The sequence below is a fragment of the Alosa alosa genome, chromosome 7, assembly GCF_017589495.1.
Source record: "Alosa alosa isolate M-15738 ecotype Scorff River chromosome 7, AALO_Geno_1.1, whole genome shotgun sequence".
In the NCBI taxonomy this organism is placed as follows: domain Eukaryota; kingdom Metazoa; phylum Chordata; class Actinopteri; order Clupeiformes; family Clupeidae; genus Alosa; species Alosa alosa.
This window is the reverse complement of record NC_063195.1, coordinates 35842737-35903684: the sequence shown is the minus strand read 5'-3', so window position 1 is coordinate 35903684 and position 60948 is coordinate 35842737. Positions and strand designations below refer to the sequence as shown.

Below are 60948 nucleotides of genomic sequence, written 5' to 3'. Positions count from 1 at the left end.
GTGTTCACTGTGTGCTGAGTGTGTTTCACTAATTCACGGATTGGGATAAATGCAGAGACCAAATTTCCCTCACCAAAAGAGTATATATCCTTAACCTATCCTGACGGGGCAACTCTAACGAATTAAAAAAAAAAATCTATGGGTTTTTGTTGAAAGCTGTACAATATGACATTACAATGCCATATCGGCATTTAAACATGTCGGCTAAGGGAATTAGTAACACATTATCTCTAACAGGGCGTGCTGGCACGCCTAATGGTAGCCTAATGCAAGTCCGTCCTTATTTGGGTAGCTCGTAGCAGCATGGGAATTGTAGTCCATATCTGCAATGCCAGCTGCATGACCCATCACCTCAGACAACTGCATCTCAAACCCATGCGTTTACCTCGAGGTTAATAGATCTTTGTGTGAACCGGCCAATGGATGCTTCTTCATTTGTAGGCTACGAGGTTGAAAACTGGACATTCATTGGGAATGAAGCCCGATGAGCGGTAGGTCTATGTGGGCAGGTGTGATATTGATACTGATATTAATAGGCATATTGATGATGCTCTGCATTTCTGTGGGATAGTACCATATGACGGTTTGTTTTCTTTGGGCGCCACCTGTCGTCCAATGTGGAATATAACTGTTAGGTGTTTGCGATTAGAGGTAGCCTGCACTGCACTGCGGACAAAATAGTGCAGTGAGAATTGTTAGATAGGCTATATCATTCACGTTTAGGCACATATAACAGTATGTTTCGTTGTATTGTGTGATGGGGTGTTTGCCAGTCTATGGTGAATAGATCAGTCGCTTGTAATATGGGTGGAAGTGGAATGAATTAGATTGCTATTTTACTGTTCGCGTCATTTGGACGTGTTTATGTTGTACGCTGGCGTGGCTGCTGCCTGCTTGCTTGTTAGTCTACAGTAACTGTGGATATTCCTCTGTGGAAACGCTTCCCTGCGTAGGTAGGCTATTGAATATGTGCTGTCAGTGATTTGGATTTGTGAGTGGGCTAATCATTTTCCTTAATGTTTACATCCAGTAGCCTACATGTGTGCATTGCCATTGCAGAGTACAGATTATTGAGTTTCCTAGACTACTGCACGCTATGCCGTGTTAAAATCCAAGTAATTGTCGAACATGCTACCATATCGACAGTGTATGGACTAGAGAACTGGAGTGGTCTGTGAAACTGTAGCTTATGTGAACATAGGATACAGTTGCGCGTTTGAAGGGCGCATCGCATCTCTCGGACTCCGGGCGATGGTCTCGAGGACGCTCCTCTGCGTTTTGTGCAACCAAGATCCAAATGAAGATTGCAAAGAGGCGGAAACGGATGACTTGTAATTTCTTTGCCAGGTAATGTTAAGAATACAAACTAGGTATTTCAAAGAGATGTGCTTTTCAAGGAGTCCCAGATGTTGGAAGGTAGGCTAATTGGGCCTAGATTTCGGGTGGAGACCAATGCCATGCAAAACAGTGTTTCATCATCAAGGATAGCCAAGATAGCATAGGCCTAGGTCACTTAACCGTGTTTTTTTTTGTTAATTAGGCTGTGTGAAAACTGTTGTACGCATTATTTCTTGACATGAGTTATGCATCACGACGAAAAAATAAACGAAACGGCTTTAGGTTAATAATGCCTTTAAATGACGTCCATAGGGCTACAGGGATAGCTTTGACATGTCTAAAATGCTAATGTTAAAATGTAATTTAATACTGCTATCAATGACACCGTTGCTTTCTTGGTGAAAGAAATATTTCGTCTTTGTGAGGCCTGCAGATTGTATTTTAAGTGCAGTGATTTATTGTATTTATTTTTTTCTTGGGGCGGGGTTCGTTCCAGAATGAGTGTTGGGTAGGTGTTTGGTTGCCATTTAAAATGAATCTGGACAGTTTCTTCATTATTGTTTGTGTTTTGTGATGTCATGTCTGACATCTTGTTTTCTCCATCCAGCAACTATATCGTATGTGTGATTCTAAGTGGAGTTAAAAAAAACATTATCTGGCACTCATCCTAATGGATTTGAGTCAGCATCCGTTCTTCACAGAATTGATAGCTGGTTGTAACATGACATCAGTGGCAGACTAGGTTAAATTAGTTAGTCAGTTTCTCACATGTAACTGGAGTGAAGCATAACATCACAAGACACAAATTCAGCCTTGAATTGTACAGATCCTACCTCAGTCATGACTTCAGATGAGTACCATAAATAATCTGGAGCCTATGGATGCAGTGACCTTGCTTGTTGACTGAGCCCATCTACCTTGTCAAATCCATTTAGGAATGTTTTACTTGAATAATGTCTGTGGATAAAACAAAAGTGTCTGTATAGTAACATCAAACTGTTTCTATTTGTGTATTTATGTATTTTCTTGGATTGTAGGCTATCAAAAGAAGGTTTTGGCATCGGCTAAATTGGCCAAATTCAGGAAAATTTTCAGTGACGTAAGGTTTTTGAAGAGGTTTTTGAATATGGTGAGAGGAGTTTCCTTAGCCTCCCCTCTTTTGGAAATGTGGCTGCACATTCACTTCTATACAAGTCTGATCACCAAATGGCTGTCACAGCTTTATCCTTTCCTGGAATTCAAATGATTTCATAATTTCTGCTTAATCAAACCAGGAAAATTGTATGCAACCACCCCTCCCCTTCCCCTGTGCTTCTTGCTGATAAACCCCACATTCCATTCAAAAGAAATTCACAGATGAGATGAATCATGTTTATGAGCCTTGATGTTTCACAGTGGCTTACACAGAGTATTCTCTCATTCAGTCTGGCTTATGCACTGCATTTTGTGGTTCTACCGAGACATAATTTTGCCATGGTAACTATGCCCTGTCTTGGCTCAAGAAAGCAACTTTAGATTGGGTTAAAAGGGAGGCATTCACTATGCCCCTTTGTGACATCTAAAAACCACAAGACTCCACCTCAAGGGTTTAAGAGGTAATGACAACATCCACACCACCCACACACAAGGCCTCTAGGTCCCCACCACTTACCACTTATAATAACATTATTTAAAATCATCCCCTCATTCCATACACAATTTACAGAAAAGCCATTGTATGAAATGGCGAATGGTAGTGGCAAATACAATAGGAAATGGATGAACATAAAAATGAATATTCCTGCTCTACAGATAGCGTAAATGCTTGCATTTTTGCACATATAAACATCCCAGAGCATAGTAAAACAACATATGGATGGTCTGTAATGCTTGTTTTTTTTTTTTTTCTCCACCATAGTATTGCCAACTCGTGGATTAAGAGCAAGGTTGACATTTTTGGAAAATTAATCATTGCATCATGATTGGGCATATTGATATTAGTTTTGTCAATCGGTCTCTTACAGTAAGCCTCAGAGTTGGCAATGGTGCTCTTAGCTCAAATACAGTATGTCTGTTCAGTTTAGACTTGCTCCGTGGACACAAGCACATTATTGGACTGTACTCTCTGTTGAGATGTTTGAGAGAACTGCCACAGGGATGTTGCGCACTGAACGCTACCCTAGCATGTCTATGGATCGATCGAATGGCCAAGCTTAGCTGCGCATGTCTAACTAACAGAACATGATGGGACTGCATGCTAATTAGCATGTGTTTTAGTTTGGGTCCTGACTTGCTTCACTTCTCATTGCCCTGTGTGTTGAACTTCACCTCTTAAGGATTTAAAAGCAAAATAAAATCTTAAAATTCACTTCAAATGCTCATTTGGACTCCTGTATGCATAGTTCATAGAGATTAAGAGGAAGGATAGTGAAGGTCTGATATAATTTTCAATTTAACAATTTTGCAACACAAAATAGATTTTTCATCAATAGCATTAATTTTCATCTGAGGTTTACCTGTATATGGGAACATATAGGACTCAACTATTTTGAGTATGTGACCAGGTATTCTTACATGTACCATACTGGTGCATGTGTTCAGTGGCACTAGGGTGTTTCCAGCATTGTGTCACCCTACCATAAAAAATGAATGTGTATCCATGGTAACCTACAGCATGAGTTAACAGAGCTAAGCCCTGTCTATATATGTGTGTATTTCATATGTCCCTCTTGTAGATAAATGGCTCATTTAAGTTGGGAGCTGCTCGGGTTCTGTCCGGCTGGCAGCAGTGCCTAGCGCCAGCGCTACAGGACCAAGCCAATATGAATGGCACCAGTGAGCAGGTTGACATCTTGCCTCCCAACTGCATGGTGAAGGACCGATGGAAAGTGGTGAGGAATACTACACGTTTTGCTGTGTGCACTGCTTTTGTGACGATGCAACCTCTATAGCCTTTGTACTAATGATTGCTGTACTGGTCGGAAAGGTTGCAGGGTTGCAGATGACATTTCCCTTCACAGAATGTGTCAGGGCCAGGTTTCCTCACTGTTGCAAGAGCACAGGTCTAGTGACTTTGGTGTGTAATACAACCGCCACAGATGTTTAAACCTCTTTTAGAGGTGTGTGTTCTGTACAGTTCCACAAATTACAGTGTATACCAAAACACACACACATCAAACCATGTCATAGGATCAGAGGAGAAGGGTCATTCCACGTCAGTTCAACCAGGGCCCACGCACTTAGGTCTCAAAAAATTCTGAAAAAATTACCAGGTGTACCTATGTTACCCAGGAGACACAAAATTACTCTTATGTAAGATCAATACTTTCCAAGATACAGCCAGTTTTACAGGGGGAGGGGGGGTGTCAATTTTGTTCGGCCTCTTTTTTTTGTCAAAGTTCACAAGCCCACAGTGCAAGAACTAAACCATGTAGGAGGCTCAAATTTTGCATGCTGGCAATACACAAAGATACAAAACATATTGATGTCAATGGTGCATTTTGCCCATGTTCAGGGTGGAAAGTGAAAAAAAAAAGATTTGCATAAGACAAGTCAAATTGGTGTTTTAAAAAAGAAAAGATCATGGAGAATAAAGAAAAAAATATTTAAAACATCTTTGTATATTCCCACAAGGTGTTTGGGTGCTCTGAAAATGAGAACCAAAATGATTTTTTAGACTTGTAAAGTCTGCTGTTCAGACCCTGAAGGAATTTATTTTCTGTTCATTGTTTTTTGTGAGAGTGTTTCTACTTATCTCAGTAAGGAAAATAAATCAAGAGCCTATGTTGAGTACAAATATGTCTTCTGAAGGCTTAAACAGAGCCCAGCCAAAAACTCCAATAAAATTTGTATCAACTTTGAGGGACAGCTATGGCCATGCAGGATTATCCAGACCAAATGTGACGATTTTGCTACATACTATTCCTATTTATGTACCAGCATACAATATTTGAGCCTCCTACATGGTTTAGTTCTTGCGCTGTGGGCTTGTGAACTTTGACAAAAAAAAGAGGCCGAACAAAATCGACACCTCTCTCCCCCTGTAAAATTGGCTGTATCTTGGAAAGTATTGATCTTACATAAGAGTAATTTTACAGTGTGTCTCCTGGGTAACATAGGTACACCTGGTAATTTTTTAAGAATTTTTTGAGACCTAAGTGCGTGGGCCCTGGTTGAATTGACGTGGAATGACCCAGAACATGTTTTAGTGACATGGCCGATAGTGAAATTTGGTAAATGGTTATGTTCTGGTTCTTGGCTGACACTTTTGTCTAAACTGTAAAAATGAAAAGTTTAAAGTAGTCATATACCCTACATAAAAATACTAATGATAAGTAGGCTAATAGACACAATATTATAATAATAGCAAATCGTTACAATAAAAATAACCAAAAACACATACAAACCGAGTCTTTGTAAGAATTAGTTAGATATGAGGCATAGATGGGTCTTTAAATGCTTTTTGAAGATCCCTAAACTATTTTTAATAATCTGAAATGGTCTCATTACACAAGTGAGATATTTGAAAGAACCATGGCCTGCACAAAAATGTGTATTGCATATTGTGTGAGATAAGGTCTGATCTGCCGAATATTGTACAGTATAAACCAACATGACTTTTTGACTGAGGCTACATACCGTACTTTAGCTGGTCATCAGTTATGACCAGGGTTGCATAATGCACCGATACTTGAAAGGTGATACCCTGATATTAAAAATGTTAAGCTCAGGTGTTAAAGTGTGTGTGTGTGTGTGTGTGTGTGGGAGGGGGGGCACCAGTGAGCAGGTCGAACGCAGTTCCGCCACCTCAGATGAATTAATAATAAATATATTCTTTCATACCAGCAATGTAGCGCGATGATATTGATATTGACACCACAATACTCAATATGTTGTCCAACGGTGAGTAATTTTTCCCCGTTGCACCAACACTGGATTTTAGGGTTCCCCCACCTGCTAAATCTCACTTTAACCACTGGTTACGTTAACTCATTTTGTTAGGAACAATACCTTAAGAATGGCATTTCAATCAGATTTGGATAAAATGCATATTTGTTATCAGATTTAAAATAATTTTAAGTACCATGTTCTGTCACATAGACTTATTCTATTAGTTCTATTACTGGTGTTTAAGGGGTTTGACTTGGTATGGTTTCAGTATTGAAAGTATCTTGGTATTGAGATGCTTATGCATAGTATTGTATCAACGTCATCATTTTGGCATCGTGACAACACTAATTATGACATCCAAACACTGAGGCACTTTACTGGAAGGGGCAGATCCAGCTCTATTTCCTGAAGATGCTGGGGCCATTTAGTAAATTCCTGCTGTAAAGTCTTGCAGTAAAGTCCTACTGATGTTTTCGCAGTCAACCATTGCCAGCATTCTCTTTTATGTTGTGGTGTGTTGGGGAGGCAGCATTAACTGCGGTTGGCCAGGTTAGTGAGAAGAGATGGCTCTGTGGCTAGCACTGGATCCTACAGTATAATGTCAGTACAAATAAACATGATAAATAGATGCTATCCATCGTGGACAGCCCTTACACACTATATATTTTTAAGAACAGTTTGTTTGCGCATCAGAAAGTTTTGTATACACACAAAACGTTTCTGGTACACAGTAGAAAGTTGTTGCCCATGTCCCCAAGCAGTGCTGCATAATCAGAAATGTTCTCCTTGCCTGGGGTTGTTCTCAGTCATCATAGCGTGAAGTGAGTAGTTACTGATGTGTAAAATAAAACCTTAGACATTTAAAGCAATTGTATCAACTTGGTGTTATTTGTCAATGTCTCATACATTTTTGTGGATCCCTGCATACATCATTTTCATTGCCTTCAGCTGAAGAAGATTGGTGGTGGAGGATTTGGAGAGATCTATGAGGCACTGGACCTGCTAACCAGAGAGAATGTGGCTCTGAAGGTGGAGTCAGCCACGCAGCCAAAGCAAGTCTTGAAGATGGAGGTGGCTGTTTTAAAGAAACTTCAAGGTTGGCTAATAAATGATGCATCAAACTGTGTGCTGTAATAACGATGTATGCTGTGTGCTACTAATATACCTACTAATATACCTTGACCTTTTTCTAAAGTAGCCTGCACAATATTAATACTAGTCTTGCCTGCAATGTACAGAAGTTGGACAAAATATTGGAGGCAGAATGTTTTCTCTTAAATCAAGTCCGATGTGTTACTTTCGGTCTCTCCAGCTTGATTTAATACTTTTGTAATGCACAACTTGTCCTCATGTCTGCTCTTTTTTGCCTTTGATATCCTTGGTTCAGAGTAAAAGTAAAATAAAAAAACCTGAATATGTAGCAGGTTAACGAATAACAAATAGGTGCACCCTATAACTTCAAAGCATTGTCCATCTTGCCAATACTGTTGAATACTGTAAAACTTCAAATCAAATCAAATATTTTCCCAAAGTTTCCGAACTGCACCGGCTTGTATTTGAGACAGGCGTCTATCACACAAAACTTTTACTCTGCAAAGAAATATTATCAAATGAATTATTTCAAACGCGCTGAATGCCTACCCATATCACTAGGCTATATTACTAGTCTTTATTAATGGCTTCTAATCAGTGGAGTTGATAGTGGAGACAGGGATGAGTATAAATATGAACTACGTTCTGCAATCAGGAAAGCAAAGTCTGACTATGCAACTAAACTGGAGCATCAACTCTCCACCAACAAACCCAGATCAGTAGAAGGCTGACGCAGATTTGCAACTACTAGAAAGTGCCTGCTTTCCCATAAGATGAAGACCCTGGTCTTCATGATAGACTCAATGAGTCTTATGCCCAGGTGGGAAAGACAGGTAAAGTGATAGGCAGATCTGTGGGAGCGAATGACTTCACCTGTAAAAGGAGGGCTTTGCCTTGTGTTGGCATGATGGCATTGTTGGACTCTTTCTCTCCTCTTGATGAGGAAGCGGTCTCTCAACTGCTTCAGCGAAGTCGTCCAACACCATGCCCTTTGGATCCTGTACCCTCTAATCTTTTACAGTCTAATCTTCACACCTGCTGTTCTACCAGCAGTCACACATGTGTTTAACGCTTCACTCAGTTCTGGAATAGGTCCTTCTTCTTTCAAACAGGCAAGGGTTACATCTTTGCTTAAGAAAAGTTCACTTAATCCAACTGATGTGAAGAACTGCAGACCTGTCTCCCTTCGTTCTTTCTTGTCAAAGGTTTTGGAGAAAGTGATCTTCAAGCAAGTATGTGATCTTTATCAGAATAACCTACTAGACCCTATGCAGTCTAGTTTCAAGAGTAGAGCTCAAACTGCTCTTCTATCTGTGACTGAAGCATTGAGAGTAGTTACAGTAAGTCCTCTGCTCAGTCATCAGTATTAATTCTACTAGATGTATAGCCTTTGATACTGTTAACCATGACATTCTCCTTTCTACACTATCTGAACTGGGAATTTCTGGGAAAGATCTTGACTGGTTTTAAAGAATATTCTTTCAGCATGTCTTGTCAGGGACAGGTATCAAAGTCTCATGACCTTAATCAATAATTAAGTCAATTACCAAATGTTATGCCAATTACTGTCTATGGACACTGTCCAACTATTCTGATTAACTTTGTTTTGGTCCCCAACAAAAGTTTCCTGTCGTTATCATCCAAACATAGCCCCTAGGTTGTTCTTAGTTGTCCTTTAAGTAATTTAGGTTGCACTCCCTTTTTACATAAGGGCGGAAAAACAGATCTTTTCAAAGGGTTCATATACTTTTCTTTGCCACTGTAATATGACTGTATTTTATGGTATTGCAATAACTAGGCCACAATTCAGTTTACAGTTTTGGGTGCCGTAATCCAAACCATCATCATGTTGCATAAGTTCATCTTTGTCTGGTTCATATGTAAAGAGAAGTTGAAATAGTTAAAAAAATGAAGGAATGACCCAATTTTTAGGGTTTTGCTGCTGAAGAAGTTGGTCTATGTTTTTGTCTAACACCAGTAAGCTAAACCCAGATTTATTTTGCAAATATCAGCAGCATTTGCACTGAATTACAGTGTGTAAAAGCAGATTTTACATTTTCACACTTTGGACGTACTGTAGATTACAAAATTATTTAGTGAACGACATGGTGGACAATGGGGACATTGTTATGTCTCTGCAGTTATAATTGAAGGGACAAATCAAGTAATGTGACTATATTTTGTATTTTTTTAGGAAAAAATCATGTCTGTAAATTCATTGGCTGTGGAAGAAATGATAAGTTCAACTATGTTGTTATGCAACTTCAGGTGAGGGATTTTTAATACATAATACATTACACTAAATACAACTTCCTCTGCAGACATTTAATTAACATTGATACAATGGAATATTGCATTATATGATTCCATGTCAGCACATTCTATGTACAATACAAACATGAAGTTAATGGCTCTTTCAGGGACGCAACCTGGCAGATCTCAGGAGAAGCCAACCTCGTGGCACTTTCACCATGAGCACAACTCTTCGCTTAGGAAAACAGATTCTTGAGTCTATAGAAGCCATTCATTCGGTTGGCTTCCTGCATCGTGATATCAAACCTGTATGTCCTATTTTCTCATTTCACACACAGAATGTGGGCACTGCTCAATCCAGTTTTTATCATTTAGGTATCAGTTGACATGTATGTGACATGGTGTATCATCATGCACTGAGTAGATACAAAAGCTATGGCTACAGTTGATAAATTGTGGTTATTGACTGACTACCCCTTTTCAGTCAAATTTTGCCATGGGAAGATTGCCTTCAACAACCAGGAAATGTTATATGCTGGACTTTGGGCTTGCACGGCAGTACACAAACACAAATGGAGAGGTTCGACCAGTAAGTTTATTTTATTTTCTAGTACAGAATTTATCTTGTGTGTAACTAAGTAAATTTGAGCTTTACATGAGCATGGATATCACAACAACTATTTTTTATTTATTTTGAATTGAATGCAGGCTTCTGCAGGTTTAGTTGCAAATATGCAGATTTATTGGAGTGTAATTTGTGAGAAGTCTGGTATTGTAGTTCAACAAATCTTGAGCTAGTCTATAAAACGATTGAAATGCACTTCAACCACTATATACATACATGTGCCTTTTTACTGTAATGTAGTTTGAACAATTTTGGTGAAATACTTGATAATAAAATAAGATATACATGTACTGTAGTTATACATCAGTGTATGGAACTCAACTCTCTCTATACAGCTATTACTGTAACTAATTCAGGTTATCCATAAGGTTTTATATCTGTGTCTACAAACCATTAGCTACCACTGGTGTCCTACACCTTTATCTGGAACTGGTGTCATGTTTGTGACCTTGTGATCATTATATGAATTGGTCAATAAAATCATGTAAGAAGAAGTTGTAGTTTGGATGTAGCTACAGTAGGGGAATAGATGTCTTCCTTTTTTCTACTACGATTTCTTCTGTTTAAGGACTTTGGGTAGGGATAATTGATGTGTTCTGTACTTCTGCGGTAGTAGAGTTGTCACATTCACACACAACAGCTTTTTTCTACTTGGTCATCTTAAATCCTTTTCCTCTCAGTTCATGATGTGGTGTCAATGGACTCTTCCTGTTGGCTTTGTGTTTATAAGTAGCTCTTGTGGAGCTCAAGGATACAAATAGAACCCGTTCAAGGATACAAATAGGCCACGTTCGAGGACATTGTCCTTGATCCTAGAATGAAAAGGGATTTAAGTACTAAGTGGTAACTGATGTGTTATCTTACATGTAGGATGATTAAGCAATGATTCTACATTTTAAAATTATTAGAAATATTGAATATTGAAGCTTGCCGTGCTTGTAGCCCTCCCTATCTGATAAGTAATATTAGTAATATTTTTTTTAATTCCTGTGTGCGTATGTCTCTCTGAGAATTAGGGTAGGCAAAAAAGCACTTTTTGTCAAATAACTTTCTTATGTTTGTAGTTGGTATTGTGAAGTCAAAAGACTGGAATTTGTGTAGTGTGATTTAATGACAACCAACTGCAAATTCGAAACACTGCATTCAACTACTGCTTAAGATGCCTTTCCTGAACGTTATGTCATTATTTAACTACGCTACAATAGTCATAGTGGAGTGTGGAGTGTGGAATGTTTTTAAGTTGAAAACATCCTTAAATGACCTAGAAATAGCACCAAAATATTAAGAAACATGTAATGACGTATGTGATTATGATATTGCATCAGTGAAATGAGGTAGCACTGGATATGTGGTTGGGTAGCCTAGGTCAGAGACTTTCTAATGAGGAGACACCACTCAAAAAATCCTCCATAGAAATGCATGGGGTTAGTTTGTAACGCCAATATGGCCGTTGTCTACACATACCCCACCCCTTCCTCGGCAAAACGTTGACATGTGAATACATTGAGCCATTCATGTGGTGTGTTGTGAAGACATCGTGCCAATCATGTATTGTGAACTCGCCGCTGGAGCAAGGTTGGTGTTGTGAAGCCTTGCGCACGCGCATTTCTGCCGAATAGGATGCCCGATGAGTGCCCAAAAAGCGTTGCAATATGGCCGCCGAGTGGAGGGACTTGCCTAAAAGGACTTTGCCTAGGCTTACCAGTAGTCCTTAAAAGAATACCAGCTTCTTTAAGTAACGTTTAATTTACTGTAGTATGCACTTGATAAACAGTCTCCACAGTCTGCTCTTTGTGGGAACACAATATGCAAAGCACCATAGGCAGGGGTAACAGTTCTTTCTAACAAACTAAGTCAATGTATTTGCATAAATCAGCACAGTTTTTGTCTGTTGGGATGTTAATGATATGTTTTGTTCATCTTCATGATTGTTAACTTTTTTTAGTTTGACACTGTTTTATGTTGTGTTGCAGTTCCTTTTGGATTTTGATTTGAAGTGCATGTATGAACCTGTTTCCATCAGATCTCTGACCCCCCACTTCTGTTGTTTGTGAGTGCCCTCACCGACCCTTCACCTCTGTTCCTCTCAGCAGGGGTCTCATCTTCCCAGCCACAGATATTAAACATTGTGCACAAAGAAAGAAGATATATGCATACATCATGTTCTAAATTTAGAGTATTTAAAATGAATCTCAGAGCATTTGTTCATTTAAAAAAGGAAAAATAGTTACCTGAGTATTATACAACAATGACACATCTAATACCTACTATACCTACAGGCCTACTACTACAGTAATATACTGTAACTAGTAAGGGATAATGGACTACTGTACACGGTGTTCAGTTCACAGAAAGTAATGCACGTTCGAGGTGGTAAAACGGCCCGACGCGCCAGCATAGCTGTTTTTCTCCACCCCTTTACAGAAGTAGCCACCAAGTTTGGCCCAGATGTTAAAGGCTAAAGGTTACATGTAGCATGAAAACATTTCTTTGATTGAAAAATATCTAGTCAACCATTAGTGTCTCCAGTGACATTGACGGATGTGTTAGACATCTGTAGGTCTTCTTTAAGCACTTTGAGCTGGCTAATAGGCTAATCATTAATGGCAAGCACTTGAGCATACATTCTGCATACACATACATATATATATCTGTACACACCACACATATAGACACCAAAACAATTATGAATAATGTTGTAGTTTCTTTTCAGTGCAAATGTCTTAGAGGTCTGCGTTTATTCCAAATTGATTGAACTGTTATGAAACCAAATGATAAAACAGAGGACAAATACTGTATGAGAAAATAAACAATGTTCGTTATAGCATTAGATTTACGCCACTGATCACTGTCTTACTGACAAGAATTGAATAACATCAACATGAACAATGAGACCCCTGACTTTTAGCTTGACCTACAGTTGCTTTCTCCCCCATCAATTTACCATGTGCTATATCATTTTATTTTCTTTGTTAATTCCCATGAATTGAACATAGTATGTAGGTATTTCTTTGTAGAGCTAGCAGTGCTGATTCATTGTTGCTTATCATTTTTTCTCTTTATAGCCAAGAACAGTTGCAGGTTTCAGAGGAACTGTACGATATGCATCGGTCAATGCACATAAAAACAAAGTAAGTACGTTTTGTCATTTTGTTTTGAGTCATATATTGGCACCTGCTGCATCCTTAAGTATGCCGACGACTGTCACACAATATGGATGGCTGTCCTTTTGGGTGCTCCAGAAAGGGGTATTTTCTCAGACCTGATCAGCTTAGTGGCAGATTTGGGTCAACTTGGGTCCACCCCAGGTGTTTTTGTAACATTATGTAACATTTGTTAAGTGACTACTAAATTTAAAGTGTTTCAATCAGTTATTGACCAGTCAGATTAGAAAATAAATTAGAACCAAACTGCATTTTTAGAAAGGTAAATTCTTGTATATAATTAAATTTATTACCTATCTGTATAGTTTCACTTTCATTGATAATTATTACTGACGATGAGTCTTATACACAAATTACACTGTCATACTACTATTTATAGTTATCAACTGGCTAAAATCATATCTACAAGAAAGGAGCTTCTTTGTTCCCATCGGAAACTGTACCTCAACACTAACGTCCTTAGTCCTGACCTGTGGTGTTACCCAGGGGTCAATCTTGGGGCCACTATTATTCAACCTCTATATGCTCCCACTTGGACAAATCATCCAAAATAATTGGATTTCATATCATAGCTATGCAGATGACACACAAATTTACTTAGCTCTGTCACCGAACGACTATGGTCCTCTTGAATCTATGTGTCAGTGTATAGAACAAATCAAGTCAAGTCAAGTCAGATTTATTTGTATAGCGCATTTAACATCCACAGAGTGCAACCCAAAGCGCTCCACATATAAGACATTGTCATTGACACAGACTAACAAAGACAATAGATGCCGGACGGAGCGGCGTAGTCGCCAGCGTACCCGTGACACCAAGACATACATTTAAGAAATAACAAACACAAAAGATGCCAGACGGAGCGGCGCAGTCGCCAGCGTACCCGTGACACCAAGACATATATAAACACAATAAATAAAATAAATACAAATTAAAAATAAAATTAGTCCAATTTCCAACCGGCTGAAAATGTCCAAGGGCAAAGATGACCCGCGTGAAAACTGCACACAGCTGTGTCTTCACGATGCAACACTAACAAAGTTCTTAACTGACCAACCTGGAGAATTCACTGGCAGTCTGGAGAGCACTGGAAGGACTAGACCAGTGGTCCCCAAACTACGGCCCGCTACCTCATTTTGGGTGGCCCCCCAAAACATGTCCCTGGTATATAGCATCTGTCCCGCACGGGAGTGGGGCATCGTCAAACTATAAACTCCGTAATTTCCCCCATTCATTCTCTATGGCGAGTGTTAACAGTACACATGTAATACTCTTTTTGTCCACTGGTGGTTGTTTTGGCGCTGTTTCGCGTTTGCCATTGAAAACGGAATGAAATGTAGGCCTACCTGCAATCTATATAAGAGGCCTATGCTGACTGCATCAGTGCTCAAAGGATCCTAGACGTTTATCAATGAATTGTTAATAACTAACTAACTTCTATTCAAGTTATATTTCTGGGACTTTTTGGGATAATTATTTCTATTTTTATTCACTCGTTCACATGAGTTCTCATCAGGTGAGTGAAAGTTAGAATGGTGGTCATTTCAGATGTTTTTGCCAGCACTTCATAAAACTCTCATAGTTTGAGAACTTTAAATGAATTGCTTGTTCACAACTTGAGCTGTGTATGCAAAGACACAGAGTTCAGAGTTCACACATTTTTGAATAAAATACTTTTGGGACTCCCCGCTAATACTTTTGGGAATGCTTTTGGGAAAAGTTTTTTTATTAATATTATTTCATTTGAGCTACATTTTACACTGATATGACATGATGGCAACATAAACACAGCTAACAATGGTATTAAATTGCAGTAGCCTATGATTAAATGTAATGGAATATTCAACTAAGGCACACTGCTGTTCACAGCACTAAGCTATTTATGGTTACTGATATACTTCGAGTCTCTGGCCCTCTCTTAGAGCCAGGCATAGTGAGCTGGCCCTCGGAAGAAAAAGTTTGGGGACCACTGGACTAGACTGTCCGAATTTGTCATGGGCGACCCTGCTGATTATCAGCTCGGTGGTCCTAGACAGTGATCGTTTGTTGTTTGTTGTTCATGGTTGACACTGTCATCAGAGTTTCTTAGCACTCAATCCAGACTCCAGGCACCGGTAGATGCTAGCATGGCAGGTCGCATGTCAGCCGCAGCTCGGTGGTCGTGGCAGCTGCAGATCTCTTGCAGATTGAAGTTAGGCACCCTTGCTGAGCAATCCCTTCGTCCAGACATTGGATGTGCAGCGTCACGGATGGATGAGGGACTTCAGAGATATAAGGCAGGCTAGACAAAGGCGCTCATCAGCCCTGGTTAACGTTAACTTGACGTTGATGGTGTCAGCCGAGTTTGTTAATCAGAAAAAAGGACTAAGAATAACACAAAACGATTGAAAATAACATAAATAAAGAGTGATTACATTTAACTAGAAAAATAAATACAAAAAATTAACAGAACATTACATAAAATTACGAACATTACATAAATACAAACAAAAACATGATGCCAGACGGAGCGGCGTGTCTCGCCAGCGTCCCCGTAACCTAGCAACAAAAATCAACACCTGGATGTCTGAAAAATTTCTTCAGCTGAACAAAGAAAAAAACTGAAGTAATTATATTTGGTAAAAAGGAGGAAAGACTTAGGGTTGCCACTTTCCTTGACACAAAAGGATTGAAGGCAAAGGATACTGTTAAAAATCTTGGTGTATTAATTGACAGTGATCTAAATTTCAACAGCCACATGAAAGCGATAAATAAATCAGCTTTTTACCACCTCAAAAATTTTACCAAACTCAAAGGGCTGATGTCAAAACATGACTTAGAAAAACTCATTCATGCATTTATCTTCAGCAGGGTTGATTACTGCAATGGACTGTTCACAGGCCTTCCTAAAATGACTATTAAACAGCTTCAGGTGACAAAATGCAGCAGCTAAGGATTCTAACAAAAACTAAAAGAACTGACCACATTACTCCAATTCTAAAGTCCCTGCACTGGCTTCCAGTAAGTCACAGAATTGACTTTAAAGCACTATTGCTTTATAAATCAGTAAATGGAGCAGGACCTAAATACCTATCAGACATGCTTCAGCAGTACACACCTTCTTGTCCTCTCAGGTCCCAGGTGAAAAACCTGCTAGTAAAACCTACTGTTAGAACTAAACATGGTGAAGCAGCTTTTAGCTGCTATGCGGCTCAGCTGTGGAACCAACTTTCGGATGACATCAAAAAGGCCCCAACTGTAGCCAGTTTTAAATCTAGACTTAAGACCAAACTGTTCTCAGATGCTTTCTGCTTACTGCTTGCTGAGTTACAAATTCTGAATCTGCCTTGATAATTATTCTACCTTGTTTTTTTTATTACTTTTATTACTTTTTTACTACTTTTGCCTTTGTTTTTGTTTTTGCTTACTAATTATTCTTTATTTTTAAATGATTTTACCTTGTGTTTTATGTTTTCTTTTTACTATGATCTTTACCTTTTGAACTATTCTTTGACTATCATGCCCTTCTATGCTTTTATTTGTTCTTATTGTTTGGTTTAGTTTATGTAAAGCACATTGAATGACCTCTGTGTATGAAATGCGCTATATAAATAAACTTGACTTGACTTGACTTGACTTGACTATTTCAGTCAAGCTACCAATTTAACACCACAAAAAAAACCCAGCAAAGAATGCAGCTAACATTAGTGAGGGTTATACTATGGGCTACCATAGCTAATATTATTGGATTATTGTCAACAGCTCTACACTATTGTAATCATTTTTAATAGTTTGAAAATGTTCTCCGCCTTCATGTAAAATTGAATTAGTCATATCCAATACAACTTACTAGTGAGACAATGCAAGCAAATAGATAAAGTAGACATTAAGTAGACATTGAAATGTATTTAGAAATTAAGTAGACATTAAAATTAAGTAGACATTGAAATGTAAAAAGTTTCCTTTTTGTGGGATACAAGTGGCAGATACAGAAGAAAAAAGGCATTTATAAATACAATTCAGGTGACACAAGTTTATTTGAAGACTGTGCAGCGTCTTTGTCAGAAAAGCAAGAAGACTTATTTGTAGTCCTCCACAAGAGATGGGTTGAATTTTGACTTTCTAAGCAGCAGGGTAACATTATGTGGTGGGTGGTGTGCATAGCTCAGCATTTGGTCATGCACCTGGGCACTACAAATGGGTGGTGTTTAGTAGACACTTCCAAGCAAATCTACAACATTAAATTGCTTACAACAATGGAATAGATATAGCATAGCGGTTACTGTGTATGTTTGTTTTATTTGTTACTTTTTCTTTCAGGAAATGGGTCGCCACGATGATCTTTGGTCTTTATTTTACATGTTGGTGGAGTTCGCTGTCGGACAGTTACCATGGAGAAAAATCAAGGACAAGGTACTGTCCAGATAACTCTAAATACTTGGCACCTTTTATCTTTTGACACTAAATGCATTAGTGTTAATTTTGTCACCTATTTTTAATTTAGTCCTAGTCTTAGTCTTGTGACGAAATGTCCTTTTTAGTCTTTGTCATATTTAGTCATTCAAATATCATTTTTGTTAGTCAAGTTTTAGTCGACTAAAAGTCTCGTCATTTTAGTCTAGTTTTAGTCAAAAGAAAACTAAAGGTATCTTAGTCTTAGTCAGTTTTAGTCAACACATTTTAGTCTTTTTTTTTTTTATAACAAATTATTTCTGATTACCATTTGAGTCAAATAGTGTTTCACACATCTCAATTTTCCAACAATATTGTGTGTCCACAGGGCTACTCGTCTGTTATAATTACTCATTCTGATTTTTTGTCAGTCAGTATGTTTACATGCACAGGTAAGTCGAGCTTCAGTTATAGCTCGGCTGGGATTTGACCATAGACAGTAAAAGATTTGACTGGACCACTGTCATATTCGTAGACCAGTGTTTCTCAAAGTGTGGTCCGAGAATCACTGGTGATCCGCAAGCTATGACGTGGCAAAATATAATATAGATGAGTTGTTTGCAATATTGAACCAACTTGTATGTAAAAACAGTTCTACAACACTGTCTATGTAAGATATGCCAGTTTAAATCATACAGTATGAATCCACACACAATAAGCAAAGTGCAAAGACAATAAGCAAGGTGGTTCAGTGAGTAGGCCTATAGTGTAGACTAATTATAGGCTACTGTTGAAGTAGGTATAATCTTTTTTTTTTTTTAGCTAGGGTTAGTTAAGTGGTCCTGAAACTGAAAAAGTTTGAGAAACACTGTTGTAGACCAAAGTATTAATGTTTTACTCCGCCTCGCTAGATGGCTTATATGCTTCAAACACAACACATTCCCCAAACAGACTCTCCATCTTAGCCATAGCTAACTTGCTAGCAAACTTTCCATATTAGCTTACTTGCTAGCAAACTTTGCATCATCAGTCTAACTAGTTAAATAGTTGACATTACATGATGAACATTTTCGTATGGACATTCTGGGGGATGTTAATTTGTATGAGAGAAGCTTCAACTTCTGGGTATGTAGCATTGTGGCATAAAGCTTAGGTAGTTATCTTGCTAACTCTAGCAGAAATCTCCAGTGTTCTTGTTCCATGTAGTTTCGTGTTGCAGCCACAGGGTTGCAGCAACAGCACGTAGACTAGCCTACAGGAAAGCTGTTGCGTATGAACTCATTCGGAATATTTTGAAAACGTAACAGCTAGATATTCTGTCTTCTCATTTTGTAGACGAAAATGAAGAGAGATTTTATCTTAGTTTTTATTTCATGCAAAACATTTTAGTCTCGTCTTTTTTCGTCAACAATAATGCATCTTAAGATAGTCTTAGTCAGTGTTTCAGGACATTACTGCCGTCTCGTCATCGTCTCCTCTTAGTCATGAAAAAAAAGGTTGTTGACGAACATATTTCCTCTCGTCTCGTCTGACGAAATTAACACTAAAATGCATCAATTTGTCTCTTACATCTGGCATTTCCAAATTCATTCTACTGTTTCTACTGCTCATAGGAACAAGTTGGACAGATTAAGGAACGTTATGACCACCGGATGCTGCTGAAACACATGCCTTCTGAATTCCATGTCTTCTTAGAGCACGTCTTAGGCCTTGACTACTACACCAAGCCAGACTATCAGGTAAGCTAACTTCACTTTAAAGAAATTTACATCAATCCATTCCAGAGTGGCATCACTTATTTTGCATTATATATATTTAATTAATTAACATTACTTTGTAGAAATTTGCTTTCACTTTGCCATTAAAGAGGGGATTTTTGTAAATTAGTGTTAAAAAGGCCAAATTAAATGGACAAAGATTCCATTTATTAAAGCAATAAAAGGGGAAATATCCAAGGGGGATGAATACTTTTGCAAGCCACTGTAGCTGTCAACCCTCCCGTTTTTTCCGGGTTTCTCATGTAGGCCTATTTTAACTTTCCCGCTGTCTTCCCGTTTTTAATATTTTCCCTTAAAATATCCCGTAGGGTAGGCTGTATACTCGCATGACATTATCCCTGCCACCGTGCCTGTCCGTTTCTGTAGGATACTGTTGTCCAAGGTAAAAAGCCATTTATAATGGGGTAAAACGAGTGGGATAGGCCTACTTAAGTTAATAAGTGGGTTTAACCCAAACGCAGCGCAATTTCTCTCACTCTGGAAAGAATGCTCGGATCGGCCAGGTTCACTTGTGCAGTCAAGACGTATGTGAATGGAAATAGATATCGCCCTTCTCCAGTAGCCCATTTGTTAGAATGCACCAGAATACAGGAAATCACATCTGCTGAGTTGAAACATTTCCTTGGAGAGGACCCCTAGAATCCCCTCAATTTTGTCCCACCCAGGTTTGAAATGCCTCCAATGCCCATGTGTATGAGGACAGATAAAGTAGCCTAACTTAACTTAACAAACTCATCATATCATTAAAATGTCACAAACATTGTTTTCAATAATAGCACAGAACTCTTCAGTAGCATAAGAACTAATTGTACGGATTTCATGTTTTTGCAGCTCCTGATGTCAGTGTTTGACAACAGTATGAAGGACAGGATTATAACGGAGAATGAGCCGTATGATTGGGAGAAAGGTGGGAATGACACCCTGGTCTCCACCAACAGCACGTCCACAGCACCACAGCACAACACGCGGCAGACGGCAGCCATGATGGGGTGAGACTGGGAGGGGTGTCCACAACAATTCCACTCTTTTCTGGGCCATCATTTGAATTATGGGCAAAGTGCAATGTCTTTAATCTAACTAAAGCTATTTTAATAACTAGGCAAAATGGATGTGCTAGTTAACATCATGGGCAAGACATTGAAACACAGATGAGTCGGCTCAATGCTCCGATATGCCACACGACAGCTTTATTTCATGCATAAGAACTTTGTTAGCTGACAGACTTTGCCCACCAAAGAAAATAGGGCCCCTAGTGTGAATACTGTCAACAGTCTGTTTTAAAATCTCAACATGACTTAGTAGAGTACATGAAGTAGATGAAACAAGAATGAACACATTTCATGAGAAATCACTTCCTGCTATAGATTCAGTGTTTGCATACATATGTAAGAAAGTGACTATGGACATATTTCCTTTAAGGGGACATCCCAGGAGAAGAAGGGGTGAATAGATGAATAGAAGAATAAAGCGGTGCAAACAGACACTCTAAGTTCTATCATTTAAAGTCCAGTATGATGTGCCATTTATAAAAGTGTGTGAAGAGTTTCTGGTTGAATGTGGTATACCATCATTTCCCAACTATTAGCTGAGGTTTATACATTGATTTTGCAAAATGTCTTCAGCTATGAGGTTAATACACGGGGGCAATTAATATGGTATTAATATGGTTTTGTTTCTTTAACTTACATAAAACACTGTCCTGTGGCACAATGCGGCTAATACACAAGAAATTACTGTAATGCAAACTGGTTATATGCTTTCATATTTGTTCATACTGAGACTAACACATGATCATGTTCTCCCAGTGGCTTAGTATGAATACCTTATATTGTGATTATGCCAATAATATAAATACTTTGACATTTGAACTCTGCATTAGTACAAGACACATGTTTTATACAAGATCCTAAAAGTCCCTAAACCCACCAATCCTATCATTTCTATTGTGTGTGACATAGGGTGGTGAACATAACCCCGGGTCCTAGTGACATGCAGCGTGAAAACACAGACGATGTGCTGCAGGATGAGCACCTGAGTGACCAGGAGAATGCCCCTCCTGTTCTGCCCTCACGGCATACAGCCACAGAAGGAGATTGGGAAGATACAGACTTCAACCGCAATAAACTCAGGATAAACCTTGGCAAGGTTTATGTTTCTTCAATATGTCCTTTTTTTATGAGCATTGCGTTTCCCCAGAAATGTTCTCTAAGACTGCGTGCACCTCAGCTTTGTTGTGGATGAAACAAAAAAATCCCAGTTTGTGGAAAGTGCAGGAGATGCTGAAATATAATTGAGGAGCATTTGAGGTTTGATGTAAAGGCAGGAATGATGCCTTGCTCATCTGCAGTTATCATCCTTTGCCATACCAAGCAATATCCAAGGAAAACCTGAGATTAAGATAATTGTGCTGTGCATGAAGAACTATTGGGAACTTTTACTGGGGTAGTCTTATAAGCCTTTCATACATGGCCTGTAGACATAAATTCCATGAATAAGAATACCAATATCTGCTACAATTTGGAACATTTTTCATATTGGCTAGTCACTCTACCAGATATTTTCCTACTGGAAATGTTGTAATGGTAATGATGGTTAATGATGGTTTGGATAATCTGTGAGCGGAATACAAAAAACTGCTTAAAAGCAAACTCTAGGGTGTATGTGACACTGCCTGTCTATATTTGAGCTGCAGCTTTTGTTTTACCATTTTCCCCTTAGGCTGGGCTGGAGGAGGAGTGTAATCGTGGGGTATGTCCTGAATCCCCCAGTGGCCAGGTGCGTTCACTCCGATACCGCCGGATCAACAGCCCAGAGTCTGACCGCCTCTCTGCTGCTGATGGGAGAGATGGTTATGGACAGAGGTGGGTGGCTTTGGAACAGCAAAACTCGCTCAAATTGTTTACAGTGTGACCATAACCATAAACAGTATTGCCCTCTCAGAGACTCAAAAGAGGCTCAGAAGTCTTATCATATGCAGATGACCTCTTGCTGTCTTCTTTTAGAGGTGCTACAGAAGAAAGGCTTTAATTAATACAGTAGCCCTGAGGTTGTTGTGCAGTCCAATGCACCTTGACCTTCAGCTTGTCTTTCACCATATCTACTGTTGTAGATTTTGAGCGCCAGGCAAAACATCTGTCTATAACAGACATTATTATAGAACATGTCCTATTTTCCTTCACAGCAAGTGGAATCAAAACTGAAGGAAGTGTTTGTATGTGTCATGTTTTGTGAATGGACATCTAGGTCACGCATGGACATCCTAGGGTCGCCTTCACGGCATCTATACTCCTCCCAGCCTGCACAGATGCTCTCGCTGGATGGTTGCCGTGGCAACCCACTGGCTAGTGGTCGACAGGAAGCCTCTGCATCAGTGGACCAAGAGGCCCACAGTAATGCCTTCATTGGGTCTGTGCCACTTGCCGAAGAGGAGGATTTTGATAGCAAGGAGTGGGTGATCATTGACAAAGAGACAGAGCTCAGGGACTTCCACCCAGGAGCAGAGCCCACCACGTCTGGCACCACAGACGAGGACCCCGAAGAGCTGAGGCCCCTGGAGGAGCAGGATGAGCGGAGGAGGCTAAGGGGAGCGATGTGTATGGATCAGACGGTGCGACCCAAAACCAGTTGGTCAGGAGGTGGGGACAGGGCCCGGTCCATGCTGCCTGTCACTGAGGAGGAGGTGTCCAAGCGCATCAGTGGAGCGCGAGCTGGTCAGTCGACCACAGATAGTCCTGCTCAGTCACCAAGCAGCTCATTGCCACGAAGGAGGGAGTCAGACCCAACAGGACCTCACAGACCGGTAAGAGAATATGTTGTTCCCAGCCAGCTCGGCATAGCCCTAGATAAAGATGGCCCTGCTACAGATTCATTGTGTATCCACACATAGCATTCCATGCTGAGTTTGCTTAAAAAGACAGAGTTCCTATGTTTTTTTTTTAAATGGAAAGTAATTTGAATACTTTTCATCCATCATACGCAGTGCATGAAGGTGTTTAAACATATATTTGATTTAGATCTGGATTCCACCACCTAATTTCCATTTATTTTTGTATCTTATTTTTTAATAGTATGACATTTTTCGAATTTCTATGGAGGCAAAAATAAATGCTGAAAAAGATCAGTTTATTGAGAGAGAGAGAGAGAGAGAGAGAGAGAGAGAGAGAGAGAGAGAGAGCACTTTCATGAGGAATGATGTATTTTTCATTGCATTTTACTTGTTGTGCAAATATCTTGTTGACATGCAAATTTTCTGCCCGTCAGTCGAAGGAATTTTTATTATAGTGAAAACACTTTGTGGTCACAATGGGTTTCCTTTGTCCTTTGTTGCTGTTCTTTTTTTTTAATCTCCTGAGATGCAAATGCCGCTGTATTAGTTACTTAGGTGTAACAAGAATTTTAATGTGAATTTGTCATTCCAACAATTGTGCATGTTTAAGGCTGTGAATCCCAATTCTAAGTAACATTTTACTGGGTGTTTTGTGTAGTTAAACTGTTAACTCATGTTAATTTGCATCATACTGATTGTGATCAGAGTCAAAATTCAGGAGTAGGGTCTTTTTGTCACCACTCATAAAATACTCTGAATATGGGAAAAAATCTTCTTAAAATGGCCAAAATGCTCTCATATGCTCTCTAGCTTTCATTATCCAATTTTACTTTGATCTCCACCACCAAGGAAAGTAACACATTTGTAGAGTATTAGCCCATCATAAAATCCTATGCAATCAAAATAGACATTTCTGAACTTTTAGCTTGATTATCTGTTGGACATAACCTTTACACTCTGATATTGCAAAGGAAAATTAGATGTATTTCCCTTGGTACTGCAGTTATAATTCACACACAAAAAACATCCTAAAAATCACAATAGAAAGAAATTGGCCTTCCCAAATGGCACATTTTGCATCCTTCCCAAATGACAGTTTCACATTGAATATCTAATAGATTATATTTTTTTCAGTCATACGACTGACATTACTTCAGCCTTGAAAGCAAGGATTATTCTGTGGCTCCTGTGCTTGCATTCAGTTGGCATTTTGTCAGAGCCCAAGGCTCTCCGCTTCCTCATCCCATTTTTCAGGTGTTTGCCTTGCAGCATGATGATGACACAAATACACATCTCATTAGCAAAGGTTTAGGTGTCAAGACCACAGTGTGTCAATCTTGACTATATTAATTTTGAAGTCTGTCTTGTTAAATAACAGCATAAAGCAGAAGTCAGTGGATTAATAGGTCTGCAAGATTTCCTCATTATAGCCCTTACAAATAAATGGTGGATTCACAGTCTTGGCCCCTTGCAGACTTAAAGGTGTATCCAAATTCAGCTAAATTCTCCTCAAAATCCTCTAGCGATGTGACTGTGTGCACTGTCAAGGAGGCTACACTGGGCACTATGTCGTTTTAGAAAATGTTAGCTTAATTTACCTAACTTAACAGCTCCGGAGTCATTGGAATGGTTATATGACTTTTCCCGGGTTGAATGATGGCGGTCTTGGGGCATCATCTAAACATGCCCTAAGCATGTTGCACAGAACTTTAAATGGCATTTTGAGTCTGTTAAGAGGCAAAAAAGGCACATTTAGATGATGTCCCCAGACCTGCCATGTAGCTGACTGGGAGTACTGGCCGTTAGCTGCAGCTCCTATTGACAGGACTAGGTGACGTTTAGCAATCGAGAATCATGTAAAAATCGGCCAGATTTCTCCTTTTAAGTGAAGTGTTCTGTTCACGGAGCGTCTGCTGCAAGAATTAGCTTCCGCTGTAATTAACTGTTATGGCGTACGTTCGAAAAAAAGTTGACCAGTCTAAAACCATTTTTAGGCTCCCCGAACCGAGTGCTTCACTTGCAGACCCGGTGTAGCCCGAGCCTGAGACATTCAGTATTCTAGAGCCATTCAACAAACCAAGGTGTACATTTTTCTAGCCAATCAAAACATTACTTCAGTATTGGAGTATTGAAAGAAAGGGTGTTCTTTGATTGGCTGTTAAGTTGAACAACATTTTGCTAGAATAAAGGCTGTCTTTAAAAACAAAGAGGAAAAGTCTGGGCCCTGCGGTGTGTCCTAATTCAGTGCCCAAACAAAACACAACTATTTAGCTTTACTCAAGATCAAACAATGCTTTTGTGGCCATTTTCTTAAAAAAATAGTTTTGTTTCTAGCTTGAAATTTCCCTCATGGGATCAAAAGAGTGTGTGTGTGTGTATATATATATATATATATATATATATATATATATATATATATATATATATATATATATATATATATATACACACACACACTAATATACTATATACTGAAAGCCATAGTCAATGTTCAGAACATTCAAAACTCAGAGTGAATCACTACTTAAAGATTTAGGGTTGTTAACAACTTTTCGAATTCCTCTTGCGTTAATTGATGTCAGTTGTCTGTATTTACCATCCTATTGGAAGCAAAGCATCATCAATCACATTAATGAAGACACAAAATTCACTGAAAACATTCCAAGATACTTATTGATTCTCACCATTTCACAACATTTTCTACTCATGCACTTCTAGTCATGCCGCTCCAATTTTACAGTAAGAAAGAGCGAAGGACTCCTGCTTTTCCCACCATTATCTCTGTACTCCTCACATAACTGCTGCCTTTGTCTGACCTACTGTGTCGCTCAAAAGTATGACAAGTTGATTTCACCCAAGGAGAAAATACCAAGGGAGCGGCAAAAGAAGAGAGAGAGATGTATTTGCGGTAAGCACAGTCTAGGACAGTCCCTCCTCTGTCTGTTTTTAAAGATGAACTTTTTTGTTCTTTTCTCAATATCTCATGAGTTTGGTTTGGTTTCGTTTCCATCATAAACCCATCTATTGATTTGTGTGTTTGTGTCTGTGTGCCTGATGTACTGCTTTTTGTTCTCTCCAGACTGTTTGCGTTTGCAATGGTTTCTGAGCAGCATCAGAGCAAAGCATCAATACTGTCATCTCTTGCATACTCTATCTGAACCAGCCAAAATATTGTCTTCCCCAGTGGTGACACAATGTCAGTCTTGAAAGACCTGTGTAGTCTGTGTAGTAGGGTCTCCTTCTAGGCAACAGAGAGCCTCCCCATTTTCAGCTGTTCCTCCTCCTTTCAGCACCATAAAACACCCTCCCTTTGTTTCTAGCAAATGTCCTAGTCTGGGTCTAGGTTCTGTTGAGTCTGGGTGGTCTGTTAAAACCAAAAGAGGTGATGCCTTCCTTTCTGAAAGTGTTTTTCCTCCCTTGTGCTGCATGGATAGAATGGTATAGGTTATACAAGATGTTAATAGTTCACCACAAAACTAATACGTGCACTTGTATTCTCTCTCTCTCTCTCTCTCTCTCTCATCTATATTGTCTCTCTAGCTGGATGAGGACAGGCTGCATGGCCCGAGGCCTAACCAGCTGCGGCGGCTAGCATCCTACGTCTTCTCGTCATCCACGCTGGAGACAGAACAGTACCCTCACGCCTCCAACGCCTCCTTCATCCAGCGCAGCCGCTCGGCGGAGAGCAGCCCTGCCCATGCACAAGGCCGCTGGAGCTCCCGCCGCCACGCTCCACTCCAGACGCCCGGGAGCCCACGCAGCCGCCACTCCATGCTCAACGTGTCCCGCTCACAGATCCAGCAGATGCTGGCAAAACTCATGAACAAGAATGCCAGTTAAAGGCACCTTCTGCTTGTTTCCTCTACTCTCCTCATATTTGTTAAGCACTTCCCTATACTTGCACATATACAAACACATACCCCCCCACCCCCCAACACACACACACAAACAATACACATACACACACACACACACACACACACACACACACACTTTCATAGCGCACACAGACGAAGACCCAAATATATACGTAAAAAAAAATACATACAGCTAAACGGACTGAAATGTTAATCCCACCAAAACACAAAAAATGGTGTTCTAATGCAATAAATTGTGTATTTCTCTTTTGCAAGGCTCATTAGAGACAGTTCAAGCTAGAGAAGGGGAATATTGAGGCCAGAAGTTATTGCTTTGTTGGCTGGATGCTTATGCAAGGAGTTCACTCATGCACACTTGTACACAAATATTTCCAATATTTACGTCAAAGAATCTTGGCCCTTTCAAACTGGTGGAACTTGTGTACCTCAGTCATTTTTTAATCATTATTTCAAGAATCATGTCAAGAACAGACAGGTATCGGTACCAGACAAATACCACTTGATTTATTGGTATTCATAAGTACCTTAAATGAAAAATATAAACTAAATGCCCATTAGCTATTGCTAAAAATAACACATCATTTGTATCAAGTCATGTGTACAGTGCACCTTCTCCTTCATTGACTATAGCTGCACACTGGTTTCTTATTCACCAGATATTTATTTCAGTTTAGTGTGAACCGGTGAGTCAGGTAGAAGTCACAGTTTGGCTTAGGGCTCCGTGGAGAATTTGTTGCCTCTGAGACAAACTAAAATAAACTAATTGTTTGAATGATAGAATCTTGTAGGTAGCCTTCCAAGTTACTTCTTGTGTAAGAGGGTTGAGTAAACCATGGAGCATTCTTTGCAAATAATAATGTTGTTAAAAAATAATGAATATATTACTGCAGATTTAAAGTGGAAAAACTTTACCCAAGCTCCTGTTACCTGAGCCAACCATTGGAAAAGCATATCAATGTATGGAGCATGAAGGCAGGCAACAGATTTATGTTGGAGCTTGTTACTTGTGCTGCATTTTATACATGTCTTCCAGATACTGACTTCGCAATTGATTTAAAAAATGTGTCTATACCACGTGTAAAAGTTAATGAATGACCTAGAGGACTGGAGTTCTATCTAGTACAAATTGCTAGTGTGGAATGTACTGTAGAGGTTCAATTGCTCAGCTCTTCAAGAAGGGGTCTGATTTGTAACTCTTCAGAATGAGGTAATGTATACCAGTTTTTCCAGGAGAGCTGATGGGTTTTGTTATGGATGGGTGGTCATATCTCTTGTGTGTGTGAGTGTTGGCTTTTTCTTTGTCCTGTTACTCCTGGTTGCAGGTGATAAAGTTTTGTGTTCCCATTGTTGTTGTTTTTTTAATATGCTGTCCAAGTAGAAAGTATTTGACCTAGACTAGGGCTATAGAATATAGTGTCAAACTAAAAACATGTTGAGCTGTTGTTTGTGTGTGTGTGACCATGAGCAGACAACATGCCCTGTAGCAGTGGATGATTGACAGTGTGTTTAGCCAATGAATCAGAAGATTTGGGCTCCATGTGGTGTCGTCAGTTGTTGTTTTGAGTACTTTACCTCACTGTTGCACTTTACCCAAAGGAGTGAGGAGAGGAGTTAGCCATGGCCTACAGTGACAGTGATGCAACAGACAGTAAGGCAATAATGAGAGGAGCCAGAGGAGCGGCTGTACTGTACACCGAGTGCTTTTTCAGCTCTAGATGGAGTCAAGAATGTTTTTGTTTTTTTTGTAATATACAAACAAAAACACTACATATTACAGTATAACATGTCGGGACATAATTATAAGAATAAATGTGTGAGTTGTGATTAAGCTTACATTGCAAAGGTGTTCCAGTGGCACGGGGTTGCAGCGGCGTGGTGCTTGAGAATATGTTAGTGTCATGAGGTTTGTGGTCGATGTGTTGATAGGGTGTTAGTTGTGCTTCATGCTACTGATTTCTGACACAGCGGATGTACAATGTGAGTCAAGTTAAGCTGAAGACTTGCATTAGAACCATGTGTCAAGGGCTACTGTGGAAAAAAAGCATGCAACACTAATTTCATTTTGAACATTTTGCCTTTCACATTAGCTTCCTGTTTGCACATATATTTATCACAAAAAAATGGGATTCTCATGATTTACTAAAAGCAAATATTGATTTGTTTACAATATATCTAAAAGTTAAAACACAATAGATTTCTGCATGAAAATAATGTATGAAATGTCAAGAGGAAGGTTTCACTGGTACCAAAGTGTCCTTTTTTGCTCTATAGGGATTCCACACATAAGATTGCTGAGTAGGTAACATAAGGTAATGTAATGTAATCATTTAGACAAATAAAAGACAAATAAAAACAAAAATACAGTCACTACATGCAGGTCTGCTTGCATTTCACACAGACTATACTGATGCTTTCTTTTATTTAGTTACATAGCCTTTTGTTTTGATTGTATACAGGCTCTTGAGTGTGTCCAATAGGATAAATGAGTGTTTCCAATAATAACTGTTTCTCATACCATGCCACTGTAGTGAAATCTGCTACTGTTTTGATTACTGTAAGTCATTGCCTTGGTTCTTACTAAGTGATTGTACTTTGTAATGCGCAAGGTCAAGCTGCTAAATCTTTGCACTTCTTTTGCACATCTGTGTAAGACTCAATAACTGGTCACAGGATAAAGGCAGGATAAAGGTATACTTGTTTTTTCCTCATGGAGGTAGTGTTACTCTTGTAAATATGCTGTTTTCCCATTTCAACAAAAGCCAATAATGGAAAGAAAAAAAAATAAAGTTGTCTTACATGATATTATTTGCATGTTATATTCATCAGAAACATGGTAAGATCTCAAGACAGCTTATGTATGAATGTGATATGTTTTGAGGGATGTTCCGAAATTTTGGATGCCTTTTGCAAAAATGTTTCTGTTTCAAACCATTACTTTTTGCTGCACTATTCATTTCATTCCAAGCTATGAAATTCAAATGGAACAGATGTGTATCCAATGTGTCTTCTGTTTTTCTTTTCGTTTGACTTATTTCTTAAAACTGTAGTTGTCTGTTATTGCTGAACCTCTGTTATCCTGTTTCTTTTAATATTTGAAAAGAGAAAGAGAAATGCATAGTATTACAAATTCTTATTGACATGAGAGGAGGAAATGAAAGTAGAATAGACGAAGAAGGAAGGAAAGTGATATACTGTCCCACATTTGTATGGTTTCATTTACAGAATCTTAAACAAAGATTGACTGATAAAATTGCAAGTGAGATTTATATGTGGTGAATTTTCATTTGGCATATTCATATTTCCCACTGTGAATGATGAAGGTAATTCTTTAATTGTGAATTGGGTCACCGACCAAAGATAACTATCTAATGCTGTAGTTCAGGCACAGAAGAGTGATGTTTTATCCATCTGCTTTTCAGTCATTTTTGTATCTATTACAAAAATGAATAAGCAGAACCACAACAGTCATACGTCAGCACAGGCATCATAAACCAATGTTTTTATTGTCATTATTATTATTATTATTATTATTATTATTATTATTATTATTGACTATCCTACAAAATACTGCTGGCTTTTAAATTTAACTTCTGTTGAAACGTCCACCTTTTGGCAGATGAATGACTAGCTCCATGATCTTTGAGTTTTCAATGTATGATCAAAATATACTGTAAGCATTAAAGCAAATTTCTTTTGTATCACATATCACTGTACAGGATGCTTGTAATATTTACAGGTAACGCATGTATTTTAAAGATTTTGATAAATATGGTGTAAATAGATAGATATGAAAAATAAAATATAGTTATTTATCAATGAAGCATGTTATTATGTTGGTGGAGTCCATATGGATAGTGTGGTTAATCAAATGGGGAACCACTTGGATTGCGTGCTTTCAAAAAAGGGAAAACCACAAAGCATTTTTGTGCCTTTTTGTATTCATGTATGTATTGTAGACAATCTTGAAAAGCTTGTATACAACCAAACTACAATAAAATAATTTGGTATGGGGAATAAATCATTTTCATGGTGTTCTTTTATGACATTGCTTATATAAAATGGATAGATTTTAGCTTTTATTTCCTAATACACAAAGAATCAGTCAGTCAATCAAACAGTCTTGATGTACTGTTACCTTTTTGTCACCTCTTTTAACTCTTGTCTTGTTTGTCAGTCTCAAGTATCAAGACATCTTGCTATAATGGTGTAGTTGGGACCTTGTGATAAATATTAAGCATATGTAAGATGATTTTTGTTTCCCTGTAGGTTTTGTCACCTAAAGCGATGGAGTCAAATGACACCCCTCTGCTGTCTCCAACTGAGTACCGCACTAAGGCTCAATCTTCTGAGAAAGAGCTCCTCTACATTTTGCCACAACTGCAGGCCAAGAGGGCCGACTTCCTTACGGTCATGCTGACCGGCTCTCTGCACCAGCGCCGCACGTATGCTGCCACTCCTCCGGACACCCAGCACAGTGGGCCCCAAGACGATGACGTCACCAAGAGTGAGTCCAGCAGCAAAGCTAGTGACCGGAGCACTGAGCGGAGTCAAGATGGCGCTCCCTCCACCCTCATGGCTGATGACCACGAGGAGCGCCTCGGGGAGTCCTCATCTGTGGCTGAGGTAGATGTTGACCCTGACCCAGACCCTGATCCAGATCCAGATGCAGAAGACATCTCTAAAACTCTGGTCCTGGTCTCTCCTGGAGACATAAGGAAGTCCCACAACAATAGGGAGATGGCTATAGAGGCAGATCACGGAATGTTTGGAAGTATTCCTCTGACCAAGCATGCCCAGACAGCAGCAGAGGGTGGACATCAAGGTGTTTTAGAGATTGGAGCTTCACCCTGCACTACCACCCTACACACTTCCAAGCTTTTGGTCACCACATCCACTAGTCCACATACTCTAACATCCATTGTTCATGCTTCAATTCCATCACCCACTTTCTCCAAAGTGGAGCAAACTTTTGTCCATATTGCAGAAACAACCCACATGAATGTCATGTCCTCTAGTCCTCCCCAGAAAAAAGATGTCAACCAGGAGCAGAGCGAAATTGGGAGGGATCATGAGAATGACCCTTCTGCTGAACGGGAAAAGGCTACAGAGAAGCCTCTCCCAGCAGTCAGTGGGTCTTTAATTGAGACTGTTCTTCTGCCTGATAAGCCTCCACTTCTAATCTCAGTTAATCTGGAAGAACTAGGGTCTTCTGAGATGGTGAATTTGAATAATCCCAAAGAAGATGCACTTCAGGAACAGATAGTGCACAAGGTAGTATCAAAATGCCATGCTAAGAGCACAAGTCAGATACCCATCTTGATCTCACGGAACAATCTTGATGGCTCAGCCTCTTGCAGAGAATTGCTGCTCAATAAGGGGAACCAAACAGATCTGGCTCACCTAACTGTGCTGAAGAGGAAGGCCTCCAGAACTAAATCCTCATCAGGGTCTCTGACCCTGTCCACCATGGGCTCAGAGGAATGTCCACACACCATAGAGGAGAAGGGAGAGAGGCCAATGCGGAGTAGGATTCCTCAGCCAATAGCTACTGTCAAAACTCCTGTGCTCCCGAAGGTGCCAGCTGGTCCTGTGCCTGTGACTTCAGCAAACTCCAGCTTCTCCAGGAGAGCACCAACAAGTAACATCCAGTGGGTTAACTAGCTTTTGACTTTTAGAGCTAAGAACATTACTTCATTTAAAAAACAACAACTAATAGAAGCCATTACAAACTCATTAGCTCATGGTCTCCATATATGCTAGTGTGTTTTGGAACATTTCATTAGGATTTAACGGTTTGTATATGTTTCAATTAATTTAATCCACAACGTATGGAATGTTTCATTTCACATTACAAACACACAAATCACCAAGAGAGACTAACTATTATAGTGTCCATTTCAAAGAAATACAATTCCAACTAATCACTGAAAACATTAACATTTCCAGCAGAATTCACTAGTTCACATTTGATCATGCATTAACATGTTAGCGGAAGGATCCTTGACAGTAATGCTGTAATTAGCATCAACTAACCCTTTAGTAAAAACAAATTAAGTAGGTTTTTTAGGTTTTGCTTGTTTAGTCTGTTTTTATGACATCATAAATGTCTTTTTGAAGGTACACGGTCATATAAGGGGTTTATAAGCACATCTCCCATTTCCAGTAGCAGCCCAGGCTATTCGTTTGCTGGGTACAAAACCCTGCAAAAATATTGCCAGGTCAATACACATTCATGCAAGTTTTATTATGGCCTATTTTATGACCAAGTTGTTTCTTATTTCAGCCCTCCAGTGAACAAAATGGCACCCATCTGTGTCCCTGAGCAGAAAGAGCCCAGATCCCCAAAAGCACACCCATCAAAACCTGGTGGGAAACTCCACACGCTTCCCCACTGCAACTCCAACAGCACTGGCTCCACCCACAGGACCGCTGATCCCTCGCTATGTCGGCCACCTCTCCATCCCTCGGCCACAGAGAGGCAGAGACATAAAGCGCCAAATCCAGCCAGCACAACTGTGCCCCTCCAGCAGAGAACTAGGTCTAAGGAAGGGGCCACAGCACAGCCATCAGTGACTATGCCTTCCAGGAAACCACCCAAAGCTCCAGCTGCTGTGAGAGTCAGAAAAGTAAAGAGTGCAACAGCTGATAGATGATACAAAGCTTCTCATTTGATGGACTGAGGACATGTGGTAAATACATTATTAAGCAGAAATGGCCTGAAATTAAAAAAGGGACAGGCATTACTCTTTGGACAAATCAGTCAAATATCATCGTTGGCTGTATGTGACTTTCATTATTTGTTGCTATGTTACCAAACAGTGATTTGCGGTTTTATTTTTTTAACAAGAGCTTCCAGAATTATATTAGCACTCTAGAAGTTACACTCTAGAGGTTATATGTTATATTATGCCAATACGGTGCTATCTGTAAACTGTCCCCTATATGCTGATGTGATTTATCATTCATGAAGATGAAGATCTCTTTGGGATTTCTTCTTTGTTTTCTTCAGGTCTGATGTCAGATGCCTGCAAACTGTATGATGCCAAACTTGCACCTTTAAAACATATTAACCTTTTTTTACCAAAAGTTAAATCCTGTCAAACCCTGTTCCAGTTTTTACAATCACTCTTTTAATAGTGGATTGATCCACAATACATCTTCAGTCAGCACAAATATAAAAAAACATGCCCAGAATTAATCTCCACATACAGCTGTTTGATGCATACATGATAAGCCCTTTCTGAAAATCAACAATACAATTCTGCCCTCCTTGTACTCCTGATTCAGTGTGTATGAACTTATATATTGGTTGTATTTCACATAACTACTATTTACATGCAATTGCAATCATTTTGTGAAGAGATTTTTGTATTTGTGATGTATAATGACTTATCAGAAATTTTAGATTACCTTTCCCATGGTTGGATTGGGTCCTTCTTGTCTTTACACTGGATATTTTATCTTCCTCAGAATATCTTTGATTATTTTTCCATTATTTGGTCGTAGAAACATACTGTAGAAAATAACAAAGGTATGTCTGCCTTTCATTAATACATCTACACCCTCGAAAAAGGAACAGTTTAGTTATTGAGGACTCAGATTAGTCTATTGGTCTATGTTGGGTTTTTTTTTTTTTTTTTTCAAACGCAGCAAGCATGCTTAACCAGTTATTCCCATAACATCCACTGTACTGATTTTTGTGAGTAACTTAGGCATAATTTATGCAAATAATAGCCTATATTATTCAAATCGAGAAGGTATTTAGAGGGAGTGTTTACATACTTATAATCTGTTAGTACCCTGTCTGACATAACAGTCTTCCACAGTCACATAATGCAGTGGAACATATGTGCATGTCAAGGTTTTGAAGGTCAGGTGGTCCCAGTTTCATGGTGCTGATGCCATAGACTGTCGTGATATGTCCTCAAAGGAGGTATTCAGGAACATGTAGGTGAAAAAAGCCCACAATTTGTCCTAGACGGAGAGCTGATTAGATATCACTTATCTACCTGGTAAATCCTTAAAAAGCAATTAGTTGGTCTTGATCTGAAGTTAATGACATAATTTTACATATTTAGTTATAGTTAATGACATAATTTCACTGCATTTCTTACATCCAGTAACTATATGCATGTGACAATGAACTTCCTTGTATCCTTGTATGATGAATGGAATGGATGAAAATAGGAACGTTGTATGTATTCTGTATTCTGTCACTATAAGTCACATATTTCGACAGTGTATAAGGAGACTATTAACTCTCTCTAGTGATCAACATTAGATTGCATCTCTGCACTTTGCCAATGACGTAACTTCTAAATCATGGACATGTACTGCCATTGCTCATTTGATGACTATACAAATTATCTCAAAAGATGCTTAGAAACCGTCTAATGACACTCCCCACCACAACAATAATTTGTTGTTTGAACACTGATCATTATAAAACTAGTCAAACTTTCCATTACCTCTCTATGACCATTTTTTGCAGCTTCACTCAGAATATCTAAATGACCTATTGCCCTATTCATCCCACATTTTAAATGTACTGTAGATCTGCATTTTAAACAGCTCTATGTGTATTTTATTTGCTTTATTTCCATACTATATGTATTATATATTCCTTTATATTCTAAGGAATGGCTATGTTTCAGCCTGGTAGATTTTTTAGTTTCCTTGTTCACGTGCAGTTGACCAGTGACTTACCTGAAGCAGATAGCTGTGATGAATATGTGATAAAAGAAATTACTGTAAGGAACAAATTTAAGATTTGATAAGATGATTACCAGTACAATCCAGTACCTTAGACCAGAGAATAATATGTCAGGGCAAACTAAAGCTGTTCCAAAATACTCCATGGGACTTTATAATAAATATTTTCTTTTCCGCTTTTGCATAAACTTTATTCAATGTTTTGTATAAACGTTATACAAAAGCAAACTGTGCATGTCAGTACTGTGCTCTCTCTCTCTCTCTCTCTCTCTCTCTCATACAGTATGCTGTAGATATCGTAGTTATTATTCTATATATTTTTCTATCAAACCAAAAGTGCACAACACTAAAACTGTAGAGAGTACTGTAATGTATCCATGCCTCTGTAAAGATTTTGTGGTCAGGTGAATATAGCTGTGACTAAATGATTATCTTTCAAACAAAGAGCTACTTGTGAGTCTCTTCTCTTTGTGACCCAGTGTGATACAAGCATGAGTAAATGGAATGAGATGCTGGTGAGAGAGCCATAGAGTGTCTGTGTCTAGCAACAGAAGATCTCTGCCTCCGTGCCGAGAATACAAAAAGGATACGACAACATTTTGTCCTCTTTCCCTTCATGATTTTTGTGGACTTAAAGGAAGAAAGAGGAAAATCAACATCTCTGAAGCCACAACCACAGACAATTACATCAACTACTTGTCACTGCACCATCTAAAGAATGAGGTTTGAGGAGGTCCTTGAGGAAGTTGGCAGCTTCTCCAAGTTCCAGTTCCTTGTTCTGCACTTGTTATGTTTACCACGTGTCATCCTGCCTTTGAACTTCCTCTTGCACAGTTTTATCTCTGGTGTGCCACCTCATCGTTGTGCCCTGCCACACCTTGGTGATAAGGTCAGTGATGGGTTGATGGGTCTTGCTGACCAAGATGCCCTGGCCCTGAATCTACCACAAGACCCTCATGGATCGTTTAGCTCCTGCCAAGTATATGGTGATCCTGACCTGGCACTCAACAACAGGTCAAATGTGACAGTGAGACTGACTTGCCCAAGTGGATGGGTCTATAACCGAACACAGTTTCACTCCACCACCGCTACTCAGGTAGTGTCAAGTACTTTTCAGTGTGGTCACATTTAACTATTTCAAAAGGCTAAAATTACTAATCCTACTTAAAGACACTTAATTCTGAGTGATGATGTACAATAACCAAGCTACAGTAAGTTATGGGTCTCCTAGACCATGATTGTTGTACCTCACTTGCAAGTTGCTTTGGATAAAAGCATCTGCCAACTGAATAAATAATAAATCAAAGTATTTTTTTCTGAATGACCATATTCACTGAATCACTTACATGTAACTCAAAGTTTTTAGTGCGCCTTGGCTTTTTATTTAATTCTGAGATAATTAACTCTCTTAAAGTGTCAAACATATGTTACAGATGAGATTGGCTCATCTGAGAAGAGGTTTTATATGTCCTGGCAACTGAATAAAGAAATGGATGTTGCAGATATTTATACATTATCATTATTTGAACTAATTTGCCAACAGTGGGATTTGGTCTGTGACAACAAAAAATATAACCAGCTCTTAGCAACTTTTTTCTTCATTGGGGTTACCATTGGCGCAGTGATATTTGGCTACTTGTCAGATAAGTATGTTTTCATACAGTTCAAGTTAAATGAATTGTAGATAAGAGAAATGTTTTATATGTTTTTGAGACATGATCATATGTATTTTGTGGCCATTAATCTTTGTGTAGGTTTGGACGGAGGCCACTGATCCTGGTGTCATTTTTAGCGAGCGCTGTGTTCGGCACAGCGTCTGCTTTCTCAAGCTCGTACGTGATGTTTGCTGTGATTCGGACCCTCTGTGGAGTCTCCCTGACCGGGATGTCAATCACCACCATGGCCCTCAGTAATATACCTCCACTTCTCTGACACTGTAGGGGATAAGAGCACAGTGATCCACCACTTTCCTCATTCATTCATTTATTGTTTCATACTCTTTTCTATGGGTTCTATTTCATTCAAAGGGAAATCCATTTTTAATATTAAAAATAATAAATCATGAATAAATAACACCATACATTGATAGCAGGGTTATTATGGATACACTGTAAAAGGCACTGAAGACTTGCTTGGTGATAAACTGAAGATGTTTTTCAAATGTGATTTTCAATCTAATATGGCACTCATTAGATGTGGACAATGTATATTATGCTTTCCATGTAACATTACATTCTATCAGAACAGTGTTTACAGTGTGTGATGGTCCTCACAGGTATTGAGTGGATTGATATAGAGCACCGAACATTTACTGGCACTATCATCAGTCTTGGCTGGAGTGTGGGGAATATGCTTCTTAGCCTCCTGGCTTACTGCTTAAGAGACTGGAGGCATCTGGTGCTGGTGGTAACTTCCCCCTGCCTGGCTGCCATCATCTCATGGTGGTGAGATTCTCTTCCGTCAGGGGTCGCAGAGGGATATCCAATCCTTAAGACAAAGTCAGATGTGACAAACAGAAGAATACTTGGCTTCATGTCTGACATTCTAAACTTTTTACTGTGATCTTTGCTTTGCAGGTGGATCCCAGAGTCTGCCAGATGGCTTCTAGCCAATGGCAAGGTAGAGGAAGCCAAGACATATCTGGAGCAGTGTGCCAGGATGAACAGCAAGCATTCAGCCAAACTAGATTCACAGGTCAGGAGAATCTGCATAAATCTGTTACATCATTCTAATGGTCATGTATCATTTTTTATAAAAGGTTTTAAAAAGTGCTGCTGTGTTAATGTCTTCACTATATAGACTCTCTGCAAGGTCACGGTTACTGAGGCTGCAAACAAGTACTATACTTACTTGGATCTTTTGAGAACACAGAAGATAAGAAAAATAACCATTTGTTCTGGATTGCTCTGGTATACATTTTCAAACTCAGTCCCATCAAGTGGTCAACAAAATTCCTGATGCACCAATTTGTATCTTAGTGTTTTTTGTTTCCTCTCCAGAAACATGCATTACTCTTTTTATTGAATCTCTCAGGTTTGCTGTGGCCTTCACCTACTATGGCATCAGCCTGAATATCACAGGCTTTGGTCTGAATATGTACCTCACTCATTTTGTGTACGCTGCCATTGAGGTCCCAGCCAAAGTGGGCACATACTTTGTCCTGGATCGGATTGGTCGTAGAAATGTCCAGGCTTACTCCCTAATTACTGTTGGGGGGCTGTTAGGCATCAATGCAGTCATACCAAAAGGTATCATTTTAAGATCTTTATAATCATGAAGCAAAAAAAGCACTCGGTATGCATTTAATAATTTAATGTGCATACTGTGTCTTCTTACGGAAGCTGTGTATGATTTAAGATAATCAGTTTTTAAGTCATTGTGTGGTGCTTTTTCTAGTTACATACCATGGAAGATGTTATTTGTATTTCATGTTTTAGAATATACAGTTGTGCGCACATGCATAGCTGTCACCGGTAAAGGATTCTCAGAAGCTGCCTTCACAACAGCGTTTCTTTATACTGCTGAATTATACCCTACTGTTATCAGGTAAAATAAGAACAATTAGACAGCTATGTCCATCATCAAGTACTGTCCATCTTCACTTGGTCAGTCACCCCAGTCTCATGGAGGTTCCTTCATTAGGCAGTGTGGTCTGGGCTACACATCATTCATCGGTCGCATTGGGGGTTCCCTGGCTCCGCTGGTGATGCTGCTGGAGGACTTGTGGGTGTTTGCACCAGCGCTGGTGTTTGCTCTCACTGCTGTCCTCTGTGGGAGTGTGGTGTTCCTACTGCCTGAGACTCTGAATGAGCGTTTACCTGAAAACATACTGGACGTAGAAGAGGGAAGGTAAGATTTCATAGGGTAGATATTCATCACTTTAGGTCATTGTTTCTCAAACTTTTTCAGACCAAGGACCACCAATAAAATACCTCATTAACCATCTAGCTAAGAAACTGTAACAGTATTACACAATAGGCCTATTTTCACCTTGCTTATTGTTTCAGAAGATTCATATGATTTAAACTGGCGTAACTTACATAGGCAGTGTTGCAAAACTGTTTGGATTAACAAGTTGGTTCATATTGCAAAAAACTCATCTATATTATATTTTATCATGTCTGCTCACAGACCACTTGGGTTAGCTTGTGGACCACTCTTTGAGAAACACTGCTTTAGATGGATCTGGTGTATTTTTCTTCATGAATCGTTTACATTGGTTAGCAAATAGTTTGAATGGTTTCAAATGCTGGTACCACCACTAAATCTATAAGAACTCACAATATGATCCATTTGAATTTCCCCTTGGGGATCAATAAAGTATCTATCTATCTATCTATCTATCTACAGTATCTATCTATCTATCTATCTATCTATTTTGTAACATGTCATGTCTGCAACTCCAAGTACTATTTCAGACATATGGTCAATTGTGCAATCACACTATAATAATACACTATAACAGCACTATAATACAGTTTTTCTCAGTCACTTTGGTGCTTTTTTCAGATCAGAATGAAAATTCTCATAACTATTAGTTCAACCTCCACAACATTTAGTCATTTGTGCACATCATAGTAGCAATTTCTCCTTCCTCTGAACAAATTGCAAATACTTTTGGACATGTATCAGTTGCTTTCATACAATTCTCTGCTGTTTTTTAACATTATCATTTGCTTATGTCATGTCAGTCAAAATGAACTATACTTATGAATGCTGAATAGTCGTTCCCAATAAAACTAATAGTCTTTATTTCATTGCTTGAGTCATTACATACAAAATTGTTGAACTAGTTATCAAATTCTGTCACAATGCTGTAGAATTGCAAAGAGCATACAGTAAAAATGTATGTATTGTGTCACCGAGTTCTGAACTTTTTTTGCATTGGAAAACACTGAGAGAACTGTCATAATGAAAACATGATAAAGCCATTTGACTATCTTGTTCATAAACGATGGTGTCAAGACTTCTCATTTTGATGACACTGACAGTTTCATTGACATGAATACCTGCTTTTGAGGAATGGACTATCCATTTTGAGCAAGTGACGTGCTTTTGCAGGTCATCCACTAGGTTTTGCAGTTTGCACTAATTGTTTTGAGAATTGCACTAACTGCTGTGCAAATGTTAATAGTGATGTGAGAAAAGCACCAAAGCGACTGAGAAAAACTGTAATACACACACTATAACAATAATATAATAATACTATGATGATGTGGGTAAATAAAGTAAATAGTTGGTTGTGTTACATTTAGTCTTCCTCTAATAACTCCCCTTTATTGTCCCCCTCCCCCTTTCTCTTTATGTCTATCTATCGCTCTATCACCGTATCTCAGACACAGATGTACCCCCAGGAACCAGGCTACAGAGATGAGTGAGATGCAGAGCGCTTCCTCCAAAGTAACACGGGGGGAAATGCAGTGAAGTTGCTTTTTAACCCAATGAAGAGCTTTTTTAGAAAGGAATTCCTGTTGCAGCTCCAAAGGAAATATTTGTATGAGCTCTACAATTTGGTATTCATATTTTGCTTTTCAATCTGCATTTTGTTATCTGTTGTATGTGCAACCATTAAAGCCATCAGGCTAAACTGCATGAAAGTAGGATTTCTTGGCTGTTTCAAACCATCTTTTCCCATACGTACAAAATGTCACATTAGAGCCTCCTTTACAAGGGACAGAGCAGAGACATTATTATGTGGGGAAACAATCTCACTCTGTCCCTCTCCCCTTGCATAAGAGTGCCCTTCAGAGCTTCAGGTGTGATACATGCAGACTGACACTTGATAGTTAGGACAGTCAAAAAGAAGAGTGGCTTACACTGAAAACTGTGGGGCAGAGAGGGGGATTCCTGGGACACCGGACAACACATGAATCTTGGCATGCATATACAGTAGTATCAATTTGCCATATTCGTCCGGTGGCCATTGTAAACCAGAACGAGGCTACAGGGTACACTTGCCAGTCCAGCAGATGGTGGTAATGCACTTTGTTTGCAAACTACCAAAAAAGAAAACTCAGAATAAGGCGATATAGCCCCATAAGGCATACAAGCTTTTGGTCCCTGGGGGCCGTATCAACCCAGCCCATAACAGCTCATTTGACATGCTAAATCCCTGTCAGTCATGGGATGCATGCTGAACTTCATGAAATGATGTCCATAAGGGGTGCTACTACAACTGACACATTTCAATAGCTGCTTGGGCCACAACAATATTCATCACTTGTGGGTGTGTGCCTGTATGCATTGAAAGCTGCATCTAGTAGTATGCAGACTCTATACTTTCCTTCTGGGTCAATTTTTTGTCCAGCACCTAGTATTAAAGTATGTCTTGATTTACATGGCTTTGTTGACATTTGCACAGACACACACACACACACACACAGCACCAAATATAACACATGTTCAAGATCAGGTTCAAGTTCAGATTTATGTATATATCACATTACCATATACAATGGTCATGCAATGTGCTTTACATTTTATGCATATGACACTAGATCAATCAATATAATAAAAAAACTATATGTACCGCATAGCGGTACAACATATAACCGCCGCTCAGTCCTGTACATCCTCTCCGCGAAAATAAATCAGCGGTGGCCCCATGGAACCAAACAAAATGAAATTTGTTCATAAAAGTTTAGTGGGGCAACATGCCTACATGCCTACCAAGTTTCAGGTTTCATGTGTTTACGTGTCCCGGGAATCGTTGATCAAAAATTAAGGAAAAAAATCCCTTTATAATCACTATGCTAGGGATATATTATCAGGACAGTCTAGAATCTAGAGACTACCCACATCTGGCATAGTAATTTGATAGTACTTGCAGATGTCAGATGTCAGTTTATATCAAGGGAAATTCTTGTGATTCTATATGTTTTATCTCTCCATATGGTTATGGTTAGGTATATATATATTTGGCATTATATTATTTATATTTGTCCAAAGCGACTTAAAGAATATGGACCTTACAATAGTTACAATTTAGAGTAAAAGGTTTTTAAAAGTTGGTAAGCCAACATTAAACAAAATAGTAATATTAAGAATTGTGCCAGTAGCATCGCCGGTTCGAATCCGGCTTGATGCTTCAGCTGCCGTTGTCACGCGGTCCGGCGTTATATTACGCGATGCTGTCCGGTGGTCAGGGCGTTCGCGAGTGCACGCGGGCACGCAAAATCTTATGAAGCCAAGTGTGTGACTGTTTGGAGCTGTTTGCTTTCTGTTTGTTGTGCATTTTTCCTGAGGCCATTTATATTAATCATTGATATCAATTGCAACAGCCAGAGGAATAAAAATCAATTTTACGAAAAAAGGAGAACGCCGCCGAGCGGCGGACTTTGCCCTACACGCAATAGCTAGCTTGTCACGAGACTCTAATCATGTATATAATACAGAGCACTACGTTAAGCAGCGCCTCCGTGGCACTGTTGAGAAGACTGTGCTGTAGCACAATAAGAATTGCATCGCTGGTTCGAATCCGGCCTGATGCACCGGCTGCCGTTACGGCCGCTGTCCCGCGATCTCCCGTTCTTTACGCCACGCCGCCCGGTCAGCGCGAGTGCATGCTGGCACGCGACATCTTATGAAGCCAAGTGCGTGACTGTTTGTAACTGTTTGCTTTCTGCTTGTTGTGCTTTTTTGCTGAGGGCAAGTGACAACGGCCCAACATTTTTGAGATACCCCTACCGGAGGTTAGCCTAGAAATCTAGACGCGCCCCTAGCGGCAGCAAATTAAATTAAAGCCAACATTAACATTGTAATTTGTAGCCCTGGCATCAAATTAAATTTGCTGCCAGGGCTAGTCTAGCAACTCTCCGTTGGCTTGTGAGCTCCAGAAATCGAAACTTAATCAGGCCATTGAAATCGTGTACAGAGTCGTTTGGTGGGCTTAACATATTGATTGATGGCAGAGTTGCAACGGTTTGGCTTGAATTCCCTGCTACTTGAAAACAAATATCCTATTAAGGCCCCCCATTAAGTGCAGAGGGAATTTGAAAGACAACTGATTATCCCGCCCCTCGGACTGAGCACTGCGAACGGTGAGTGCCCAGACCCTACATTTTACATTTTAACTGGAGGTAGAACTAAACCCAACAATGTTTTTCCTCATCTCTAAGGTCTCCCATATATGAAATGGATTCTTGGCTAAAAATATTTTACTGCTAAGATGGTTAAATTAACAGATATTGTTATACACCCCAAAACCAAAAAAAGGACTAAAATAGTGCCTGTCCGTATGGGAGTTAAGGCATATAAACTAGTGCAGATCAATCACACAAGCTCTGAGAACTTTGAAACTTGGCATGTTTATAGTCAAGAAGTTGGTTTACCTACTAGAAAAGACTGGATGTGAATACCTTGATGTATGGAGTGAATAGAGACATGTAAACACATACCTAAAATAAGTGGACATGCAAAAAATTCATATCTATGCAGAATGTTTTCATTTACTTTGTGGCTGCTTTACCAGGGACCTGGTAAACCTGTTTGTTGTGCTTTTTTACTGAGGGCATTCATATTAATCATTGATATCAATTGCAACAGCCAGAGGAATAAAAATCAATTTTACGAAAAAGGAAGACGCCGCCGAGCGTCGGACTTTGACCTATAAGGCATTCTTGAGATACAACACTCAAGGTGTTTTTGAACTTAACATTTGACCTTTGACTTCCAACATCAATTCACTTCATCTTTGACTCCATACAAACACTCATACCAAATTTCAGGCATGTATGTCAGGCATATATGTATGTGGATGTATAGTTTTAGGGTGCGCCATTGAATCACTGATCTATAAAGAACAAGTGTTCTTTATAGATCAGTGCATTGAATGCATTAGAAGCTGAGACAGTTGGATTCACAGGTGACACCTGTGCCAGTGTTTCTGATTAGCCCGGGAACTACTCTGGGAGCTTAACGAGCGCAGCTGGCTTTAGGCCATTATGACATCACAGGCATTCAAGTATATGGGGGAAAAATTAGCTTTTTTAAAATTAACATTTTTAATCCCATATTTCTCAAAAAGTATAAACTTAAAAAAAACATCTGAAATAATAACTCTTGCCCGACTCCACACTTTTTAGAACGGTTATTTCAACATGTCTGTATCGGATATTTCCGGTATTTAGCACTTTGAGTCCCTTTTCTGGGGCCGGTTCCCCGATAACGCTCACTCTTAGCGCGCTAAGAAGACTCAAAAGATATATCTTACCAAAGTTGTTTATGTTACTAAGTGTGTTCCCCGAAGTGTCCTTTAGGAAGCTTCTTAACACGCTGCCTCTTACGTTCGACGTTACAAAGGCGCTGTCCCAAGTGAAGGTGCTGAATTAGTTGGCATCGATTGCTCAGGAATCGATTTTCTACTTCACGTGAAGGTGCATGACGGCGTTAAGAAACACAACACGTTCTATGCAAATGAAACATTCCTCAAGTAACATTTATTTTAACATAGTTTAAGTTATCAGTAAAATATAAACTATTAACTAAATTATCAAATTGTCAGTAATATGTTCACACGATATGTTGTGACGGGTAGACTAACCGGGTAGGCCTATCCCTCGCTAATCATCCATCCCGTTGTGCCACTTGTGCCGCTTCTTGACATGGATTTAACAACTTCTTAAAATGATGTAATACACTTTTATATTAATGGTAAGGTACCTTACAATTATAATTGATTGGCAAGCAGCTGCAGTTACTTCTGTTTAATGCGGTTTTGGTAGATAGATAGATAGATAGATCCCCAGGGGAAATTCAAGGTTCAAATAAAAAAAATGATTGCCATTGGTTAATGTTTTCAATAAAAAGCAACCTATCTACAATGAACAGAGAGACATTTAGATACAGTAGGGTGGGGAAGCAACGTAAAAAAAGGGCACCAAGCGTCTCGTCAGAGGAACTTGAAGTTTTGCTGGACGAGGTGAGCTTGCACAAGGTGACACCGTTTTCCAGCTTTCAGAATAACTTGTGCAACAGCAACAAAAAAGAGCTATGGAGCGACTATGGGCTACACGCCGTTTTTGATTTAATGCAAGGACACGTTGGATCGCTGCCATAGGCCTAGTTGGTCGCTTACTGAACACCACCATGCTTACCCATTTATAGATCTTAGCCATTTAGAGGCAAATTCTTTGCCAGCTTTTAATTATCAAAAGTGATTGCCAATTTGAAAGCTTTAATTACATTACTAAATAGCCTAGACTAATTACCACCATATTAGTTCTGATACCAAACAGTAAACTTCATAAATAGGCTTGCATCCATTGCGAACATATTTTATTAAAAGTCTTAACATGTCCATAACATAAAATCGTTGAGCCACAACATTGTCAACATACTGTCGGCCTACCATAGTTTGACTTGTACTGCGCTGCGCTGATTTCTAAAGACTACTGCACAGTGGCGGCGACAAGCGTCTTGAGAGCTCAAACAACGCTAAGAGAGAGCTTACGAATGGTCCAGACCAACCTTACGAACGTGTGACTTACAGAAGATATACTTAGAGTAAGATATACTAACCCGAGAGAGGTAAAGGAATAGGTTAAGAACTACTTAGCGATAAGAACGTTTTGGGGAACCGCCTGGTTTGTTTGGGATGAACTAGAGTAGTGGACACCGACATTTTGACGATGGGTCCTGTCTCGACTTTCTGACTCGTTCTGAATCGCCTTTGACTGGCTGGCTATAGGCATGCACAAACATGCCAAAAAACAACCCTTTACGTTCGTTTTCAAAACTGTTCAACTCACCCGCAGGGGCGTAGCAAGCGTGGGGGACGTGGGTGTTATAAAGTACACACTTTTGCTGGAACACGATTCTATCCCCCACACTTTTTCAGATTAAAACGAAAGTAAAATATGGAAATAAATGCTCCTGTAAAGAGTTGGAACCGTATCTACCATATAACGCACATACAGATAGACACAAATAGGTCTGTTGATTTGATTGAACGGTCATCCAGCCAATCACGCCAAGTTAGCCAGTGAAGAAACAGAGCCGCTCTGATCAAATTCAAAGTGTGCGTCTTTCAAGGCTATGCGGCTGCTTGGGTCTGCAGTGAGCAGATTTGAGATAGAATTGAAATGATTGTTACCGCATTACGCTAATTTAGTAAACCAAAATTCACTGTCTGACTGACAGTTTGTGTCACAATGTAGAAATGCAGGGAGTCAAAGTGAAAGCGGGGGTGCGCGCACTAAGGCACTTGGTTTTTTTTCCCCTGCAGAAATGCCCTTGGCTACTGTTCTCAGAGCAGTATGCTTTCTCTGTCTATGATCTGCAGCTTTTCTCAAACTATGAGCCTCCTCAACAATTAATCTACTGGTCCACGTATCCGCGAAATTAAGTTATGCCCGGTGCTTCACACGTCTGATTTGCAGTAAGATTGAATATGGAACCGCGGACTGAAAGAAAAATAAACTAGGCTAAACGTTTCCCCAATCAGACATACTTATTAATTTGGTGTCATCATCTATATAGACATAGCCCAGTCAGCACACATACGCTTGGAAAATATCTGAAAAGCTTAATTACATCGCGTTTCATTTAGAACGTCTTATTACAGTGCATGAAAATGCATTGTCCCGTTCTTCCTAGGCTTCTTATTAGAGTGTGTAACAGGGTGGTACATAGGAAGGGCCAAGGGGCCAATCACAGTAGCCTGACTACGCCACCCTGAGGCCTAGTGCATCAGGGAATCTTTAAGAGATTGTACTGCTTTCAGGTTCGTAACTACACAGTGGACATGAATTACAGGAAAACAATATTTATTAAGACAAAAGGTAGGGAAGTGGAGATCTGAGGGTGGCAACTATGGAAATTCAGACCAATACCATGCAAGCATAAAGAAAGGTTCACCTGTTACACAGCAAAGGTACACAGTAAAGCTACAAGGAATACACCAAAAACATCACACATGTGCTTAAACTAGACCCCCCTCAGAGCCACCTCCCTACTAAATAAAGATGAAAGTTACAAACAGAAGGACAAGACAGGCAACACAAAAACCAAACATAAAATAACCAAAGCAAAACCAAGACAAGACAGCAGCACAACCCATGTTCCCCATCAGCATGACTGTGCTGCCTAAAAGAACAGAACACAGAAGATTAAACAAAGAACACACCACAATATACATAACATAAAACCACAAATGTCTATGGGGAGACAGCATACCTGACGGTAGCACAGACAGGGGCTACACCAGTGGAGTCTACATTGCTACTGGCTGCTGCCCCTCTTAAGTAGCACTCCACTGGTGCCAGATTGATCAAATGCCTATGCCCCGCCCCCTTCATTAGCACTTCCAGGTGCTATGGGGGGAAAATAGCAGGCAGAGAAGGTCTACCTGCTACAAGTGCATGAAAATGCACTGTACTGTTCTTCCTAGGCTTCTTATTAGAGTGCATGAAAATGCACTCTATTGTTATCCGAATTATTCTTATTAGTATTACAGTGCATGAAAATGCACTGTACTGTTATTCCAAGGCATTTTATTACAGTGCATGGAAATGCACTGTACTGTTCTTCCTAGGCTTCTTATTACAGTGCATGAAAATGCACTGTACTGTTCTTCCTAGGCTTCTTCTTATTATTACAGTGCATGAAAATGCACTATACTGTTCTTCCTAGGCTTCTTATTCTTCTTCTTCTAACGCAGGTTCTAATGCAGCTTCAACCGCTTAACGTAGAAACTGTTCAGCCATTCCAACTATATTAAACCACCACCTACCTAGCAACCAACATAGCAACCACCTCAAGTACCCTAGCAACAGCCTAGCAACCACTTCCACAGTTACAACCTAGCAGCCAATATAGCTACCAATGAGTTTAACCTAGCAACCAGCATAGCAACCACCACAACTAACCTTGCAACAGCCTAGCAACCACCTCAATTACCCTAACAACAGCCTAGCAACCATGCCAAATACCCTAGCAACAGCCTAGCAACCACTTCCACAGTTACAACCTAGCAACCAACATAGCAACATAGCAACATAACATAGCATAAATAAAACTTAATCTAAATCAATTCTAAAAAAACAGTATCCACATAGTGGGTGATTGATCAGGTGCGCTTGCAATGACTGAAGCAGGGACTGAGCCTGTGGTCCTCTGTGCATAAGGTAAGGTAAGCTGCTCTTTGTGAATGAGTGTCATGGTGATGGTGCAAATGAGTAAGTCAAACAGTGCAACAGTGCAAAAATAAAGTCTATAATATCTATGTATAAACTAGATGTACCGCAAAGCGGTACAAAATATGACCACCGCCCAGTCCAGCAAATTTTTTCCACAAAAATAAATCACGCTGAAAGGCCTATATGATTCTAACTGTCTCACTAAATTGTATTATCCACACTCAATTCTCACTGGTATCTGCCAGACAACAAGTACCAAAACATGATATGATTAGTTCATAGATTTCACATGTAAAATTCATTTTATACAACCCCACCCCCATCTTGCCTGTTCATAATTCTGAGAAATTCTTGTGTGCATGTGTGCGTGTACATGTTTATGTGTGCATTCATAATAATAATCATTGATATCAATTGCAACAGCCAGAGAAATAAAAACACCTGTCCGGTGCTCATCGCGATTGCGAGTCCGTGCGTGCGCAATGGCCAGCGTCACGAGACTCTAATAATGTACATAACACCGAGCACTGCGTTGAGAAGGGCTTCCGTAGCTCTATTGAGAAGTCGTGGCTACTTGAAGGATAGTGCCAGTAGCATCGCCGGTTCGAGTCTGGCATGATGCCGTGTGCGCTGCTGTCACCCGTTAATTTTACGCTACGCTGTCCGGTGGTCATCGCGATCTCGAGTCCGTGCGTGCGGGCTGGCACGTGCGATCTTTTATGAAGCCAAGTCCCTGTTTGTAACTGTTTGCTTTCTGTTTGCTGTGCTGTTTACTGAGTGCATTCATATTAATAATCATTGATATCAATTGCAACAGCCAGAGAAATAAAAACAGCTGTCCGGTGCTCATCGCGATTGCGAGTCCGTGCATCCGTGCGTGCGTGCGTGCGGGCTGGCACGTGCGATCTCTTATGAAGCCAAGTGCCTGTTTGCAACTGTTTGCTTTCTGTTTCATACTAATCATTGATATCAATTGCAACAGCCAGAGAAATAAAAATCATTTTTTACGAAATATGACCTAGGCTGCACGCAATGGCCAGCGTCACGGGACTCTAATAATGTACATAACATCGAGCACTGCGTCAAGAAGGGCTTCCGTAGCTCTACTGAGAAGTCGTGGCTACTTGAAGCATTGCGCCAGTAGCATTGGCAGTTCGAGTCCGGCATGATGCCGCGTGCGCTGCTGTCACCCGTTAATTTTACGCCACGCTGTCCGGTGTCTGGCGGTCATCGCGATGTCGAAGTCTGTCCGTCGCGTCGCGTGCGTCGGGCTTGCGCGTCGATCTCTTATGAAGCCAAGTGCCTGTTTGTAACTGTTTGCTTTCTGTTTGCTGTGCTGTTTACTGAGTGCATTCATATTAATAATCATTGATATCAATTGCAACAGCCAGAGAAATAAAAACATCTGTCCGGTGCTCATCGCGATTGCGGGTCCGTGCATCCGTGCGTGTGTCGCGTCGTCGCGTCGCGGGCTGGCGTCGCGATCTCTTTATGAAGCCAAGTGCCTGTTTGCAACTGTTTGCTTTCTGTTTCATACTAATCATTGATATCAATTGCAACAGCCAGAGAAATAAAAATAATTTTTTATGAAATATGACCTAGGCTGCACGCAATGGCCAGCGTCACGAGACTCTAATAATGTACATAACATCGAGCACTGCATCAAGAAGGGCTTCCGTAGCTCTACTGAGAAATCGTGGCTGCTTGAAGCATTGCGCCAGTAGCATTGGCAGTTCGAGTCCGGCATGATGCCGCGTGCGCTGCTGTCACCCGTTAATTTTACGCTACGCTGTCCGGTGTCTGGCGGTCATCGCGATGTCGAAGTCTGTCGCGTCGCGTCGCGTGCGGGCTGGCACGTCGCGATCTCTTATGAAGCCAAAGCCCTGTTTGTAACTGTTTGCTTTCTGTTTGGTGTGCTGTTTACTGAGTGCATTCATATTAATAATCATTGATATCAATTGCAACAGCCAGAGAAATAAAAACAGCTGTGCGGTGTCCGGTGCTCATCGTGATTGCGAGTCTGTGCGTGCGTGCGTGCAGGCTGGCACATGTGATCTCTTATGAAGCCAAGTGCCTGCTTCCAACTGTTTGCTTTCTGTTTCATACTAATCATTGATATCAGCCAGAGAAATAAAAATCATTTTTTACGAAATATGACCTAGGCTGTACACAATGGCCAGCGTCACAGGACTCTAATAATGTACATAACATCGAGCACTGCGTCAAGAAGGGCTTCCGTAGCTCTACTGAGAAGTCGTGGCTACTTGAAGGATTGCGCCATTAGCATTGGCGGTTCGAGTCCGGCATGATGCCGTGTGCGCTGCTGTCACCCGTTAATTTAACGCTACGCTGTCCGGTGTCTGGCGGTCATCGCGATGTCGAGTCTGTCGCGTGCGTCGCGTCGCGTCGCGTCGCGGGCTGGCACGTCGCGATCTCTTATGAAGCCAAGTCCCTGTTTGTAACTGTTTGCTTTCTGTTTGCTGTGCTGTTTACTGAGTGCATTCATATTAATAATCATTGATATCAATTGCAACAGCCAGAGAAATAAAAACAGCTGTCCGGTGCTCATCGCGATTTCGAGTCCGTGCATCCGTGCGTGCGTGCGGGCTGGCACGTGCGATCTCTTATGAAGCCAAGTGCCTGTTTGCAACTGTTTGCTCTCTGTTTCATACTAATCATTGATATCAATTGCAACAGCCAGAGAAATAAAAATCATTTTTTACGAAATATGACCTAGGCTGCACGCAATGGCCAGCGTCACAGGACTCTAATAATGTACATAACATCGAGCACTGCGTTAAGAAGGGCTTCCGTAGCTCTATTGAGAAGTCGTGGCTGCTTGAAGGATTGTGCCTGTAGCAACGGCTGTTCGAGTCCGGCATGATGCCGTGTGCGCTGCTATCACCCGTTAATTTTACGCCACGCTGTCCGGTGTCTGGCGGTCATCGCGATGTCGAAGTCTGTCGCATGAGTGCGTCGCGTCGCGTCTTGCGGGCTGTCACGCGTGCGATCTCTTATGAAGCCAAGTGCCTGTTTGTAACTGTTTGCTTTCTGTTTGCTGTGCTGTTTACTGAGTGCATTCATATTAATAATCATCAGAGGTGGAAAGTAACGAAATACATTTACTCACGTTACTGTATTGAGTAGTTTTTCTGTGTATTTTGTATTTTTAAGTAGTTTATAAAATCGGTATTTTAAATTTTACTTGATTACATTTTGAGTGAAGTATTGTACCAGCTACATCAAAAATCCCACCCGTTACTTGAGTAAAAAAAAAAAAAGTTAAGACTAACGAAACAGAAAGGGAGAGAGAAAAAATCGTGCCCTAAACCACTAGCCTAGTGATAATGATCAGCATGTAGGCTAGCCTACAACAGGACATGAATCAAGCTAAGCCCATGCAGTCTTTCTGAAAGTGATGGAGATGGAGCTGGATCACGAGATGCATCAGATTACATGTCTAGGCTATGTATTTTCCACTATTTCAATTGGTTGTCTCAGTTCGTTTTAGCACTAATGATTGCGGAGATATTCAAGCAAACACCATGGGATTTAGTGTTTTTTTGTTTGTGCTCACCTTTCTTTGGAAAGAAGTTGATTAGCAGTTGTTTCCCCTCATTTTAATGTCTCTCTTTTTCCTGTTTTGGACTTTTTTTTTTGGTAACCTGACTTGGCTTTCTTGGAGAAAGACATTGCACCAGCAGCACAACAATTAGCGGTCCACTAGGCCTACTAGCGATGCTCAGCTAAATAAACAAAAGATACTGTAGACTACCTAATGAATCGTGCAGGCGGACTAAACCATTTAGCTCTTTAGCAAGGGAGAGTGAGAGTGACCTTAGACAGTTTTCACTATGTTGTATACAAAATTACAGTCAGTCAAACTATTTCGTCTGACATTCATTTTGACATTTAAAGTAGGAAGTTAAAGGAAGGAAGTTAAAATATTCAGGTAAAATAAATATATGGTGGAAATAAGTATTGAACACTTAAATGTTTTTTCAGTAGCCTACTTAGCCTAAACTTCCAGTGAGTCTTCGAATTTTTCACCACACATTATATTAACACACATATAAAAAATCCAAACATAAGAGTTATGTGTAATAAAGTGGAATGACACAGGAAAAAAAGTATTGAACGTTACTACTGAAATTTCTTCAATACTTTGTGGAAAGCCTTTGTTTGTAATGACAGCTTCAAGACATTTCCTGTATGAGAAAACGTATTAGTCGCAGTATCAGGTGTGATTTTGGCCCAGGGGTCCCTCTTGTGAATCCTGATCTTTAGTTACTTCCAGAACTGTTTAATTGAATTTAATTGAATTGGCTGCCTTCAAGTCTTTTTGGAGCTTTCTCCAAGTGGTCCTTGGCTCTTGGAATTGACTATCCTTCTGACTCCCTGATCAGAAATATTGTGAGGAGATCCTGTGCATGGCTGGTTGATGATGCAGTGATGTTCCTTCCACTTGCAGATAATGGCTCCCATGCTGCTTACTGGAAAATTCTGAAGTTTTGAAATGCATCTGTAACCAGTTTCATTGATGTTTGCAACAATAAGGTTGCAAAGGTCTTGGGAGAGCTTTTTGCTTTTATCCATCATGAAATGTTTCTTGTGTGACACCTTGGTAATGAAAAACTTTTTTATAGCCCATCAATATGTAGGCTTCTAACTAAGATTATATTAATTTGCACAGATAGAAAGGATAACTACTCTCTAACTACTTACAGATTCCAGCTCGTTCCTTCCCTTTCCTTAGTGCTTTTTCTTAGCGTGTTCAATACTTTTCCCCTGTGTTATTCCACTTCATTACACATGACTCTACTTATGGAGTTGTTTGGATTTTTTATGTGTGGATTACCTGAGTTATTACTAATGCCTGGTGAAAATGTTGTGCCCCCCGTAATCCACCTTTCAAGGGCCCTCTCCTCCATTGGGGTCCTAGTACTTCCCACTTTTCCCCCCAGTTCAACACCCTTTAATCTGCTGAACCTTCTGCTCGTTTCCAAATATAAAAAAAACTCTGCAACTCAACATTGGCCTGCCTGTCTCAGCTGCCTTTGAGGGGCTTTTCGGTTGTGCTGGATTACTGTTCACTGCAAAGTGACCAAGGATGAGTGCAACTAACTTTGAAAATCAACTACTGCTCAAACTTAAAGGAGAACTCCAGTGATTTTTCACATTTTTGACATTTCTCAACGTCACCGAGTACTGTCGGTATGAACAAAACTGAAACAATCGGTTTTACCTAGCTCGAGTTGAGTTGAGCTCGAGCTCTACACACTGGGAGCTTGAACATGGCTGCCTTAGCTGCTGGCTGCAGCAACTCGAGCTAGGACCAAAGTCCTTTTAGGCAAGTATTTCCACTCTGCGTCCATATTGCAACGCTTTTTGGGCACTTATCGGGCATCTATTTCTGCAGAAATGCGTGTGCGTAAGGTTTCACGACACCAATCTTGCTCCAGCGGCACGATCACAACAACAATCAATCCCCACCCCCAAAAAAAAAAGTAACTAAGTAACTTTTACTTAAAGTACATTTTAAATGAACTACTTTTTACTTTTACTTGAGTACATTTTCAGATCGGTATTTTAACTTGTACTTGAGTAATATTTCATCAAAGTATTGGTATTTTTACACTCTAAAAAATGATTCATGAGGTTAGTAGATAAAACTTAAAATGAAGAACATTTTCGACATAAAAAAATTAAGTTTGCTACTTGTACATGTATAGGTGAGTTGACAACTTATTTTAAGGAGTTTGTCATACTAAAAAAGAAAGAAAGCTGTCTCAACTTATTAATATATGGATTTTCAACACACAGTCTTGCTTTCACCTAACAATAGAAAGTATTAAGTTACTGAAACTTGTAAATCTCGTGACCAAACTTATAAAGCTGATAACACGACTGAACATTCAGGACCTTCCAGACCACGCCTGAGAAGTAACAGAAATTATGGCACAGGATCCTGTACAAATAGCCTGCATCGAACATCAAAGGTACATGCAAAGTAGTCTAGCCTACTATTTTTGTGTTTGTTTTAAAAGCAACAGCTATCAAACAACGGCACACAGTGCATCAAAATCTTTGTCACGTGACACTACAAATGAAATTAACGCTACAGCTTGCCCTTTTGCTAATTTGAATATTTGAAAAGATGGATTTTACCTAGCTATCTACAGACAGTAGCTATCGTGTCTTCCAAGCTAGCTGCTGCTTGCACGGTAATTAAACCATTTGAAAAGATGACTTTGGTAGCTGGCGTCTTCAATGTTACCTGCAGCCTGCCCTTTGATAATTTGGAGTTAGTAAAGGTAAATTTAGCTGTCTGGTGTCTTCAAACTTCACAGTGACAGCTGCATTCAGCACTTAACATTTTAGAATTGCTAGTTCTAACACTGCACGTGTTTGAGGATCATATTTGGTCGTCCTAGTTAAGCCTAACATTGTCACTATTTATGAAGGTTTGTGGGCCATTTGACATTCTTAGCTTAACCTGAACATAGGCCTAATAGGTAGGCCAACATTTATTTATTTTTGAAGTTTGAGAAATATTCTGTGTCAATCCCTGCCAACCACGTAGATTTTGTTCATTTTGTTGTTTGTCTTGAGGTAAATTTTCTAACATTGTGCCTTTCTTTTATACAGATAAATGACGAATTCAGACGGATCTCTACATTCATTCATTGCACAACTGGACCAGTTGCCATTGCTTTAAAAATAAACAATGCTTTCAGAAAATTTAAATTGCTGTGTGCTTTTATTCAGACAGAAGTGAAGTAAGTTACTATAACTTAAAAAGATCCATGCAAATTGTTACCTTAATTTTTTTAAGTAATTTCAACTCAAGTTGTTTTTTGAGTAAATATTGTGAGACTTTTATAGTGAGAAGAACTCAATTAGTTTAGCACAATCAACTTGATTTGTCCTCTAAAAGCTTAATTAAGTTGAATCAACTTAATTATATTAATTTGATCATATAATATAATTCAGTTGTTCTAACTATATAAGTCTCACAATATTTACTCAAAAATGGCTTGAGTTGAAATTACTTAAAAAGATCCATGCAAATTGTTACCTCAATTTTTTTAAGTTGAGCCAGTGTATTATTTTTTAGAGTGTACTTGAGTACAATATTTTCTTACTTTTTCCACCTCTGATAATCATTGATATCAATTGCAACAGCCAGAGAAATAAAAATCATTTTTTACGAAATATGACCTAGGATGCACGCAATGGCCAGCGTCACAGGACTCTAATAATGTACATAACATCGAGCACTGCGTCAAGAAGGGCTTCCGTAGCTCTACTGAGAAGTCGTGTCTACTTGAAGGATTGTGCCAGTAGCATTGGCGGTTCGAGTCCGGCATGATGTCCGTGCGTGCGGGCTGGCACGTGCGATCTCTTATGAAGCCAAGTGCCTGTTTGCAACTGTTTGCTCTCTGTTTCATACTAATCATTGATATCAATTGCAACAGCCAGAGAAATAAAAATCATTTTTTACGAAATATGACCTAGGCTGCACGCAATGGCCAGCGTCACAGGACTCTAATAATGTACATAACATCGAGCACTGCGTTAAGAAGGGCTTCCGTAGCTCTATTGAGAAGTCGTGGCTACTTGAAGGATTGTGCCTGTAGCATCGGCTGTTCGAGTCCGGCATGATGCCGTGTGCGCTGCTATCACCCGTTAATTTTACGCTACGCTGTCCGGTGTCTGGCGGTCATCGCGATGTCGAGTCTGTGCGTGCGTGCGTGCGTGCGTGCGGGCTGTCACGTGCGATCTCTTATGAAGCCAAGTGCCTGTTTGTAACTGTTTGCTTTCTGTTTGCTGTGCTGTTTACTGAGTGCATTCATATTAATAATCATTGATATCAATTGCAACAGCCAGAGAAATAAAAATCATTTTTTACGAAATATGACCTAGGCTGCACGCAATGGCCAGCGTCACAGGACTCTAATAATGTACATAACATCGAGCACTGCGTTAAGAAGGGCTTCCGTAGCTCTATTGAGAAGTCGTGGCTACTTGAAGGATTGTGCCTGTAGCATCGGCTGTTCGAGTCCGCATGATGCCGCAGTGCGCTGCTATCACCTGTTAATTTTACGCTTCACGCTGTCCGGTGTCTGGCGGTCATCGCGATGTCGAGTCTGTGCGTGCGTGTGTGCGGGCTGTCACGTGCGATCTCTTATGAAGCCAAGTGCCTGTTTGTAACTGTTTGCTTTCTGTTTGCTGTGCTGTTTACTGAGTGCATTCATATTAATAATCATCAGAGGTGGAAAGTAACGAAATACATTTACTCACGTTACTGTATTGAGTAGTTTTTCTGTGTATTTTGTATTTTTTAAGTAGTTTATAAAATCGGTATTTTAAATTTTACTTGATTACATTTTGAGTGAAGTATTGTACTTCGCTACATCAAAAATCCCACCCGTTACTTGAGTAAAAAAAAAAAAAGTTAAGACTAAGGAAACAGAAAGGGAGAGAGAAAAAATCGTGCCCTAAACCACTAGCCTAGTGATAATGATCAGCATGTAGGCTAGCCTACAACAGGACATGAATCAAGCTAGCGCCATGCAGTCTTTCTGAAAGTGATGGAGATGGAGCTGGATCACGAGATGCATCAGATTACATGTCTAGGCTATGTATTTTCCACTATTTCAATTGGTTGTCTCAGTTCGTTTTAGCACTAATGATTGCGGAGATATTCAAGCAAACACCATGGGATTTCGTGTTTTGGCGTTTGTGCTCACCTTTCTTTGGAAAGAAGTTGATTAGCAGTTGTTTCCCCTCATTTTAATGTCTCTCTTTTTCCTGTTTTGGACTTTTTTTTTTTGGTAACCTGACTTGGCTTTCTTGGAGAAAGACATTGCACCAGCAGCACAACAATTAGCGGTCCACTAGGCCTACTAGCGATGCTCAGCTAAATAAACAAAAGATACTGTAGACTACCTAATGAATCGTGCAGGCGGACTAAACCATTTAGCTCTTTAGCAAGGGAGAGTGAGAGTGACCTTAGACAGTTTTCACTATGTTGTATACAAAATTACAGTCAGTCAAACTATTTCGTCTGACATTCATTTTGACATTTAAAGAAGGAAGTTAAAGGAAGGAAGTTAAAATATTCAGGTAAAATAAATATATGGTGGAAATAAGTATTGAACACTTAAATGTTTTTTCAGTAGCCTACTTAGCCTAAACTTCCAGTGAGTCTTCGAATTTTTCACCACACATTATATTAACACACATATAAAAAAAATCCAAACATAAGAGTTATGTGTAATAAAGTGGAATGACACAGGAAAAAAGTATTGAACGTTACTACTGAAATTTCTTCAATACTTTGTGGAAAGCCTTTGTTTGTAATGACAGCTTCAAGACATTTCCTGTATGAGAAAACGTATTAGTCGCAGTATCAGGTGTGATTTTGGCCCAGGGGTCCCTCTTGTGAATCCTGATCTTTAGTTACTTCCAGAACTGTTTAATTGAATTTAATTGAATTGGCTGCCTTCAAGTCTTTTTGGAGCTTTCTCCAAGTGGTCCTTGGCTCTTGAATTGACTATCCTTCTGACTCCCCCGATCAGAAATATTGTGAGGAGATCCTGTGCATGGCTGGTTGATGATGCAGTGATGTTCCTTCCACTTGCAGATAATGGCTCCCATGCTGCTTACTGGAAAAATTCTGAAGTTTTGAAATGCATCTGTAACCAGTTTCATTGATGTTTGCAACAATAAGGTTGCAAAGGTCTTGGGAGAGCTTTTTGCTTTTATCCATCATGAAATGTTTCTTGTGTGACACCTTGGTAATGAAAAACTTTTTTATAGCCCATCAATATGTAGGCTTCTAACTAAGATTATATTAATTTGCACAGATAGAAAGGATAACTACTCTCTAACTACTTACAGATTCCAGCTCGTTCCTTCCCTTTCCTTAGTGCTTTTTCTTAGCGTGTTTCAATACTTTTCCCCTGTGTTATTCCACTTCATTACACATGACTCTACTTATGGAGTTGTTTGGATTTTTTTTATGTGTGGATTACCTGAGTTATTACTAATGCCTGGTGAAAATGTTGTGCCCCGTAATCCACCTTTCAAGGGCCCTCTCCTCCATTGGGGTCCTAGTACTTCCCATTTTTCCCCCAGTTCAACACCTTTAATCTGCTGAACCTTCTGCTCGTTTCCAAATATAAAAAACTCTGCAACTCAACATTGGCCTGCCTGTCTCAGCTGCCTTTGAGGGGCTTTTTCGGTTGTGCTGATTACTGTTCACTGCAAAGTGACCAAGGATGAGTGCAACTAACTTTGAAAATCAACTACTGCTCAAACTTAAAGGAGAACTCCAGTGATTTTTCACATTTTTGACATTTCTCAACGTCACCGAGTACTGTCGGTATGAACAAAACTGAAACAATCGGTTTTACCTAGCTCGAAGTTGAGTTGAGCTCGAGCTCTACACACTGGGAGCTTGAACATGGCTTGCCTTAGCTGCTGGCTGCAGCAACTCGAGCTAGGACCAAAGTCCTTTTAGGCAAGTATTTCCACTCGTCCATGCCCATATTGCAACGCTTTTGGGCACTTATCGGCATCTATTTCTGCAGAAATGCGTGCGTAAGGTTTCACGACACCAATCTTGCTCCAGCGACGAGATCACAACAAATAACAATCAATCCAAAAAAAAAAAAAAAGTAACTAAGTAACTTTTACTTAAAGTACATTTTAAATGAACTACTTTTTACTTTTTACTTGAGTACATTTTCAGATCGGTATTTTAACTTGTAATTGAGTAATATTTCATCAAAGTATTGGTATTTTTACTTGAGTACAATATTTTCTTACTTTTTCCACCTCTGATAATCATTGATATCAATTGCACAGCCAGAGAAATAAAAATCATTTTACTTAAATATGACCTAGGATGCACGCAGAATGGCCAGCCGCCACAGGACTCTAATAATGTACATAACATCGAGCACTGCGCCAAGAAGGGCTTCCGTGAAGCTCTACTGAGAAGTCGGTTCTACTTGAAGGATTGTGCCAGTAGCATTGGCGCCCGAACCCGCATGATGTCCGGTGGCGCGGCGGTGGCTGGCGGGCTGGCATCTTATGAAGCCGCGCCTGTTTGCAACTGTTTGCTCTCTGTTTCCATAATACTAATCATTGATATCAATTGCAACAGCCAGAGAAATAAAAATCATTTTTACGGTAAATATGACCTAGGCTGCACGCGAATGGCCAGCCACAGGACTCTAATAATGTACATAACATCGGCACTGCGCTAAGAAGGGCTTCCGTAGTCTATTGAGAAGTCGTGGCTACTTGAAGGATTGTGCCTGTAGCATCGGGTGGTTGAACCGCATGATGCCGCGGCGCGCTTGCTATCACCAAGAATTTTACGCCACGCTTGTCCGGGTGTCTGGCGTCATCGCGATGTCGAAGCCCAGCGCGGCGCAGCGCAGCGTATGGCGTATGCGCGGGCTGTCACGGCGATCTCATGAAGCCAAGTGCCTGTTTGTAACTGTTTGCTTTCGTTTGCTGTGCTGCTTTACTGAGTGCATTCATATTAATAATCATTGATATCAAATTGCAACAGCCAGAGAAATAAAAATCATTTTTACTAAATATGACCTAGGCTGCACGAATGGCCAGCGCCACAGGACTCTAATAATGTATATAACATCGAAGCACTGGCATGTTAGAAGGGCTTCCGTGAGTTCATTGAGTAGTCGCGGGCTACTTGAAGGATTGTGCCTGTAGCATCGGGTTGTTCGAGTCCGCATGATGCCGCGCGCTTGCTATCACCTGTTAATTTTACGCCACGCTTCGTCCGGGTCTGGCGGTCATCGCGATGTCGAAGTCTGTGCGCATGCGTATGCGCGCGCGGCTGTCACGCGATTCTTTATGAAGCC

At 39.9% G+C, this 60948-nt stretch overlaps 2 protein-coding genes across 5 annotated transcripts; both read left to right on the top strand.

Moving 5' to 3' along the window:
* Positions 1-643: 643 nt before the first annotated feature.
* ttbk1a (tau tubulin kinase 1a) lies at positions 644-36350 on the top strand. 4 transcript variants are annotated; one of them, XM_048247824.1, is made up of 15 exons: positions 644-1347; positions 4053-4208; positions 7156-7303; positions 9494-9567; positions 9720-9860; positions 10037-10141; positions 13243-13308; positions 17641-17733; positions 19326-19451; positions 20322-20479; positions 21449-21635; positions 22209-22351; positions 22734-23289; positions 31461-32842; positions 33478-36350. In XM_048247824.1, the coding sequence occupies exons 2-15, from the start codon at positions 4140-4142 to the stop codon at positions 33845-33847; spliced, it is 3618 nt and encodes a 1205-aa protein (XP_048103781.1). In that variant the 5' UTR covers positions 644-1347; positions 4053-4139; the 3' UTR covers positions 33848-36350. The 4 variants fall into 4 exon arrangements, with proteins under 4 accessions (XP_048103781.1, XP_048103780.1, XP_048103782.1 ...); XM_048247823.1 differs by lacking the exon at positions 644-1347 and adding an exon at positions 1856-2467; XM_048247825.1 differs by lacking the exon at positions 644-1347 and adding an exon at positions 2478-2933.
* Positions 36351-36476: 126 nt separating this feature from the next.
* On the top strand, positions 36477-41463 carry slc22a7a (solute carrier family 22 member 7a). Its single transcript, XM_048247827.1, has 10 exons — positions 36477-37002; positions 37450-37553; positions 37661-37815; positions 38182-38350; positions 38483-38600; positions 38706-38815; positions 38940-39154; positions 39344-39452; positions 39549-39755; positions 41243-41463. The coding sequence occupies exons 1-10, from the start codon at positions 36625-36627 to the stop codon at positions 41328-41330; spliced, it is 1653 nt and encodes a 550-aa protein (XP_048103784.1). The 5' UTR covers positions 36477-36624; the 3' UTR covers positions 41331-41463.
* The last annotated feature ends 19485 nt before the right edge of the window (positions 41464-60948 follow it).

Excerpts from the sequence above, each read along its gene's own strand:
- ttbk1a (XM_048247823.1), top strand. Across the intron at positions 10,142-13,242 it reads CAAATGGAGAGGTTCGACCA|CCAAGAACAGTTGCAGGTTT; the intron begins GTAAGTTTATTT and ends TTCTCTTTATAG. Across the intron at positions 19,452-20,321 it reads ACACCAAGCCAGACTATCAG|CTCCTGATGTCAGTGTTTGA; the intron begins GTAAGCTAACTT and ends ATGTTTTTGCAG.
- slc22a7a (XM_048247827.1), top strand. The coding sequence starts at position 36,625 with ATGAGGTTTGAGGAGGTCCTTGAGGAAGTTGGCAGCTTCTCCAAGTTC. Across the intron at positions 38,601-38,705 it reads CAGCCAAACTAGATTCACAG|ACTCTCTGCAAGGTCACGGT; the intron begins GTCAGGAGAATC and ends TTCACTATATAG. Across the intron at positions 38,816-38,939 it reads ATTTGTTCTGGATTGCTCTG|GTTTGCTGTGGCCTTCACCT; the intron begins GTATACATTTTC and ends TGAATCTCTCAG.